Below are 69,958 nucleotides of genomic sequence, written 5' to 3' on the forward strand. Positions count from 1 at the left end.
GGAAAGCCAAGAATATCGTATTACTAACTCCATCCACATACTTCGAGTTATACAAATGTACAGTAACACTCAGTTTGCTGTGTTTGGTCTTCTCATGAAGCACCTTGTCTGCCTTTTTAAGTAAGTATTCATACTTTCGTACGTCACATTCATCGGCTTCATCATGCACAATGTGTTCTTCCTCATTCTGCACCTCGACTTGATGCTCACAATTGTCTTCCCTGACTTCATGTATGCTAAATAAATCATGCAACAGGCTGCGTATATTTTCATCCTTTCTGCGCTTTCACCCGCATCTGCGGTCGGATGGTTCAAATGAGCGCTTTCAACTGGAGCTCGTACAAGTCTCTTGCCGTGATAAATCCATTGTTGGTATTGTGGCCACATACCTTTCCTTCCTGTCAAGTGCTCGTATACCAACCCTGACGGGTGTTTCCTATTGGTTCGACACGTCTTACATGGGCATACAATAAGTCCATCTGGAGTTCTACAATTCATAACTGCGAAGTCTACAAATAATCTATACCTATTTCTGTATTCCTTCGTACTCCTAAACTTCATCATCCAACTCTTGTTCATAGCATTACTACGTACATTAATTAAATCGAGGTTAGTTTTGGAATAACCATAGCAAAATTATTGGCCACTAATTAATTTAACTACATTTGTTATGGGGACCCTAAACAAAAGTAATAAATTGAAAATAAAAAAATAAATAGATGTGGAAGGAAAATACACTAGGCTCAACCATTCAAGTAACTTTTATACCATTCAAGGAAAGTCCCATGGTGGAAGAGAGTAAAAAAAATTAATGGATCACATACATGTTATTAAAATTAAATTTGATCCATTATTCATTCTCTTAAATTATATTTGACCCATTAGTGTGTTTTATTTTGTTTTTAATAAAAATTACACAAATTAATATAATGTTAATAACCTAAGCAAAATTATTGGTAACCAATCAATTTAACTACATTTGTTATAGGGAGCCTAAACAAAATTAATCTAGGCTAGTTTTTTTTTTTAATTAAAAATTACACAAATTAATATATTATTAATAACCTAAACAAAATTATTGGCCACTAATTAATTTACATACATTTGTTACGGGGACTCTAAACAAAATTAATCTAAGTAATTATTTCTTTTCTTTTTAACATTTACACAATATTAGACTTCTGGTTTGTCTTTTCTTTTTAAATTCCATATACCCTCTACAAAATTTACTTAAGCCAAGTCTCTTTTAATCATTCACCATAAAAATTTATCTCACAATTAATATAAAAACACAAAATATGACAATAAATTGTAAACATAACACACAATTTGCTTGTACTAACGTTTGATCTTAGGTAGTGAATTCATTCATTCACTATAGAGATAATTAAAAGATAGTTGACAATGAGAATGAATTTTATCATTTATCGTATAAAATGAGTCGAGTTATCATTGACTTATATAGTCGTATATTCATGTTTCAACACGACGCAGATTTGACATGCGACATAATGACAGACAATTGTTGACCTGTTTAATTTAAATTAGTCGGGTTCTGATTGACCTATGTATATATAATTGCCATCCATATCCCTATCTTAAAGAAAATATATTTTGAAGATGTTAACAAATAAATTAATCATTATTATTATTTTTTTTTTTTTTCGTTTACCATGAAAGGAAGTTAGATGTCCATTTCATACCGTGGAGATATTGAGATCGATATATAGTACGAATAGAGTCAAATAAACCAAGGTGAGGATTTAATAAATGGTTATTTTATTAAATACTAAAGATACACTTTTCCTTGCCCCCACTCTTGACTAAATTACACTTTCTGCAACATGTTAGAACCTTTGTGAAATAATTAGAACGTTTTTGTTAAAATCAAGACCCATAGTTTGTCTTTAGCAGAAAAATAAGGGCCAATATATATTTTTTTAATTATTATTATTATTTTTTTAGGTGCCAAAAGTTTATTTTTGCGTTTCTCTTTCCTTATCTTTCCTCGCCAAAACAAATGTCTATCTATTGAAAAAGATTTTCCCCAAACAATTTGAATCATATCACAGAAATTAAGCTTTAGTTCCAAATTAAGCTAATGTTCACATCTTCTCATGTTACCTAATTATCGCAAACTAACAACAATTTTTTCTCCTATATAAGTTTCGGGAAATTACTAAATAGATTAATGGGCAGTAAATTTTTTTTACATTTCCTCATGCTCCGTATGCTAAATCAAACACAGACAGCAAGTGAAATTTAATGTTAGTAACATAAACTTTTTAACCAAACCAACTCAATCCTATCCAAACATACAAGCAAACGTTAATACAATTTTTACAACTACAAACAGAAAATTGTCAAAAACATAACTACAAACAGAAAATTTCTTAATCAAAATCATCCATAATGAAATACCCACATCCGTAATCAAAATCAATTTCTTAATCTAAATTTTCCCCAAACAATATAACAATAAATTGTAAACATATAAAAAAATTGAAAAAAACGTAATTACAATTTTTACAATGTATATAAATAATTATATATAATTATTTCTAAATAATTATATATATACTTGCAGTACACTGCTGTTGGAGAGGGAGAGTGCATGTCGGACTAATAGAGACTGCCGGGAGGGAGACAACGCCGGCCGGAGTGCTCGTTTGAGAGAAAAACGAGAGAGGGAGAGAGGATTAGGCATACGTGCGCGCATGAGGAGCTAGAAGAAAGATTCTATGCCGGAGAGTGAGGAACACTGGAGTAGTGAGGTGTTGCCGGCCGGAGCAGAAGAGAGAAAAAAGAGAGAGTGGCGCGTGGGAGGAGAAGAAAAAAAAGGAAGGGGAAAAAGAAGAAGGGAACGCGCGTGATCCCGTTGAAAATTGGTAACATGCCACATGCCAATTTTTATAAACATCAAATTTTGAATTTCTACTAAAAGAAAAATATATATAGTTTTCTCTTTTTGGACAAGGTATTTTTTTTTAAAAAAAAATTGTGTCGGAAAAACATCTTTCAACTTGATATATAAAATTATCATATACTTATGAGAAATATGCCCTCTTTTAATGAATCACATTTTGTTCAAATAAAATTTTCTCCATATATATGTATGGCTCTTACAAACTAATTGGTTTTTTTTTATTTTTTATTTTTTATTTTATTTTTTTTAAATATATATACTTTTTTTGAGAGAATATATACACTTAAGATTAGGAAAACAACAGGCAACTCCGTGTGTATATATATATATATATATATATATATAGTCTAAATATTATTACTAAAAATCACAATGTTATTTTTTAGTGACATTATAACATTGGGAGTAAGTGGATCGATCTAGTTCATAATTGTTATATTAATTTGAATAGTTTAACGATCATTACAATATGATAAATATATCAAATGGAAAGCTTTATATACTTCGATAATATGAATAATTTATACTCGAGCAACAATTGGAATATATTATTATGAAATATAGCAAAATTATTATGAAAACTAAATAAATCATTTTAGTATATATTATAGAATTACTAATATAATGTTAATACTATAAATAATATTAAGGACAAAAATTAGTAATGTGTCATTTTAACACGTTACCAATTGGTAATGTGTCACACTGGTACATTACCAATTACGTTACCAATTGGTAAGGTGTCATTTACACACGTTACCAAATTAGTAACGTGGCAGTTTGACACGTTATCAATTGGTAACGTATTACATTTAACACATTACTAAAATATTTAATAACGTGTCACAAATTGACACGTTATTAATTGGTAACGTGTCAAAAAGTAATGAACAGTGGGCACGTTACAAATTGATAAATTTTTTATAGTGACATATCTCTTAAAAATTAAAAGAAGAAAAAAAAAATGTCAATATCGTCTAAAGATAAAAATAAATTTTATAAAATAAAAAACCAAGGGATTTTTATTTTTTTATTTTTTATAGTTTTTATCAAATTTATAAAAATATTTTTATCTTATTGAAAATTATTTACGGTCATTTTTATCTTTTTAATAACTTTTGGAGGGGGGTTATTATTATTATTTTTAGTTTGAAAAGGCATTAACAATAAAATGATATTCTAAAAGGATTAGATGTACTTTTTCTTTCTGATTAACTTTGTTTAATTTTCGTTTCAAAGAGAAATAATCTTAAAGATTTTAAAGGTTGTTGTGTCGCCCAACTTTCTGAGCAAAAGATTTTACGTACCGCAGAAACGTGGTAAAGATTTTAATATTCATTCTTAAACTGAGATTCTAGTACTTGTTGAAGGGTTTTCACACAAAGCAGAAGTTTTAATGGGATCATACGAACGAAGCTAGCATCGTGTACTTGCAGTCTTTTACAAAGGTTTATGTATGTTACTTGACAACGACATTGAAAAATGACACTACATATATATTCCGTATTCGTATTATATATTATGCCTCATATTTTGTTTTAAGTTAATTAGGCACAAATAAGTTAAGTTGTAGTAATTATATTTAAGGGATAAATGTATTTTTGGTCTCTATAATTTAGAATTTTGACAAATAATTTTATCAGCTTTTAAAAAGTAATGAATCGAGCATAGCAGAGTGGAGACAAATAGTTTTATCAGCTTTTAAAAAGTAATGAATCAAGCATAGCAGAGTGGGAGGCTCCCCGCCCCTTTCTATTTCCCATTTCACCCTCTCTTTTTCTGCCTCCACCATAGATCGATCAGGGTGCATGTGTCAATGATATTCGAGGTGATTTTTAGCAGCGCATGGCTGGCCGTTGGTGGCGTGTAAAATGCGTGAGGGTGTGTTGGGTTTTTGTTATTGTATTTTCGTTGTTTTTAAATAAGAATGTATTTTCTTTATATCTGCTTTTAGTAGCAATTTATGGGATGGAGTTTTATTCATTTTCTTAGGTTTTGTTTTCACGAATCCTTAAGAATAACGAAATTGGTTTTCGGTCGGTCTTTTGTTTTCTTATGGTTCATTTTTTAAGAACATAAAAAATAATTGTCACTATAGTAAACACAGCGAAGGGATTGTGATTGATAAAGTACTAGTAGTGGAAATAATTAAAAAAAAAAAGAATCAAGGAACTGGCAATAGATAGAAACGTAATTCGCCAAAATTTGCTGTAGATCTAAAGTTAATTGAGACGGTGACTTTTCATAGATATTGTCTTATAATAGCCCGATAGGCTATTGTGTATGTCATAGATAATGTTTGAATTGTGAAGATTCTAAATTATATCTTTGGCATTGTATGAAGTATTATGCCTTATTTAATTATTATATCAATGAAGAGATAATTTGTTTAAAAAAAAAAAAGAAAAAGTAATGAATCACTCTATGTGATAAACAACAAATAACAAAATAGTAATTGTCATTAGAAAAGTTAATAAAATTACGTAGCATGAATCAAGCCAGATAGAGGGGAAGTGGCCAAACCACCCCCACTGGCTATTGCCATGTGCTTCCTTTTAATTACTTTGCACCTCTAAAGTTAATCAGTTAACAAACCTAGCCTTAACAAGCCGAAATTGGGCCAAAATGTCAACGAAAAAGGGTCATAAGATCTCAACCAATGATCTTGCAATCTATCGGATTGATGGTCCATATCATAGAAGGTCGTTTGCCCAACCTATATTATCATATTGATGGTCTATATCATCTTATTAATATGCATGCATTCTCAAAGTCATCCACTTAGATTAGGACTAAAAAAGGTCGTTCTTCAACCAAATTGTAAGGGTCATCAATTTTATGAGTTTAAAGTTTATCATTAGGACTTTTAAGTCTCTATAGGATAACGTGTAGTTTCGAATTTTGAAATTTGCTTGAGATATTCACAATAACTTTATTTAAAATAATGAAGTTTATTTTTTATTTGTTACTCTGTGTACTTTTTTTCTTTTTTTTTGAATTGTTAAATCCGCTCAATTTTCTTTTCAGGTATAGTTCACCTAATGTGCTATGAGAATGGTTGAAATAAATAACATATAGTATTCAAATGTTAATTAATTATTGTAGCCTCCGTCGTGTTAAGATATTGAAAATCAGTTGCGACGAGATCATCCATCTATCCCTATTTAATATATTATATTATATGATATGATATCGGTCTATCATACTTCATACATGCCTTGTTCGGGACTCTTGTTATTTCTTTTGTCTCGAAAGATGTGAAGTACAACTGTGAGAACAGAAGCTGTTGTATATGATCCATTTTTGGGTACGTATCCAACAGAAACCCGTGTCCATTTTAGGGATGACACTAGGAAAGATTCCTCACTCTCCTTCTAAGCGAGTGTTTAAATTCGGTGTTTTTTTTTTTTGTTTTTAATGAAAAGCGGGTTACAATGTATGTAACGATTAAGATTAAATCTTAAAGTTAACTATTTTGATAAAATTTTTAATAGGAGAGAAAAATAAAAAAGATTTTAAGATATTTAATCTTGACCGTTGCTTAAACTACAATATACATGCTGCTATTTTACTAACAACATGTAAGCTGAATCCTTTGAACAAAAAAAAAAAAAAAAAAAAAAGACACCCTAACAATAAAGTCAAAATAAAAAAATATAGTGCCTTAACAAAAACAATGAATAAGCAATAGTTTCATTCATTATCTCAAAGGAATCATAAACAAGCTAAATCTTTTTAAAGGTCGTAGAAGACAATAACAAGTGACAAAAGAACTTGATAAATAATTAGCTTTTAAAAGACAAACACTTGCAACAAAAGTTTTATCTTCAGTTCAAATGAACTGGATAATATCCAGTTGGTTATAGTAGAAGAGTTTTTTTTTTTATTTTTTTTCCACTTTTTAAGGAGACAAAACTACCTCTCAAATATAACAAACTGAATATTCTCTGATTCAAATAAAATTAAAAGGTTCTTAATTCCAAGATCAGAGACCGAGGAGACAATAACTCATAAAAGAACAAAAGATACAGCGAAGCACGAAAACAACCACAGAAAAACAACGGCTCCTCAAAACACCAGCACCGGCAGAAGACCAGAGGCGGTTGGAGGTTACCGAGGGACGAATTCGGCGTTGTTTGAAGTCAATTTGTTTTTGTTTATAGTACAAATACATATGTAAAATTTAAGATTCAGTTATGCGATACAAATTTCAAGCACTCAATATATATATAAAATTAAGATTCAAATTTGATTTTGAGTTCACTTCCAAGTTTCCATATGTTATGATACAACGTATTTAATGTCCGTTTGTGAGTACGGTTTTAAAAGAAATAATCTGCGTTTTTTAAATCAAATCGTAATTTTAGAGTGTTTGGAATTGCGATTTTAAAAATGCAAAAATTTAAAATCGTGGAAAAATCTGCGATTTCTATAAGCTGACTAGGGGTGCTTATTTGAAAAAGTGCAAATTTAAACCAAAATCACGATTTCGCTTAAAACAATATTTGGTGCAATATTTAACTATTTGGTTATAAAACTGCCATTATATACTAATATTATCCAAACACTCAATTAATAAAAATTTTAAAAAAAAAGTACTTCTTAACTTGTTTTACTAAACCCCTGTGCAATTTTAAAAAGTAGCGATTTCAAAAACACAATTTTTAAAAACATAATTTTTAAAATCGAACTTATTAAAATTGCACTCCCAAACGACACTTAATTTGGCTGTTTTGGCCGCCGTTGAAAACCAAAAGGCCTATTGGATTATTGCCAGATATATTTGGTGTTATTCTCTCCATATATTTTGTCAATTTTCTTTTTAAAAAATTATTATTAAATATGTGAAACTTACGTATGGGTCTCGCATATTTAATGATAGATTTATTTCATGAGAATAACTTCAATGAGGTCATGGTATAAATTGAGTATTTTGCATCCTCCAATCAGAAGCAGACATTTCAGCTTAAAACACCAAAAATAATATAACATTTTACACCAAATAATTTTCTTTGTATTGACAAAATACCCATTGATAAAATCACCGGATTCCACCTTTTTGGTTGGTTTTGCTATAGTTGAGGGCTCGGATGTGAGTGATGGACGTTAGATTAGAAGAATTAATGAAAAATTTCATGAAATTTATTTGAATTAAAGTGTTTTTATCTTCATTGTATTTGGTATTTTTATTTGATTTATCAAATTTCTATTGAAGACTTTAAAAATAAGTTTTACTCCACATGTTGATAGAATAGATCGACTTTCTTTATCCATATTTTGTATAGAAATTGATAAGAGATAGGCAAAAGATAAAAACAAACATCATTAATATGGTGTTGTCCATATCTACATAATATTACAATAATGAATCAAAATCTCATATTGTTAAAATATCTCCATAATATTACAATAATTAATCAAAATCTCATGTTAAAATATCTCCAGAATATTAGAATAATTAATCAATTGTTGTATCTTATTCATCCGAGTATCCTCAAGATTTTTCACCATATTCATGTGACTACAGGGCTGGCTCAAAAGGGTAAGTTCACTTTGGCCATTGCCTAAGGCTCTCAAATAGAAAAAGAAAAAAAAGAGTATATATCTTAAAAAAATAAGATAGATGCTCTAAATATTAGTCAATAAATTAGGTTGACAGAAATTCATCTAACCTAGTTTGGAGGAAAATTTTGTCGTTAAAAGAAATGTAATGGAAAATATCCGTTTAGTGTATTTTAGATAGGTAAAATTGTCCAAACAATCAAAATGACAATTTTATCCATCTAAAGTATACTAACTTGATACTCTGCATTTCATTTGAAATTGAAAAGATCCTATTCCGCTCAACAGGTAAGTAATTTAAGCCATTGCCAAAAGACTCAAATAGAAAGAACAAAAAAAAAAGAGTTCGAGAACAAGGAGGCCCTAAATATTAATCAATTAAAATTGTGAGTGCATTTTGTCCCTTCTCCTCTAAGAATCTTGAAATTTTTTTTTTTTAAAGCAAAAAAAAAAAAAAAAAAATTAAACTTTTTGTCAAAATGGTATTTTGACAATTTTTATAGTAAAAAAAGTTAAATAAATATTTTTAAAATTTTTTATCAAACATACCAACATTTTGTTTAGCACAGTTTTTTAGTTACTAAAAATATTTTTTAAGTTCTATAATGCAATGCTCTCTATGTATTTTCTCTACGTGGTAATTTTATATTTTAGTACTTCTTTTTTGAAATGAGAATCTTTGCAATTTCATTAATAATAAGATTCAGAGAGCATAACAATACAGATATCAACTACGTACTATTTATGACCTCAACTTTTCCGCTAGCTTATGTACAACTGCGGTTAAAGCACATATTTGCTCTTGGACAGACTAGATTTAACACATAAGTAGCTATATTTCCCAACCTTTATTTTCTGGCCGTGAGAGCTTTCTCTCACACCGATCTAATCCTCCTTACCCAATAGATCGCTCATGAGGGCAAATCTAGAGAGAAGAAAACTCATATTCAAAAACAAAAACACAAACAGCCAGCAAGCAATAGCAGGGACCGGGGTGAAAGAGACTATGCGTACTGGCCGACATTGGCGTGTGGCAGAGCAAAAACTGGTCGAGGAGAGTAGATCTAAGTTTGAAGACCTAGATCTAAAATTCCACCGATCTCAAGTAGGAGATGAGCAGCACAGCACAGTAGAAGATGCTGAAATTGCTGATCTCGTTGAGGAATACTTAACAGAAAAAAAAAAAAATAGAAGAGGAGGGAGATGATAGGAGTGGGAGTAGAGGGGGACTGCTCCCTCCCTCTACTATTATATTTTGGTAGTTCGTTTCTACTTGCGTGAAAGATCTAGAGCCTATAAACAGTATAACCATACAAAGATTTAATTAGTAATTTTGCATCCTATAAAATGAGAAGAATATATCTAAAAAATAAATAAAAATTATTTAATTCACTTTGAACAATTAAATAAAAGACAAAAATGTGGGCATTGAATCTGCCCATTCCCGGGCGGGTCCTTTATTACTCTGCTGAATCTGGGCTGGATTATTTCCTTTTGTGCCTTTCATATTTATGGAAGTCAAGTCAATCCTGTTTTGAGTATTTAATATAATTGTGTAGAAAATTTTATTTTCATTATTATTATTAATGGAGTCAAAGGATTTTCTTTACATGAATGAGGACAAAGGATTTGTTTGAGATTGCGTTTAAGAGATTTAAAAGTGATTTTATCATTCAAAAAGTTTATTTAAAAAAAAAAGTATTTATTTGATAAATAATTTAAAAGCGTTTTTAATAGTTAAAAAACCTAAAAATGACCCAAAAAAAAAACGCTTTTGGAAAAAAAGCTTAAAAATGATATTTTTAACTTAAAGCAATTCCATACAAGTTGAGAGTGTCTGCGAGAATTTGCGTGAGAAGGCTCTTCGAGAGAGCGCTGGCTATATAAAGGAGACGAGCATTTTAAGAAGAAAACGCGCTCATAACGTATTTGCAATACGTGTTTACGTATACAAGCAAAGAGAGAGGAACACCCCTTTTTGCTGTGCGCAAGCAAGACAGCAGAGTGGTGTTCCTTTGACGGTGACTAACAATGGAGGCTATGATGAACAGAGGTGGCTTTAAAGTTTCAATGTGTGGTCAAGGGGAGATTGAACAGTTGTCAAGGGATGGTAGCCAGTACAGTCTCTCCACCGGGATTTTGCCGTCTCTCGGAGCAAGAAGCAGCCGCAGAGTCAAACTCAGGCGTTTCATTCTCTCCCCCTATGATCGCCGTTACAGGTTCAGAACGGTTTTCTTCTTGGTTTTTGTTTCTGGGCTTGTTTTTGTTTTCGTTTTGTTTAGATTTTTGCATATTTTATTATCTTTCCTGCATTGTTTTATGAGCTTCATTGTTTTTGCTTTTTTATTCTATTCTTGACTTTCTGTTTCTGGGTTTATTATATATTCTTTATTAATTAAAGGGTACCTGGAAAAGAAAACATTGAATTTGTGATACTCTGTTTGTAACTAGAACTATTACTTTGTTCTGTTTTCTCTATTTCTTTCTAATTTTTGTTTCCATTTGTACCTTTTGAGAATGATTCTTGTATTTTTCTTTCTGGGTTATTTATTTATTTATGTTTCTAGACTCGAACTCTGTTTTGATATTATTTTCTTTTTATTTTGAGTATTCGGAAAAGAAAAGATACTGAATCTTTTGCTCCTTTTTGAGAAGCTAAAAGTATTTATTTGTCTTCTTTGTATGTTTTCTTAAGCTTATTGTTTTATGAATTATGAATATTCATAGCTCTACTTTTCGGGAACGGTTTTTAGTTGGAAGCTTTTTCTCTTCTGCCGGACATTTTTATCCTTAAATTCAGTGAATCACCTATTATTTCTTGAACTATTTAGTTGATTCTTTGCCAAACTTAGCTTTTATAAAATACAATTTTATTTGCTTTTTTCTCTTTTAGGAAAAGTTGGTCAGTCTTCTCATCGATTTGGAATCTTGGATTTTTTTTTGTTGAACTGTTTAGTTGATTCTATGCCGAGAAAGATTTAGCTTTTGCAAAAATACAATTTTCTTTTAGAAAACGTTCTTCAGTCTTCACATGGATGGATTAGGAATCACGGATTTTTCAATTTTTCTCTTTGAATTGTCACAAGGCAGACCAGGCTGTTCCTAGTTGGTGGCTTTGAAAAATCTGGCTGGACGCTTTGGAAAACAGTCTGCATCTTCTGTAGTCTGTGTCTTCGTCTTCCTTTGCCATGTAGTAGACTCTTTTGCTAAGGAGTAGATACATTTTTGCATGAAGATATCTGGTGTGATCTATGAATATCCAGCAACTATGAGGAATTTTACGAGTTTCTGGGTATTGTAATTAAAAAATGACATATCTTTTTGCTAAGACTAGCTCAGATTAAATTGGTTGTCACAGGATATGGGAGACATTTCTCGTTGTGCTGGTGATCTATACTGCTTGGGCGTCACCGTTTGAATTTGGATTCCTTAGAAAACCACAGGGACCTCTATCCATTACTGATAATGTAGCCAATGGATTCTTTGCTGTGGATATTATTATTACCTTCTTCGTAGCTTACCTTGATAAGACAACCTATCTACTTGTTGATCATCCGAAGAAGATAGCATGGAAATATTCAAGGTCCTGGCTGGCCTTTGATGTAATATCGACAATCCCTTCGGAGCTTGCTCGGAAGATCTCCCCTGCACCTATCAGGTCATATGGCTTATTCAACATGCTTCGCCTTTGGCGTCTCCGAAGAGTCAGTGCCCTATTTTCCAGGTGAAGGGCTTTGTTACATCTTAGAAAACATTATCGAAATGGGCTTTTGCTTTGATTGAAAATTCTTCTGTGTCTTAACTGAATTCAGGCTTATTTTTTCTTTTGGGTTCAGAATGGAAAAAGACAAGAACTACAATTACTTTTGGGTTCGATGTGCAAAGCTTATTTGTGTAAGTCTGTTAAAACTCTGGGATAATTTAGGTGAAAGAAAAGCTTTGCTCCCCCACTGGACTATCTCATTAATTAGGATTGGGATATTCTTTACAGGTTACCCTTTTTGCAGTTCACTGTGCTGGATGTTTCTATTATTATCTGGCAGCACGTTATCGTGACCCCAAAAAGACATGGATTGGAGCAACAATGAATAACTTCATTGATCAGAGCTTGTGGATCCGCTACGTGACTTCGATTTACTGGTCCATCACTACTCTAACAACTGTTGGATATGGCGACTTGCATCCAGTGAATACAAGGGAGATGATCTTTGACATCTTCTTCATGCTATTTAATCTTGGATTGACAGCATATTTGATTGGAAATATGACGAACTTGGTTGTCCATGGGACCAGTCGTACCAGAATATTTGTGAGTAAATTGTTCTGATTGATGATGCTCTGCCATACTTAAAAAAGTCCAGATATGGTTTTTTTGTTTTGTTTTAATGCTTGCTAGTTTCTGGACTCATTCTTACTGCCCTTTCCTTTTTCTTTTCTATTTAATTTTCAGAGGGATACCATTCAAGCTGCCTCAAGTTTTGCTCAGAGGAACCAACTGCCTGTTCGCTTGCAAGATCAGATGCTTGCACATTTATGTTTGAAGTTCAGAACAGACTCAGAGGGGCTCCAGCAGCAAGAGACTCTTGATTCCCTTCCTAAAGCCATCCGGTCAAGCATTTCCCATTATCTGTTTTACTCTCTGGTGGATAAGGTGTACTTGTTCCAAGGGGTTTCAAATGACTTGCTCTTTCAGCTGGTAATAATAAATTTAAAGCGGCTCAACTTCCATGCTTCAAATCCTTCTCTCTAAAGTGAATTTTTCCAAGATTTTTTTTTTTGGTAAATGCTTGCATGGTGATTTTATTTTTCTCTAAATTTTGAAGGTCTCAGAGATGAAAGCCGAGTACTTTCCTCCCAAGGAAGATGTGATCTTACAGAATGAGGCTCCCACAGACTTCTATGTACTTGTCACTGGCGCTGTGGTAATAATTCAACATATTTATTTCTCAAAACCTTAAAAGCCTCGTTTTTTTTAGAGCTTTATTTGTTCTTTTGAAAAAGATAGAATTGCAGTTTCCTTTTCTTTTATTAAATTAAATGTAGCAACCAATGGCTCTGGTTTGTTTGATTTACTTCACAGGATCTAATTGTCCTCAAAAATGGAGTTGAACAGGCAAGTCTAATCTCTCAACTAATGACCTCTGGTTTGTTTATAATTTTAAATGGACGTGTGTGAGATTGAAACATATGTCCATGCTATACAAGATGCTGACTGAAATCATGGTCAATAACTGCAGGTTGTTGCAGAGTTGAAAAGTGGTGAACTGTGTGGAGAGATTGGGGTACTCTGTTATAGGCCACAGCTATTTACAGTGCGGACCAAAAGGCTGAGCCAGCTACTAAGGTTGAACCGTACCACATTCTTGAATATTGTTCAGTCCAATGTTGGAGATGGGACCATTATCATGAATAATCTCCTTCAGGTTTGTAAACTTTAATCTCATGACTTCTAATGAAGAAATAGAATTTTAAACTCAATAGATGTTGGTTTTGTAGTATATAAAGAATTTAGCTAATGTGACATAGTTTTGATGGTACTTACCACAAACTTTAACATATTATGTACTACATGCCTTTTCCTTCTTGGTGGGCAGAATTTGAAAGATCTTAACAGCAACCCAATGATGTCAGAAGTTTTAGCGGATACAGAGAACATGCTACTAGCTCGTGGTAGAATGGACCTACCTCTTAGTCTATGCTTTGCAGTTCTTAGGGGAGATGATTCGTTGTTGCATCAGTTGTTGAAACGGGGCCTTGATCCAAATGAATTGGACAACAATGGCAGGACAGCTCTGGTGCTTGACTGCTTCTCTCTGCTTCTGATTTTATTTCACCAACTTCTTAAAACTCGAATGCTAATATTTTATTTTTTTCAAATTTCTTTTCTTGTTTTGGGTAAAATCAGCATATAGCAGCTTCTAAAGGAAGTGAGAACTGTGTGCTTCTACTACTTGATTACGGGGCTGATCCTAACAGTACAGGTACCTTCTAGCCCAACATCATTGTCACCATTTTTCCTTTTGCTTGTTCTCTTTTTTATTCCTTGCACTGTTCTGTTCTTTGTTTCTCAAAACTGGTTTTGAGTGCTTCAGACTCAGTTCCATTATCTTTTCTCCATGCTTACATTAGAAACGTTTTAAGTTGGTTTTTGAAATCCCCTTCTGGTTTCATTTGCAAATTTTGGTAGTTTCTCTTAAGAATGTATAACATAATTTCCAACAAAGGATTATTAATTCTTTCTCCTACCGTATATATTTCTCAATTATTTGGATGTCTACAGATATCTTTCTTAAGTCATTTCAAAATGTTAAAGAGTCTGCTTGGGATTGCGTTTGAGAAATAGAGCTTTTAAGTCAAAAATAGCTTTTGGGCAGAAACTTCAGTTTTAAGCTTTTACCAAAAGTACGTTTTGGCCATTTTTAAGCTCTTTGAACCCTTAAAAGTGCTTTTAATTTTTTTTACCAAATGAGTATTTTTTCTTCAAACAAACTTTTTGAGTGTTAAAAGCACTTTTAGGTTTTTCAAACACAATCTTAAACAGGCCCGAAGCTTCATTATATTTTTTTAATTTGTGCTTTACAACAAATTTTCCCACGGACCCATGAGCAATATTTTAATTTTTCAGACAAAGCAATTTGCCTTATAGTTTAGATGAATAATGCAGCTACATGTTGACTTTTGGAAGGCCTGTGTGCACTTATTGTTGGCTGAACGGCTGAACCTTTGTATTATAATACCAATACAGAAAACCTAATATATGGACAGACTTACATATGGCATCTATTAAACCAAACACCTAACAACACTCCTCTCCCCCCACCCCAAAACAAATATTTATTAATAATAAAGAGCTTTATGATTAATATAAGTATCCAATGGATAATTTGTTTGTTGGAACATTTGGGGGGGGGGGGGGGGGGGGGATATTTTCTGGATGCTCTCAATTTTCCTTGTTTCTTTTTGCATTGAATTTGGATTGTTGTTGTCAGCTTGTATTTTTATGTCATTTGCATTTCTTGTTTGGTTCTAGCAGTACTTTATATAATCCTGATATTAGTAAGTTCTTTTACTATATCTATTTTGGCCGGCAACTTAATGATATTATTATTAGATTTATTTCTGTTGTTTAAATTATCTTATGAAGTTAGTGTGGACTTAATTTCTTATACTCTTATCCGTTCAGCTGGTTCATACCCTTTAATACGTGATTGGAGGCACACACACACAAGAAAAGAAAAAAAAGAAAAGAAAAAAAAATCTAATATTACTTCTAGAGGCATTCATGTGCGGTTCCCACTCCTAGATAGCGGCAGTCTGCCGCTATCTAGCTTCTTTCTTTCTAATATTAATCATTGGATTTTTGGAAATAGGGTCAATATCAATCATGGATTATATATTCTGCAGAGTGATTCATTAATTAAGTATAATATGAAGTGATGAACCTAATTTTGCATGTATGCAGACTCGGAGGGGAGCGTGCCACTATGGGAGGCGATGCTGGGCGGTCATGAACACTTGATCAAGCTACTACTAGACAATGGTGCAAAATTACAACCCGGAGACATTGGTCAATTTGCATGCACTGCTGCTGAGCAAGGCTTGACCTTGCTCAAGGAAATAATTCGTTGTGGGGGAGATGTCACACAACCTAGGGCGGCCAATGGAACCACAGCTCTTCATGTTGCAGTTTGTGAGGGAAACATGGAAATAGTCAAATTCCTTTTGGATCATGGTGCTGATATTGACAAACCAGACCATGAGGGTTGGACCCCAAGGGCTCTAGCTGACCAACAAGGACATGAAGACATTAAAATCCTTTTCCAATCTAATAGAGAACCCAAAACTCAACCACCCTCCATATCCATTTCTGAGAGACAGAATGGGGCTCGTTTCCTTGGAAGATTTACTAGTGAGCCTACAATCCCGCCTTTATCCCAGGAAGTCTCATCCCCTGGTGCAGCAGCAGACGGATCATGGGGCCAATCCCGGCCGAGGCGTAGGAGTAATAACTTCCACAACTCACTATTTGGCATAATGTCAGCTGCCCACACTGGGGAGAAAGACATTCTCTTCCCTGTTAGTAAGACAAAATCACCAACTGCTTGGAAATCTGGAGGTGATCACCCTGCTAGAGTGACAGTTAGTTGTCCAGAAAAGGGACAAGTTGCTGGAAAGCTTGTGCTACTTCCAAAAACTTTTCAGGAGCTGCTTGAGATTGGTGCTAAGAAATTTGGGGTGTTGCCAACTAAAGTCCTAAGCAAGGATGGAGCTGAAATAGATGGTATAGAGGTTATTAGAGATGGAGATCATCTTACTTTTGTTGTTAGAACTACTGAGGAATCTGATAGCAAAAACTATCAAATCAATGGGTGTTTGTAGGACTTTTAGTAAGTATACGTGGAATCTCAAATATACCCCATGCTGCCATGCATACCCAGTTTGGATCTTGTGTACATGTGGAGATGTGGGTCAAAATAGGGTAGCAATATTCTTTTCTTTTTGTTGCTCGTTGTTCAGTTTAGAATCCTTCTAGGCTGGAGCTGATGGTTAAAGAAAAGAAAATTGGGAGTGGGGTGGGGATAGAAGAGTTGCCACTTTGCAAGTCAATGTGACGGCAATGTAAAGAAAAAGTTTACGTAACAGTCAATTCAATTGAATATATATGCTCAAATATATTCTCAAAGTACACAATCCAATTAACAAATAATTTCACGAGATTGAAAGGACATTAGTGTATTTTTTCTGAAAGATATTTGTATAAAAAACAGAGGTAAGATGGTTCCAAGGAAAAAAAAAAATTTCTCACTGCTCCAAACTTTGAGCTCCCTCTATTTCAAGAACGGCATTTTCCTTACCTTTCTATCCGATTATCTATTCTTTTTCTCTTTATTTCTTTTTTAAGGATCCTATTTAGCTGCATATAGTTAATCAAGTTCTACTATTGCAACGAAGCACTCTTCTGCCCAGTTTATTGACCAATTCATGTGCAAACACAAGAAAATCGAAAAGCATAACAACATAATGAAAATAAAACCTGCACTTTCAGCCTACAAACAAAACATCCTCTAGCAAAGACAAAAACATGGGTAGTCAATAAATTTGAAATTAAAAGCGATTTCTCGTAATTTATGCTCAAATACACCAGTAAAATGAGTCTAATTGTGTCAAATTTGCCTTGCACAGATGGAAAGAAAGACAAGTCCGTGTTACCTAAAATCCCAGACCCAATGGAGAACCAAAGATTTGTGCTCTGCTGCTTAATTTTTACAGAGAAAAAGAGAGACAGATTTGTGCAAGGAAACACTTTTCTTAAGTAAGGCATCAATGAAAATACATGCCGTACTAGTGATAGAATCTTCTAAGGTGTTCCAACTGCTTTCCTTCCAATGTCTCTTAAGCGATAAGCTCCTAGCTGTCGGTATTCCACCACTTGATAAGGTTTCTTTGGATGTTGGGTCCTTCAACATAGTCACATAGCACTCCCGAGCAGTTGTCTGATCTCCTGAACCTTCCATACAACATTTTCCATCAGAAACTTCATTTCAATATGAGAATGGTTCGGCCAGGGATGGCATTGTATGACTGACAAAAAATTTACTACTAGGAAATCAACTATCACCATGACTGTGTTGGGCAAGTCTCCAACTGTAATTGACCCAACTAGGTATACCATCTCTTCAGCAAAGCTCACCAATGGCGACACCTTTTCCCTCTAGAGCTTCATCTGCTAACACTTCGGCAAGAATGTATGCAGAGCTTCCACTGTCTATTAGAATCCTCCTAGTTTTATAGTTGACCACAATCATAGTTAACACTAAGGCGTCATCAATGTAACGCCTTCAAAATTAATTAACTAGTAATCAACCTGGTACATTTCACTGAACCTATTTACCAAGTAAATAAGACACCTAACAGAGGGCTAATTAGTGAAAGAAAACATCTCTTACATTCACAAGATAACCATACCAAATGAATCATATTACAACAAAAAATACTATCAATGTAGAATTCAAATGCATCAGTTACAAGAATACTACCCTAATTTAGACAACGAACTACTATGAGGACCTGAAGAGGTGTATACTCCAAAAACAGCTCGTTTAGACTTGTTTTTCAGTTTTTAGTTAAACAAACTAGAACGGTCCTTCCAGACTGTAAATGGAGATATTGTGTGGCATATTGCTCAATTCAAAGGTTTAACAATGGCTGACCAACAATGTACATTAAAAGGCATGAAAATTTAGAATAACTGCACAGATGATTATATTAGGGCATTTTCAAATCATTTTTCAGTCAGCTTTGCAAGATCAAGTACGCACCTTGGTGAGCACTTACAACATAAGACCCATTCTCTTTACACTCCACTGTATTAAACAAAGTTGCGGAGCAAATACACATTGTAGCTCTCATATGCTGATTAATTTAAAAACACTTGAAAAAGACATAAATTCACTTCAGCGTCCATTACTATAAAAGCTTAAGCATTTTCAGTCGTGCTTCGTGTTCTGGATCCAGTTTTGGCGGAGTATAACAACCACGAAGATCCTCCACTATGTACTCCTGCAAAATGTTTAAGCTTAATTCTTTTTTTACACTAGAAATGATTTAATAGCTAAAGTTGACAGTAGAAATGATCCAATATCTAAAACATTAAGCCCATTTGTAAGTTCTTAGTCAACTAGTCATGGGTGGGGCAGATGCCAAGAAAGCCAAGTTCTCGGCCAACTAATGAATCTATAGTACAAAGACCTTACTGTGCAAGGCACTTGTGCAGAAAAACTGCGTTCAGAGCTTACCTTAGTGAGCTCCCTCTTGGTAAGGATGTGGTAGTGTCTTTGCCAGATCCTCTGAATGGCCATGGTGGCAGCAAGGAAGCCATAAGCTATTCCAAGAATGGCAAAGATGACGACAAAAACTACAACCAAGGCAAAACATGCCTCCATAGATGCAGGAAAACAATCCAAGATGCCCCATCCATAACAGCAATTGTGGCAGCCAGCCATCCGCGGGTCATTACCATTGAGGGAGGAGCAATGAAGTATAAGCCCGAAAAATCCAAGCAGCACAAAGAAGGCCAGTACCCCTGGTAGTATGTATATATAGAGTCAGAACTTTGAAAACGACGTATCACTGACCAATACCAAGCATTCGGTAGTTCCATAGAAGACAAAATGGGTGATGGAATGAAATCAAGTGAACTTTCTCCATTGATCCTTTATCCTTTTTAAATAAGCACAATAAAAGAAGTATGCGTGTGTTGTGTGTTAGAATTAGAGAGTATCAAAAACATATGAGACCTAAAGCAGATCTATTTCATATTGACAACTTTAAGATATTAGTTATAAGAAAGTAGAACAAATTTCAATTCCAGCTAAGTACGGACTATAGCGAGACCTGCAGAGAAGATACTGCCCACTAACATAGCTAACATATATGGTCTTTACAGAACGGAGAATGTTCTAACATGTTATTAAGAAGGGACAATTATTCACATGTAACGAGTGAAATTTCTTGTATAGTCAACGCAAAGAACCAAACGATAGTTGTATAAATGTCTTTGAGCACATATTATTTGGAGAACTAAGGCTCTTTCAAGAGTGGTGTTTTTTTGGGCGGACGGTAGCACTAGAAAATATTTTAACTTGGATAACCTGAGGAAAAGGCATGTCATTATGGTGGATTGGTGTTGTATGTATAAGAGAACTGGGGAGACCATAGATCATCTTCGTGTCCACTATGAAGTGGCTAGCGAGTTGTAGGGTTTGATCTTCCAATTCTTTGGCGTAGAGTGGGTCACGCCTAGAAGGGTGGTGGAGTTGTTGTCTAACTGGAAAGGTCAGTAGGTAAGACATTGCATTTTAGAAGTTTGAAGGATAGCTCCTCTGCGTTTAATGTGGTACATTTGGAGAGAGCGGAAGACGAAGAACATTGAAGATTGTGAGAGACTGGTGTTAAAGTTAAAAGCTGACATGTTCAAATTTCTTTATGCTTGGATGGCAACATACAACAGTCCTCGTTTTTTTTAGTTTTACTGAATTTCTGAGCTTCTGTTCTTTTTCTCCCTAATTGGGGTCTCTTCTGCACTTTCTACTGAGATTGATTTACTTATCAAATAAATAAATAAATGTCTTTGAGCACACATCAGTAAACAATACTTTCTTGCAATGATATCAAGCCATAATATATATATATATATATATATATATATATATAACACCGATTTGGTGGTTGCAACTCCATAGGAGAAAATAAGACAAACTGCAATAAGCACAAACATAGCGTTTGTGTTTGGCTTTAGATATAACTACTAACCATGTTTATGAGAATAAAAATTACAAGCAGGATTTTCAATCTCAGCAGGTAAATTAAATAAATATATAACTGCTGAAGCCATCATTTACCTATACAGTAATAAAAAGGTATTGGATGTTTTGATAGAATCCGATCCCAACTGTCACTGAAGGAGTTCCTGAAGGCCCCATCTTTATCCATTACGTATGCAAAGCCACCTATTACAGCAATTACCTGCAAACATGAAAATTTTAAGAGGGAAACTTTTGAGGGTCTTTCTTTGAATGCTTTGAGCCAAACAAATCATCAGCTTTACATAAAAGAAAAAAGAAACTCAATTCCAGATCTCAAAAGCATGTTATATTAAAATCAATACCCTACAGAAGTACTTAGTGAAAGCCAAGAAAATCTATTTAGGACTTCAATTTGTTTTTGACTAATTTCCATGCGTGGTCAATGCTAATTAAAACAGGCCACAATTTATTTGACAATGTACCAGCAATAACTGAACAAGTTGGATACTAAATAAGAGAAGAAATGGAAAAGAAGAGAAGAAAATTTTAAGAAAATAATTTGAGCCGTTTATAAAATATAAGATAGTTGCCAGTAAGCAAATAGCACCAATATGCACTATGTTGCATGCAACAAATAGAAAATCAATTGGCTATTTTGATTTCCACTGAGATCATGCAAAATAAACATCCTCACAGCTTTTAATATTATTCCTTTTCTTTTACACAATTAAAAAACATAATAGTGAAACCAATTAATTAATAAATGAGGACGAGTCCTTTTATAATACAGATGAAATGCTTGATTGGTAAAGAATGGCATCTTTCTGAACCCATTCACTAAAACGTGTGCAAAAAGAATACTCACAGTTTGTACAGCTAAGAATACAAGGAAGACATCCCTTGCCACAAAAAGTCTGAATTTTATCTTACGCCAAGAGTTGTCCTCAAAAACTGTAAGTCGAAGGTGAAACTGAGCTTTGCAAGTGGTGCAATGTGAGAAAGCAAATCCTTCCTGTAAAAAAAAAAAAAGGGGGAAAAGTCACTGTAAGACCAATTATTAAAAGACTCCCCGCTTGAAGTAATTGGATTGTAAGTTTTCATATTCATAAGAGCCAAAACAACAGTTTTTACCCTAACTGAACGCCAATGATCAAGACATGAACGATGAACAAACTGCTGAGTGCCTTTGCACATGCATGGAGATATTAATTCATCCTCTACAAAATTGAAAAGCCATTAGACCAAGGGAATGAGATGTATGCCAAAGCAACAAGTACATATTCTGGAGTCTATCTATATATATATTATGTACTATATAAAATGTTTGCCAAGAATATTAATCCAGGACAGACCAACAAAAAGAAGGGAAAAACAAAATTTGTGCTACTTCAATATTCTGAAACTTCAACCAGAATTAGGAATGAGGGATGCCAAAACTCTCTTTTTTTATTGGTAAGTTACACACACACCCAGTTGGACTTGAACCATGACTTCACCCTCCCCTTTGTAGGAGGAAGTACCATTTGAGCTAAAGCAGGGATGCCAAAACTGATTAAAAGCCAAGTGTAAAGGGAGGGCCCTTTTTTTTTTTAATTCTTCTGTCAGTAAAACTGAACTCTAACTGAGCTAATTGTACTTTTTCAATTTCTTCTGATCAATAAATTCATTAGAAATCGTGCCACGAACACTTGCTGTAAAGCTGAGTGTGATTCTTCCTATATTTTCTCAGCTAATTTCTTCAACTTGTACTGAGCTATAGTACCTTTTGATTCATACTTTGAAATTGCAACATCAACTCATGCTCAAAGATCACAACAACAACTCATCCCTCAATGTCAAAACAAAGAATCCCTCAAAATATGCATATCTGTTGTTTTGTGCGCAGTGTGCGTGACAATTTTCGGGATAAAATGGCACTACAAGATAACCATCAATGCGATATCTGCATTTTAGATGTTGCGCACAAGCAATTATAATCAAACTTTGAATAAACCAAGGAGCATAATCAAAGTTTATCCCTGATTCGAATAGAGCTCTAATTTAAATCAAAATTCATTAGAAACAAAATCAAAGTGCTTCACAAAGAATGTTCACCTGGCTCGCCCTCGCTCTCGCTCTCGAGGCAAATGCGACAACACGGAATCGTACCGGCCTCGATATCTTCATCCTTGATCTCACTAGAGCTCCCTGGTGGCGAATCGGCCTGGTTCTCTAGCAGAGGATCGGAGTCACTAGGGTTCCCTCCAGCTGTTCCTGTTGGCTCTAGCTGCACTTCCCCTTTCATCGATGGTAACGTTACGCGACGAATAGAGCCTCCAAAACCCCTAAAATTGAGCTCAATTACCAACACGGGAAGATCATAACACCCTAAATTTGACCAATTGGCAAGCTATAAAAAGCAACTGAGATTCAACCAAAAACCCTATCCCTCCGTTTGATTGATAAGAAAAGGAAGAAACAATCAAAGCACCAAAAGACTTCCTCAAACTTCAAATTTCTCACACAAATTAGAATTGCAATTCCTTTCTCTTTCTCAGGTCTCTCAGCAACCAAATAAAGTCCGGTGAATCTCTCAATAGATTGATTATTTGGTAATTTCCATTAAATTATTTGATGATTAGAATTAAGTGAGGGAAATTTGGGGATTAAATACCTGAATTTGCAAAGAAACTCAAACAAAAAGTCAAAGAACTTTTCGAAGGCACCACACCGATTGGAATGATTGTTAGCGAGGAAGTCCAGACAGCGGAAAATGAATGGGTCTTATTATTCTGCGCGCGGGTGCGTACAGCGCACCTGCATCATCCAGATTACACGCGCAGTGGGACCCGGATCTAAATTTTTGGATAACCCTTTGTTGATTGGGCTGATCTTTGGGCCTACGATTTTGGACCTTTTTGAGTCTTTTGGGCTGGTCTCTTATTTTATACTGGATAAGTAGTGCAGACCCATCTTCTCGCTAGCGTGGATTGGGCCACTATGAATGGCGTAGAGTGCTCTTTCTGTCTCTCGGTATTACGCTGGGCTGGCATTTTGCTTATTAATCGGTTATGGGTCAAGGCTGAAATAAAGAAAGAAGATTAGATGAGGATATCGAGATTGGAGTGTTCAAACTCCAAGCAATGATTGAATTACTAGACAGCTTCGATGTTCATAGATCATTTGTGCATTGTGCTTGTTTTTTGTTTTGATACACTTTCAAATATTCGCATGATGACAAAGTTGGCCGTATGAAATTATTTGGGCATGGAAAAAATATGTGTTTATATTTAATAGGAGAAAGTCTACATAACCCCCTCAAACTACTACTCAATTGACAATGTTCCCCTCAAATTTTCAATTGTGACAATATTCCTCCTAAATTACCAAAAATTGTCAATGTTCCCTCAATGACGAAATTACCCTCAGTAAAATAAAAAATAAAAACTAAAACTTCTAGAAAGAACCTAAAACTAACCAAAAAAATCCCTCAATGGACTTTTTTTTTTTTTTAATCAATTTTATAAGAAAAAAATTAAAAAATTTCAATTTTTTTTTTTTTAATTGAAAATTTTAGTTTTTATTTTTTATTTTTTATTTTTTTTATTTTATTTTTTATTTTTGTTTTATAATTTTATTTAAATAAAAAATTTACGTTTTAAAATAAATTTTTTCGTTTAATAAAATGAAATTTTTTGTTTTTTAAAACTAAATAAAAAAATAGTTTTTTTTTTTAAATAAAAATTTCCGTTTAAAAAAAAATTAAAAATTTTTATTTAAAAAAATTGTTTTTTTTTTTAAATATTATTTTTAAATTAAAATTTTTCGTTTTTTTTTTAAAATCAATTTTTTTTTTTGAATTTATAGGGTTTATTCCTTTCCATGAGGCCTTTTAAGAATAAACCAATAATAAAACCGTAAGGGCTTGGGCCAAAGTGAACTATATTATACCACTTGGAGCAGGGGTGTTATATATAGTATTAGAGCCATAGCCCAACATGAGATGGGGGGAGCGTGCACAAGCCCATGAGAGTCGCTAGCGAGGACGCTAGGTATTAAGAGGGGGTGATTGTGACGTACTGACGTCCCACATTGCCTGGGCATGGAAAAGATGATGTGTTTATATAGAATATACTCTCTCTAAATGGTATGAAGCCTTTTGCAGGTAAATCCAATAATAAAACCGTGCGGATTTTTTTCAAAGTGGACAATATCATACCACTTAGAGCAGGGGTATTACACCTTTTGTGAGTGAAGCAACGGCTAAACATGACGGTAGGACATACATACAACAAAAGAAAATATTAAGGCTATGCTAAAAGGCTTTGTTGAAAGAGAGGGAGGCGTATGATCTCAAGGTCATTTATGTTTTTTTTTTCTTTTTTGGCACTCATTTTGTTTCATGCTAACATGGAATTTAAAAAAATAAGAAAAAAATAATAATATTTAGTTCTTAGGTTTTTTTTTTTAAAAAAAAAAAAATTTGGATTTAATCTTTGAGCTTCTAATTTCAAGAATAAAGTCCGTTAAGTTTTGCCCATATTTTAAATGTCATTCGATCACTTTATTATCAAAGTTAACAGTTTATCATCTATCATGTATGTTTCATTTAACATGTTAGTGTCAAAGTCAGCAACGCAATGTTAAATGTGGTTTTAAAAGCTATTTATGAGTATGAAAAAATTGTGTAAAAAAATAGGAGTAAGTGTAGCCACCTCCATTTTTTTGGTTTTTCTTTTTTTTTTCTTCCTCCTGATCTTACTTTCCATTAAGCACGCTTAATTGCGGAATTCTAAAAGCTACCTATAAGTATGAAAAAATTGTGTAAAAAAGTAGGAGTTGTTAGTGATGACAGTGCTGCTCCCATGACAAATCACAATCAAAACATTTATGATCCAACAGCTTAGCCAAATACCATCAATCACGCAATTAGTGATTGCACAGCTACCAGAGAAACAGAAAAAGGAAAGGAGACATATAGCAGCAACTCCCATAGCTGCCAGAGAAATAGAGAAAGGAAAGGAGACACCTAGCAGCAATCAATCACAACAGAAACAAAGAATCTACTTTACAAGGAAGTTTACATCTTTGACAGGAATTATTTTGTGTAATCTGTGTAATGAGTAATCTCACAATATCAACACTCATGTTAATGTACATACCATATACTCGCACATTCCTTAGACAAATTCACTGTATATAATGCCCATGTCATTACAGCTTTATGCATTGAATAAAATACCAAAAACATTATACACATTTTCATGGTATCAGAGCCTTTCTAGGCCTTCGCCCTCTCTTATCCTGGTTTCCCAAAGAAAAATAAAATCTCTCATTTGATTCAAATGGCTTCCTCTAGCACTCCAACTTCACTGTTTCAACTGCCTAATTTGGCTCAATCAAATTTTGTCAAACCTGACAATGCCACAACATATCTTTCTTCGCTTTCCACGGTGGTTCCTATCTTGAAAAGCCATGAGCTGCTGGGTATTGTAGATGGTTCAGAGCCATGCCCACCAACCTCGCTCACTGATGAGCAGGGAAAAGAAAATCCCAATCCAGCCTATGTCATTTAGAACAGAAAGGATCAATTTCTACTTGGTTGGATCAACATGTCTCTCTCTAAAGCGGAGCTTTCTACTGTTTATGGATTGCACACTTCCAGGCAAGTCTGGATGGCATTAACCAACAGGTTTGCCTCCCAATCTAGATCCCACATTTCCTAGTTCAAGTGCCAAATTCAAGGACTCCAACAAGGATCCAAATCCTGCACCAAATAACTTAGAAGTGCAATCCTATGATGATCAACTTGCTGCAGTCGGTAAGCCCATTGATGATGAGGATCTTGTTTCCTTCATCATGAGTGGTCTCAATCCCTCACTCAACTCCTTTGTCACTGCCTATACAGTAGCAACACGAGATCATTCACTGATTTTCAAGATGACCTCTTTGAGTCATGAAATGTTGTTGAACCAACAACACATTGCTATTGTTGTGGATACTAGTAGTGCCTTTGCGTTCCACATGCAGCAACACAAATCTGGACCCTCCAGATATCCAAACCATTTCAACAGAAGATTCAAGCTTACTCAATTTCAGAAATATCGGCCTGGCTTCTCATTTCAGAGGAACACTGCAGGTGGTCCTAATGGTCCCAAGGATTCTGCCCTTCACCTCTGGTAAGCCATCAAATGCCAGGGCCCCTTGTCAAAATCGGTGGCAAGACCAATCATAATGCCCTCGATTGTTTCCATAAGATGGATTACTCCTATCACGGAAGATATCCTCTTACCCAACTTCCTGCCATGGTGGCTCACACCAACACAACTACTAATGAACAAGAATGATTGGCTGACAGTGGAGCTAATGCCCATGTGACCAATGACCTAAACAACTTGACTCTTCAGCAACCTTTCCAAGGCCGAGATTTAATTGCTGTCGGTAATGGAGTAGGACTTGCAATTGAGAATACTGGCTCTTCCATCTTCCAACCCTCTTAACCTTGTTTTAAGTCTAACTTTCACTTTAATGATATATTGCATTGTCCTAAGGTTTCTACAAATCTCCTATCTATACAGAAATTCTGCCATGATAATCACTGCTACTTTAAACTAACCACCACTCATTTCTTGTGAAGGACATCAAGACCCGGGCCATCCTTCTGGCAGGCAGGAGTGAGAATGGATTATATCCAATGTGGTTTCAAAGAGCTTCCCGTGCCATAAATAAATGCAGTTTCACTGCTGGTTTAGGATTAAGAACCACTACTTCCACTTGGCATTTTAGATTAGGGCACTCCTCTCATGTAACCGTATCACTTGTACTAAAAAATTATCATTTACTTGTTGCAAATGATCATTCAAATAAAAAGTTTTTTTGTGATTCTTGTCAATTGGGTAAAAGTAAAAGACTACCCTTCAATGCCTCTAACAGAATCAGTTCTCAACCATTAGAACTAATCCACACTGACCTTTGAACATCTCCTATCCCCCACTGTCAGTGGGTGTAAGTATTATGTCATCTTTGTCGATGACTTTTCATGCTACACCTGGTTTTATCCTCTCCATGCTAAGTCAGAAGCATATGCCACCTTTGTCAAGTTTAAGGTATTTGTTGAAAATCAACTCCCCTTTCACATAAAGAAATTACAATCTGATGGGGGAGGGGAATTCACTTCATTCTAATTCCAATCTTTCATTTCTCAGCACGGTATCCTTCACAGAAAATCTTGCCCACACACACTCAACAGAATGGTGTGGCGGAGAGAAAACTTAGACATATTCTTGAAACAGGACTCACCATGCTTGCCCACTCGAATATAGGTCCAAACCATGTGTTTTCATAGGTTATAACCATGCAGGTTACCAATGCATAGAGCCTTATTCTGGCAGAGTGTTCCTATCCCGACATGTGGTCTTTGATGAAAGCTCTTTCCCAACAAAAGATGATGCCATCTCAAGTCTGCCTTCCAGAATCAATGCCTTGGCTGATGTCCCATTTCTCATTCCAGTAAGTCTACCTATTCCCCTTCTTGTTGATAATACTACTGCTGCACATGAATCACTTTCTACTGCTGCACTTGAAATCACTTTCTACTGCTGCACATGAATCATTGCTTATTGCTACCTCATTTGAAACTGAACCTAACTCACCCATACCAACAAGGTTTCCTCTTTCATCTATTGTTGCTACTCCTCCTACACCTGCCTCACCCCATTTCTCTGAATCTTCACCTACAACCTCTTCACCTGGTACTTCCACCATCCATTCCACGGTTTTGCCCCCAACTATTGCAATTTCAGCACCCATATCTCCCACCTTTACTGCCCCACTTCAGAAACCTTACAAAGCATACAACCTCCTATTGCATCTCATCCCATGTCCACACGATCCCGCACTGGATCTCTACACCCCAAACAATTCCCTGAGTTTCACTTCTATTACACTTTCAAACACCCTCCCTCCTCACTACCCACTTCCCTCATTGTGCAAGAACCATCCAGCTACACTAAGGCAACAACTGATCCTCGGTAACAAGATGCTATGGCTCAAGAAGTTTCAACTCTCATCACCAATAGAACTTGGACTTTATGTCCCAGACCAGCATGCCATAATATTATTCATAATAAGTGGATTTACAAAATCAAAAGGAAAGCAGATGGCTCTATTGATAGATTCAAGGCAAGGTTAATAGCTAAGGGCTTTGAGCAATAATGCAGTATTGATTATACTGATACATTCTGCCCTGTCATAAAACACTTTACCATTAGAATTGTCATTGCATTGGCAATACATTACCACTGGCGACTTAAGCAATTGGATGTATCCAATGCTTTTCTTCATGAGTCATTAATAGAACTGGTCTATATGGAGCAACCTCAGGGTTTTTGTGATACAGCATATCCAAACTATGTATGCAAGCTACATAAAGCCATTTATGGCCTTAAAGAAGCTCCTCAAGCTTGGTTTCAATGCCTCTCAACTTCCTTGCTGGAATTAGGCTTTATTGCCTCCTTGGTGGACACCTCCCTCTTTATTTACCAACATGAGGGTGTTAACATATTCCTTCTTATTTATGTCGACGACATTATCATGACAGGTTCGCATCTTTCAGTCATCAATTCACTCATCCACAAACTGCAGCAGCAATTTCCACTCAAAGACCTCAGGTACCTTAGTTACTTTTTGGGCATACAAGCATATCGATCCTCTGCTAGCCTTCATCTCAGCCAAACAAAGTACATCACTAATCTCCTTCATCAAGTGCGCATGTTAGGAGCCAAGCCAGCCACATCTCCATGTCCTTCAAGTACTAAACTATCCAGCCTTGATGGGGATCCTCTCCCTGATCCAAGAGAATATAAAAGTGTGGTGGGTGCTCTGTTGTATTATATCTTGACAAGGCCTAAGATTTCATTCTCAGTGAATCAATTGTGTCAACACATGCATGCTCCTACTACTACCCACTGGACAACAGCCAAACAAGTTCTTCGATATCTTAAAGGCACACTTGATCACGTTTTAACCTACCATGTTGGTCATGTGGCATTCTTACATCTCCAAGCCTTTTGTGACTCAAATTGGGCTGGCCGCCCTGATGATCGTCGATCCACATTAGTTTTTGGCATCTACTTTGGAAACTACTTGGTTTTGTGGAGTGCCAAGAAGTAAGTCGTGGTCTCAAGATCATCCACTGAATCCGAATATCGAGCCATGGCCATTACCACAACAAAACTTTTATGGTCGAGAATGTTGATCAAAGAATTGGGTGTTGTCCTCAAATGTGCTCCAGTACTCTGGTGTGACAACATCCGTGCTCTAGCACTCGCATCCAACCCTGCTTTTCATGCAAGAACTAATCACATTGAAGTTGACTACCATCTTGTGAAAGAAAAAGTGCTTAATGGTGACATCGTGATTAAGTTCATCTCCACCAACGACCAGATTGCAGACATATTTACCAAAGGATTATCCACAACTCAGTTTCACCTACTCAAGTCCAAGCTAATGGTCAAGCCCTCTCCCATTAGCTTGCGGGAGGGTGTTAGTGATGACAGTGCTACTCCCATGACAAATCACAATCAAAACATTTATGATCCAACAGCTCAGCCAAATACCATCAATCACGCAATTAGTGATTGCACAACTGCCAAAGAAATAGAAAAAGGAAAGAAGACATATAGCAGCAATTCCTATAGCTGCCAGAGAAACAGAGAAAGGAAAGGAGACACCTAGCAGCAATCAATCACAGCAGAAACAGAGAATCTGCTCTACAAGGAAGTTTACATCTTTGACATGAATTATTTTGTGTAATCTGTGTAATGAGTAATCCCACAATATCAACACTCATATTAATGTACATACCATATACTCGCACATTCCTTAGACAAATTCACTGTATGCATTACAGCTTTATGCATTGAATAACATACCAAAAGCATTATATACATTTTCAGGAGTAAGTGTAGCCACCTTCATTTTTTTGGTTTTTTTTTTTTTTTCCTGATATTACTCTCCATTAAGCATGCTTAACTGCGGAATTCTAAAAGCCACCTATGAGTATGAAAAAATTGTGTAAAAAAATAGGAGTAAGTGTAGCCATCTCCATTTTTTTTTTGTTTTTCTTTTCCCTCTTAATTTTACTCTCCAGTAAGCACACTTAAATGCGAAATTTTAATAGGTTCATAACCATCAGGGTTTTAAACCACATTATTGTCAAGAATGATGTGAGTATACATATAAGCACATCTACATCCTTATACCCAGTAATGTGGGACGCCACAGACCATGAACTCCTCCCAGTCCTGTTAAGAGGCAAATTCTAGAAATGTATTTTTATCCCTAAAAAAACTTGTGAATGCAATGAAATTTGTTAAGATGCCAAACCCTACCTAATACCTAATACCTAATGACTAACCAGCTATAAGTTTTTTCAAATGGTTGACTACAAGTGTATGTCTTGCTACTTTTCTTTCTTCCATTTGTTTGCCATTGGAAAAGTAATGTAAATGCTAGAAGATGACTACCTTTCTTTAAGTCTTTGAAACATTTCTCCTTGGTTCTGTTGGATATAATCAAGACTAACTGTTCATTCTTTGATTCTGTTAGCACTTTTAGATAATAAAAAAATAATAATAAAAGGTAGACGGATACTATCAGATCAACAATTATGGCATGTTTGGATGTGCGTTTGATGACCTCAAAAGTACGTTTAACACCTCAAAAACTCGTTTGAAAAAAAAAAAAAATCCCGTTTAGTAAAAAAAATTTAGAGTGCTTTTGAATATCAAAAAACCTAAAAATGGCCAAAAACAGACTTTTGGCAAAAGTTTTTAAATGAAACTTTTACCAAAAAAAAAAATTTTTTGACTTAAAAATTATATTTCTCAAATACAATTCCAAACATACTCTTAATAGAATGAAGGTCAAATAAAAAGTATAGAGTGTAACATTACTCTGTATTAGTATATTTGTCGTTAAAATAAAAAATAAAAAACAAAAACAAAATTTTAACATACCCATTATTCTAAACTTTAACAAACATGACCATTATTATTTTTTTAAAAAAAAAAAAGAAAAAAAATTAAGAAAACCACCTCATTCCTATAAAATTTAATAATAATTTTAAAAGTTAAAGGGAACATGAGCATGAGTAATTGCGCCGTCTGCGTAAAGGTTTGGCAAGATCCAAGGAGCAGCTAGCTAGTTGATACACAGAAGTTTCCAACACCAAAGAGCACGCAAGAAACTTCCGCGACAACGAAAGATTCTCCTTTGATTTATTTTTTAAAAACTGACGTACAAGGATGGAAAATTGACAAAGGAGATATTTATATACGCGTTATTGAAATAAATAAATAAAAATTCCTTATAAATAATAAGCCACCAATCAATCAGTCACTGACCAATCAAAATTACACAAGTCACATGCATGTACATGTAGATATATTTCTTCTTCCTCATTCTTTGTCTGCCTTGTTCTTCTAGTTGAGGCAGGATTCAAGCCAATGCCACTTCCCAACTCATACCCTACAACGGAATACATAATATCTTTCAAAATGAATTCAAAAAAATAAATAAATAAAGCCCTCCTCTCTGATAATACTAGTAAAAATAAAGCTCAAACATTATATTAAAAAAAAAAATAGAAAACTTCACTTTAAACCAAATAACTATTACGCATTTTGAAAACATCTCTCAAATTTTAAAAACTCTCAATTTAATCACTAAAATTTCAATTTGATTTAATTGACCCTCCTCTATCAGATTCTACCTTTAACCTTTAACAGAAATTACTTAAAAGACCAAATTGCCCTTTGATTTTCGAATTGAGGGTAAATTTGAAATTTATAAAAAAGTTAGGGGTATAAACTTTTACCATTTAAAATTTGATAAAGAGGTACATTACATCAAATCAAATTAAGAGTTTTTAAAATTTAAGAGAGTTATTTCAAAATGTGTGATAGTTCAAGAATTTTACGAAAAATTTAAAAAAATAAAAAATAAAAAAAATCACAAACGAGATTCTTTATATATTAATATTGCCTTAGAACTAAAGGCAAGAATACAAAAATCTATCTAGTCAACTTGGAGGTTATATATATAAAGAACATAAAAAATTCACAAATTCCTATAATAATTAGAGAATAGATAGAAACTGTCTTTCAATTATTTTTGAATCTTATTTCAATGATACTCTAAAAAATGGTAACTCGTTAATTAGCAGGATCCTGTTTGAACTTCCAATTAATTATAGTGGAGAAATATTTTTGTCCCCTCAAAAAGTAAAAAGATAAAAATATCATCTACTATGTTCATTTGAACCGGAGGATCAGGTGGCATTAGAATAAACTTGATAAAATTCAATGCATGTGAGGCGTAGATTAGCGAGCAAGGTGAAGATGAAGATTGAAGAAGAAACTTACAGTAGGAATTCTATATTGATGAATTGATCAGCAATGGCTGGATTTGCTATGGTCTCGTAAGCAGTCTTGGACAAAACCATGGTGGTGTCATTAGCCGTCGGCAAAGAAGGCGCTGAGCCGACATAATCAATAATCTTAATCTGGATTGTCTGGTCTCTTATACAAGCGCCCTGTTTTGAAGCGCTGATGCACCTCACCAAGTACTGTCTCCCACACGACGCGCCATTGTCCCATATCCCGTCGCCGGCCACCCCGAACAAATTGCTCGACGGGAACGGAGATGGGTCGCTTCCGTAACATGCCGTGGCTATACACATATATATAAAAAAAAAAAAATTGATGATCAGAAAGAATTGTTATAGCCTTATAGGTGAAATAATTGAGCTAGCTAGCTGCGCAACATTTCGTAGCTGTTGAGGGTACTTACGTAAATACGGGGGAGAATACTGGGCCGCCGTGCCGACATCACCGAGGGAAGTATGAAACAAGTGTGAAACCAAGGTGAGGGATAATAATTGAAGTAGCAGCAGCCAAGTCCCGGACATTTTTGCGAAGTGCGAGAACTTGAAGGAAAAAAATAGGCTCTCCCTCCCCCCTTGTATTCCCATTCTTTCCGTTTCCCTCTAATTAAATAATGGTGTATTCAAAGAAATGCTACGGAGCAGCGACGTTTCAGGGTGGATTCCGGAAGCCAAGCATTCCAGGTTGACCAAGTAAACGAGACAACAACGTACAACAATATAGGAAGGTTCAAATGTCAATTTTCTTTTTTTTTTTTTTTTTTTGGTAAGTCAATTTTCTAAATTATTGGTGAGAGTGGTAATTAACTTAAAAGAGACGTGATGAAGTTGAGTGTGTCGTACGTCGATGGCAAAATCCAAACATTTTTTGGAGTTTGTCAGCCTGTCAAGATCGATTGAGAGATCGAGTAGTGTAAATTTCTGCAGATTGACAGAGTAAACATAACATATGGGCAGCTGTCAGTTAGTTTTTCTGACAGCTTTTCCACGTCCATGGTTCTTCCTGCTGAATTTTTAACTGTTCAGTGGAAAAAATATGCATCCTCCTAAACTGCTGTGTTGAGGCTCGGTTTTGTAGTTTGCTCCTGTGGTTGTGTTTGGTTTCGTTGTTGTTGTACAATCTCATCCCGGGTAGACTCCGTGGAGGATGTTTGTTAAGGGATTTTGGTTTGATATTGTAGTAAAAATTGATTTATGTGAAAAAAAAAAAAAAAAAAAAAAAAAAAAAAGAAAGAAGTAAGAATGTTTGATATGGGAAAATGAAAAAAAAAATTGCTTTGTATTGATTTTTATTTTATTTTATTCTAATAGTAATAAAAAGTAATTAATGTGATGTAAAAAATAAAAAAATGTTAGAAAAATAAAAAAGTGAAATGAATAATATCGACTCAAAATGGTTTAGCAAATGGACCCATTATTTGACAGAAAAAAAGGGTATGTTCTAGAAGTTCGACTTAAACATGAGACCAACTAAAAGACAACACTTGGCTTACAATATAATCCACAAATCTAAAACAAAATGTGTTCTGTCTTTTATTTTGGGAGATATGCTATACATCCTTTCAAGTGTCCATTCTTAAGTAAAATTATCATTAGATGTTGCATCTACTTTATATGTTATTTGTCTAAGTAATTTTTATTAACACATTAGAAAGCAAGCACTTAAGAGTGAATATTTGTAAGTATGTGTAATACTCCTCTTTATTTTGGGTAACTAAATTGTGGGTCGACTCAAGAAGAAACTATGTAGATTTGAACCAATAACCTTCTGATTGACTCTGCCACATTTTTATCTCATAATGTTGATACGTCCGGGACTCTCAACCAACTTTTAGATTTTTTTTTCCTTAACAATAACCTATATGAATGTTAATTGAGATTATCACGTCAACATTATATAATAATTGTGAGATAAAACATATAAAATATGTTTGATAATCTTTTTCATGAGGTGTTTTTTTTTTTTTTTTTTTGGGGGTCGGAAAAGTATTTTAATGTGACGTAGAGATAAAAGATGTTTCGAGTTTTTTAATGGGTTTTTCTATTGAAAATTGTTCGTTAATGTTTTAAGGGAAAAAATGTAGTTTACCCCCCTGAAGTTTCAGGAGTTTTTCGATTTTAACCTCAAAGTTCAAAAATTGGCAATCTACCCCCTTGAAATTTCAAAAATTAGCAATTTAAACCTTCCGTTTAATTTTTCCGTTAAATTTGACAGAAATTTTTTTTAAAAAAAAAAAAAAAACTGAGGATAGTGATGTAATTTCATAGATTTCTGTCCATTTTGACGGAAAAATTAAACGGAAGATTTAAATTGCTAATTTTTTAAATTTCAATGGGGTAAATTGCCAATTTTTGAACTTTAAAGTTAAAATTTAAAAACTCCTGAAACTTCAGGGGGTAAACTGCATTTTCTCCATGTTTTAATTTTTTGATTATTTTTTTATTATATATATATATATATATATATATATGATACAATCCTAATAATTGATGTAAACCAACTAGTTCAAAACATAGGAAATTGATAGATAGGCTCGTTCGAGGGAGCCGTGATTTTCAATGGCTAATTTGAGTGAGCCGAGAACTCTCAAAATGCAAAAACTGTATTATAATACCAATACTCAACTTACTTTATTAATAAACCCTACGACTTTAAATACTAATACAGAGGTCCTGTGTAAGTAGACTTCCACTCCCGTTAACCTACTCACGCATCTGTGTCACTCATCTTATCTTGTAAACAAGATAGACTCGACTCTTAAATATTGAATGCTACTCTTATCTACTATTATTTAGCTATCTCTAATTATTAGGATCGTGTATATATATATATATATAAAGAAAGAGAGAGAGTAGATTAGTAAGTACACCCGTAATTTCTAACAATAGCGTACTCTTATGTTTTTATTTTTTTTTAGAAGTTACTGTTATGTCTTATTCTATCCAAAAATAAATTTTGTTTTTGGAAGACCTCATCAAATGGAGAGGATAAGTACTGCTTCCTACTCCGAACAACTTTTTTTGATAATAATTGAGATTCTCTGCCGAGCTATAATAACTAGAATCTAACTCTCGTTGACTTAGCCCCTCTATGATTATGATTTTTAAACAAGTCCCTCCTAACATTTAATGCATTGGGGGTGGTTGTTTATCAATCATGTTGAATATTGACCCACCTACATCCATTAAGATGCACCATCTCCCACCTAAAAACTAGAAAGTAAGAGTGAAAATGCTGGATTATAATAACTGTTTGCATTCGCTACACAGTCTCTACTTGTTATCCGTACATGCAGATAATAATAGTAATTTTATAAATTGCATTAGCATTTTTAAAAAATATAATATACTTTTAAGCTTCAAATTCAATGATTGAATCATTTGTTTTTTTTGCTTAGTGGTTTGTCAGTAACAAAAGTTATTATTTTATCATATTTTACTTATAATTCAATTGTCATTATATTTTACACTTAATTTATTCATGTTATGTACTTGTAGTGGTGCTGTTTTGGATTATGGTGTATTATAGATTCCTTACCATTAACATCCACTAATGAATGGGTTACATTTAGACTTAATTTATGTTTTTCATGCTTTGAATTTCATATATATATATATATATATATGTTTGTTGGATTTGTAATTTATGACAAAATGATTAGCAAATACGATATAAATAATAGTGTTCAACTAAAGATAATGCATATTTGTATTTACTAGAAGCCGGATTACGACTTAAAGACCTAAAACGCGTATTACCTCATATGCGGATAGGAGATAATAATTGCAATAATTGGTTATATGCTAATAGTAATTACATGATGCAGATGCAGATACCTAAAAGTGATAATCGCATTATACAGATATTGTCAATAACTACATTTGCATCCGTATTTTAAAATGCTCATTTCAATACTTGTTAAGGTAATTTTTTATATTTTAGCAAAAAAAAAAAAAAAGTTAAAAAATAATTCAAAACACAAATTACTTTCAAACCTACCTCACATTATAATTAATAAATCAAAAAACATCCTCTAAAGAATGTTAGCAAACCAATAAGAAGAATTTTTTTACTAGTTTTCAAAGTTGGCGAGGAAGAGTGCAAATTACCATGCATGCATGTCATTGAGAGTTGTGTTGCGTGTTGGCTTAAACGCCGACCCTTTACGTCTTTGATTCTAACTAGTTTTCAAATCTCCAATTAACAATTTGATTATAATAATCTTTTCCATTGCAATAATCAGAATTAAAGTAACCGCGATTATATTCAGTCAAAGAATCGTAATATTTAGAAAAACAAATCGTAATATACTAATATTAATGAACATGCTTGCCTTTTAAGTTATTCAGAAAACATGTTGGAAGTTGTAACTGTGAAGAAATTGACAGCCGGATTTTTAGTTTTTTTAATCTATTAATATAGATTGGTGTAAGGATTTATCTCTCACCGTCGGACTTTTAGTTTTTTTTGTTGTTTTGATTTTTTTTTTTTTTTAATTTGGGTTATCAATATCCTAGATCTAGTCTAGAGCAGATATGTTTTTTAACTGTAATTATACATGGGTTAGCGGAAGCTTGAAGTCATAGATATGTACTTGATTGTAAGATTTTTATGATTGTATCTATAATTTTATAACCACGTATTAATATTTAGCTATGATTTTTCAGAACTTTATACTCTGTGTTGTAAGAGTTGTATGCTCTTGATATTTCATCAATGAAATTTACAGATTTTCGTTCAAAAAAAAAATGAGGAAATTGACCACCAAATTTATTTAAAAAATTTTACATGCACTCTCACGCTCACACTTTTAAGTGTACATTTTTTGATATATTAGTAAAAATTATCATTAAAATTTAGATAAATTATTAATAATTATTTAAATTGTATACTAATTTTTATTATTATTTCATAAAATATATACTTTAAATATAAAAATAAGAATATGTGTAACAATTCTTAATTTAAAAAGTCAAAGCGTAAAACCTCCCTTGGTCAACAATGGCTGTTCACTCCCTCGAAAAAAGAAAAAGAAAAAAGCAATGGGCTGCTCACGCGTATGTGGGCCGCAGATATAGGGGGGGACCAAGGCCCACTCAAGAGTATTCTTTCATTACCCACAAGTTACTATCGTTGACCACTTGGGCGGTGGGCCTACGCCGTACTTAGATTTTTATTTTCTTGGATAAGTTGTAGTTTACATATTTGAATACATTGAAACACAAGGCCGATTTTAGACAAAGATGTCTCACCAGAAAATATATAATAATAATAAAATAAAGAGGGAAACCCACTTAACCTTTCAAATTTATACTTACTTTTTTATGAAATGGTTTTAGCGTTGACTAATCAGTGTCCAAACTATTTTGATTAGTCAAGTATATTTAGAATTTTTCATTTAATTCAAATTTGTGTTCTCAATTTGAACTAAGAATTTCTTACTAGTTTAAGCTAGCTTGTGAAAGAAGCAAATTTGAATTAGGCTGCCATTCCATGCTTCATCTTAAGTCGGTTCAAACTGACAATGTTTTTAGAGGTACTAATGCTTGTTGTCTTAAGTTCTGTCCTAAGTTAGTTCAATTTGAAGAATTAAAAGTGTGGCAGAACTTAGAGTTTTGAATATCATTCAATTTTAATTCAAACTGAGCACTTACAGAATGTTTGTTCCAAGTTGTGTTCCATTTAAGTTCAAATTGAGGACTTCTATAATGTGGTGTTCCAAGTACAATTCGAATGTGCAACTTTAGAAATCCTTGGTTTTTCACAAAAAACTCACATAAACCCTAATGCGGTTGGAACTGAGCCGTAACCAGTTTGAACTACAGCTGAAATCTGCAATATTTTAGAAACTGACTTTCATATTTGAGAGCTACTTTTCGAAGTCTATTTAAGGGCTTTTGGTGCACAATATTTTAAGAGACTTGAGGCATCATTCACAATTTTTAAAGAGATTTTTACTGTAATAATTATTCCTAGACTGCATGTTTCATTCCATGACTTACCTTATGAAAATGATGATTATATAAATAATAAAACAAGATGTTATTTTGATAATATGACATGACCACCATATTCTGTACACATTAAACTATTATATTGGGTATGATGTGGTTTTACTTGATTGACATTGTAATGTCCATCTGTTCTTAATATTTTTCTTTTAAATATTGGTTGATTTAAGGTCTGATAAACACTATCACATTAACTCAATAAGATGAGGGTGGAGTGAAGATGTGGTTTTAGTTAACGGAAGAACGTATTTGTAATGTTTGTCAAACTAAATGACCTAATTGTTAAAATTAGGTCAGCTCATGCTTTGTCCATTTCCCAATCCAAAACCTCAGCATTATTTTTCGTCAAATTGATAACAAAATTTATTTGAAATTACAATTGTGCGAATAAAAGATTTCATATTTTAAAGATGTTTCAAAAAAACAAAAGGGGCTTCTTCTTCTTTTTGCCAGGAAAGATGCCGTGGGAGTGGGTTAAGCTTCCAATAGGCAATAAGTGTATTTTTACGCTAGAATTCAAATACACAAAAACAAATTTTAAAGCAGGGCTTAAAACAGAACAAACACTGAGATTAATAGTATAAAGTTTTAAAACGCCATGTATAGTGCAAATAAACAGCAAACGTGAGATGATTTTCTCTTTTTCATTGGGTTCAATCAAAGCAGAAAACCCCATGTTCTCTGCAAAATGGTTTGTGTTTTCTTTAAGGCGTAAAATGCATTTCATCCGCAGCTCATCTTTTCAAACCTCCCACAACACTATGGCACACCGCAGACACCACTTCTCTTCCACCAACAACCCTTAGAAATGTTTTCAAACCTAAAACATTTAACGCCTAAACAAACAAAACCTTAATTATCCACCTAATCTCGTTATATGGAATTTTTTTTGCCCCAATAGGCTATATAAGAGCAAATGGCCACGTCTAGGACTCGTCCAAGAGGGGCATATATCCTTCCTGGAATTTCACAATGCCATGCTTTAGGGAACTTATAAATTTATCAGTTTCTATTGTGTTCCATAGTACCTGATAATCCTCCTGAAGGGGCCTTGTAATTAGACAATTATCTTGAAATACAAGGCCGAGATTACACAAAGACGTCTCACCTAAAAATATATAATTAAATTAAAAAAAAAAAAAAACCAAGATGCCGGTGGGATTAACCTTCAACAACAAATTGTAGGCAACATCATCCTGTTTTCATATTGATGTAGGCTCAAAGAACAATACACAACATACAAGAACATAAACTGTTTGCTTTGTGTGAATGAAAAGGCCACGGGTCATTGGTTCAAAGGGGAAAGTAATACATGGAACACCTACTTCCACAGCTTCCGCAACGACATGTTTTTCTCGGTCTCCTTCTTCATTACCTTCGCCACTGCCATCTCAAAATCTTCCTGTGTTACATGGACCCTCCTCTCCCTCAGAGCAAACATGCCAGCTTCTGTGCACACAGCCTGCAGACAGAAAAGAATGTAAAGAATATGATATGCACTAGCATAATTGCTCTTTACTGTTGGGAGAACAGCAGTAGAAGAATATCTATTACTTCACATTCTGTCCAAATCCATTGAGCACTATTTGTGCTAATAGAATAAAAGAAAGGCAATCCTTTACCGACATAACATTGCATCAAATAACCTATGGTTGGTAGGCTGATACCCTTCCCTATGTACCTTGGTTGGTAGGCTGATACCCTTCCCTATGTACCAAGAATACAGCCTATTTTTTTATTATATGCCTATTTCTTACAATAAAAGATGAATTTGTCTAAAAAATTCTTCTAGGTTTTTAACCAGGTTTTGTTTTTCCCAAACCACAATGAACTGGGCTCAAGTTCAGATCATTTGCCACATATATAAACAAAGACTCCCTCAAGTTAATTATGGATATGGATACAAGATTTGGTAAGTTCAATTCAAATATTTTTAAGCTCTCAGTAATTAAGATTCTCAGTAGATGGCTTAAGAACTGGCCGAAAGGAAAAGAAAAAAGAAAAAAAGTTCTGGCACTGTGTCTATGCCACCATAAACTACTGATCAAATGAGTTTGAACAAATCCAAGTGAGTTTAAAGTTCAACCAATGAATAAAAAATCACCAAAATAACATCCGTTTGCCCTAAGAACCAGCTATGGATAAATGAGAGAGAAGTAGATAACATCTAAAGCCCAGAAAACATAAAAATGCAATCATCCAGCATGAAACATACCTTGAGCTCTGCACCAGATGCACCATTCATCTTCTCTGCTATTTTCTTCAAATCAATCCCGCGCATTAAATTCATTCTTCTTGAATGTATTTTTAAAATATCAAAACGAGACTGCATTCATCAACAACACAAATGAGTATATGCAACTTATGCTAATAACAAACTATTACATGCAACAAGGACTATTAGTTGAGACAAAGTATGTTATAGGACCAAACTTATATTCATAAATTGACTCCTTAATATCATATTGGCCATTAAAATATTCATATATTTGCTCATATATCTATTAGAAGAATATATAACTAAGGGGCTAGGAAATGCAGATGCACAAGAAAACATAATGCTAAAAAGAAATCAAAATTTTAGTAAAACTAATATCGTAAACTAAATATGATATTGCTTTAGCATTAACAGAACAAGACTACATAGTACGTACACGAAATTAAAAGAAAGGAAGAAAGAAAGAACAAGAAAAGACAAGTCACATATTCCATCTGATTGCAAGTCAATTACAGGATTAGGAAAACAACATTTCAGTATATTCAAAATTAACCATCAGCCCTGACTAATTTCCAAGCACAATAGAAACTAAAATTTTAAATGCAAATTACAGAGTAGAATTATAAAGGCATCCTAAGAATTAAAAAAAAAAAAAAAAAAAAAATCACAAAATTGTCAAATTAATATTAAACTTCAGAAACTGAAATAGAAACACTAGAACAAACTAAAAATAAATTACAAAACAAAAATAGCAAAAGCACTTATTGTGTAGTGTAAGTGAAAATGTTGGCATATGAAAATATCTATACAAACACACATACTAGAATACATTCATTTTGTTAGAGTCGCTGTGACATATACCTCCTCATTAGGATTAGGAAATTCAATCTTCCTGTCAATTCGCCCTGGCCTAAGAAGAGCTTGATCCAGAATATCAATTCGATTGGTGGCCATCAAAACCTGTCAATGATGCAAGTTATGGTAGGTGGACGTCCCAATAAAGAATAGACCCGAAAACTTAATTATCTGAAAACAAAGTCAATACCTTGATCTTGTTTGATGCTTCAAATCCATCCAGCTGGTTAAGAAGCTCCAGCATAGTCCGCTGAACTTCACTGTCACCATTGCCACTACCAGATTCCATCCGAGCAGATCCAATACTGTCTATTTCATCCATAAATATGATGGATGGAGCATGCTCCCTGCCAAAGAAATGGGATAAATTCACATACAAAAAAGACCAGAAAAGTAGACATGAATTATTACAGGTAGTTTCACAATTGAAATATATCACCAAAAGAGATATCATGTTATCACAATTTCAATGATACTACAAAGTGGTTCCTTTACATGTTCAGGGATGCCACTTGCTGAGACATATAGACTGGATATATATGTATATATGAACCACATTTATTTCAAGGATGAAAAGGCTTCAGTACTACATGGCCCAGCGTTAGACAGATATACCTTTTTCCTAATCTAGTTTTCCATAAACAATACAAAGCCTCACCCGCTACAAAGAGAGCATAAAAGCAAATGCAAAGGCATGGGGGAATATTTCCAAAAACAAAAAACAAACAACTAATACATCAACACTTGAAAAAATCAAGTATGTGATGTATAAAGAAGATCATACAAACCTGGCCATGACAAAAAGTTCTCTAACCATTCTGGAACCTTCTCCAATGTACTTCTGAACTAATTCAGAACCAGAAACCCTGATGAAAGTACAATCGGTATGATGAGCCACTGCCCTAGCCAACAGTGTTTTCCCTGTACCAGGTGGCCCATATAGCAGAACACCCTATTATATGAGAGAGAGAGAGAGAGAGAGAGAGAGTTAAGAGTTGGGGGAAATTGTAAGCATCAATCTCAATTAAGTAAAAACAACAAACAACACAACAACTTGGCAACATTATATTACCTTAGGTTGAGCTATTCCAAGACTCTCAAATAATTCAGGATGTTTGATTGGAAGCTCAATCACCTGGTAAGATAATTACATATCATGAATAACCATTAATCACTCAACCACCTAAGATGACTTCCTAACCGGAACCATAGTAAACATTGAAGCCTAAATGCAGAAAGTAAGAAAGGGCAAGAGAGAAACCTCCTTTATCTCTTTAATTTGCTGGTCAAGACCACCAATCATATCATATGTAGAATCAGGAACTTTTTCAACTTTCATCAGGTTGACCAAAGGATCAACTTTGCTCGGCAAGATTAAATGAAGAACATAGCTGTCATTACGGAGAGCAACTCTTGTTGATGGAGTGATCTTTGTGATATCAATATTTTTATCAATGTCCACAACATATTTCCCTTCAGGATGAACCTAGAAATAAAAAATGAAACATTAGGTTAAAATGTATCAAAAACGTTTATGTACACTGATACCAAACCACTTTTTATCAATTCCTTGTTGCATAGGACCAACAAAATTTGCCTCACCTATCCAATTGAACTTACCTCCATCATGAAAAATACAGAAGACCTCTCTATCTAAATCAATATTTTATACCCCTAGGGTCAAAATAGGTCACATATACATGTACCAGAGTGATCTTTAAAGTCTAAAAGCATAGTTTCACAACCGTTCATTATGACTGCTAACATTATGATAAATCATTAACAAAAACACCACATTTATTGAAATACATATTATAACAAAGTGAAATAGAATAAATTGGTCCCAAGCACATGGCAGCAAAATAAAAGCAGACTATAATCTTCATGCAGATGTTGAATGCAAAAAAATTATTGACGTGCAGCTGCAACATTACAGTTGAGTGCATTTGAGAAGGGAGGGGTGGGCAACTTTGGTTGAAAATCTGAACTCCAAAAAGTATATAGTCATTTTACTTATTTTATGGAAATAATAATGAGGACCAACTTACTTTGACTAAAACCTTATTCTTCCCCATTACTTTGACAACTTCACCAACATATGATCCAGGTTCCTGGAGCAGCTGTAGTTCTTCCCTAAGCATCCTCACTGTAATTATTCATAGTTAAGTAATGCCATTGACCAATAGAGCAATTCCAACAAAACTTTAAAGAAAAAGAAAACTAAAAGAAACAGAGAACAACAAAAATAAAAGTGATACAAGTGATTAGAATCGAGACTTGTGTTATCATGCCATCATGTTCAAATGAATCCTTCAATCTTAACGACCAACCACCCTTCAGAAATTAAGAGATTTTTTTTTTAAAAAAAGAATTAGTGTTGGAGCAACCCATGACAATGAAAATCCACTCGTTACAACGTCGACTATATGACAGCATGATAATAAAAAAAAAAGGAGCATCAAACTTTCTATTAAGTACTTAACTTCCTGATAGAGGGATTTTGCATCAACCCAAAGTAAAACCACGATGGGACAAATTTAATGATTAAGCCTGAGATGATGAAAATTTTGAATTCAAACCGACTCATGATGTGCATGGCTCTCAACGAATGGGAGTGTAAGCATTTTTTTTTTATATATAGACTTTAAGAAACACCCACATTCATGTTATCTCCATCAACATTTGCAAATTATAGCTTGCATCTTCTTTGCTTATTCGACACTTTTACTTGATAAATGGAAAAAAGATTTTCTCGACAATAAACAATGGTTATCATCTTCTTTGCTCATGAATTTGAGAAGAATTCTTATTGCTTTTGATCCTTTTCTCGGTTATTTTCCCTTAAATTTGATTCATGAACCGTTCTTAACAATCACTGGTATCGTCCTATTATCGGAACCGCCAAAAATTCCACTCTTAAACAGTTAAACTCACCTTTTCTACATGAATCCATCCATTCCGGTTCAAATCCAACCATCACTTTTTCACAGAGTCGAGAAGCTTTATCACAATTCCAACAATTGACAATCCGAAACCCTAACCCTATAATATAATTGAAAAACTACCAAAACCACATCTAAACCTAACCAGTTTCAAAATAAAAGTAGAACCCCAATCAATCCCAAAAGAAGCAGTTATTAGGGTTAGGGTCAAGAATACCTCTAGAATTGAGCTCGTTACGCTGGGCCTCGAGGCGGTTGAGATTGTGGGTCTTCTGGCGGACCTGGAGCTGGAGCTCATGGATGTGTTGTAGGTAGTACTGCCTCAGCCCCTCTCCTTGCTTGGACGCCTTGGCCGAGCACGTCTCCTCCGCCACCGCCGCCGCCTCTGCCTGCTTTCTTTCCACTTCTACCGTCGCCATATCGTCAACACCAAGTATCGAAGGGTTTTGGATTCCGGATCTGAACGTAAATCGCTATTCGTAGTTCAGGTTCGGCAGCTGTGCGCAAACCTTTTGTGATTGGGAAAATATTATTGTACTGGGACTTCATTGATCCTTTTCGTAAGTAAAAAGAAAGCTGCTCGCGTGTGGGCTTGGGCCTTAGAGTCCGCACCACAATAGGAAGAGAACTTGGGGTCCGTTTGGTAATGAGCTTGGTGATTTTTTTTTTATTTTTATTTTTTATGTGAAAAAGTAGAAAAGTATATATAATATATATATATATATATATATATATATTTTGTAATAATTTTTATTTGAATAGTAATAAAAGTGATTGATGTGATATAGTGAAATGCTAAGCTTACAAAATATTTTACAAAAAAAACTTTACAAAATGATACAAAATGATTGAGAATAAGATGAATTTAAATTTTAAGAAATTTAATCATATTATGCCACATTACTTTGTAAGAGTTTTTTTTTTTTTTTGTAAAATATTTTATAAACCTATCATTTCTCAAGGAAAAAAAAAATGCAAAATCGGTCATTGTGGTTATACTGACTTGCAGTAATTTTTTTGTGCTATAAAAATGTTCTAAGTACTCATTGTAGTATGCAAAAATAACAAATATGTCTATGTATCCAACTTCCGTATAATCTTTTTGGCAAAAACTGTCAAATAACAGATACATCTCATGGGTGACACGTGTCATAATCCGATTAGTGCTAATGTAGCATTTGATAGTTTTGGTCAAAAAATTAGACAAAAATTAGATGCATAAACTTATTAGTTATTTGTGCATATCACATGGAGCTCTTAGAATATTTTTATATCACATGAAGCTTATTGCAAATCAAGATCCAACTTCAAACTTGTGCCCTCGAACGCTTGAGATCCAAATTCGAACATTCACCCAAGTAGAAAATCCACAAAGTCCAAAATTCTACCCCCCCTAACACTTAGAATCAATCTCAACACTCACTTGTACAAATTAAAGCATACTTAATCTGAATTAAAGGTTGGGATATTATAGACACAAGCCCCTCTTTTAAAAATGGTTTCTCTCTTATCCTTTTTGAAAGTTGGTTCTCAAAGTCAAAACGTATATACTCTAAAGTTCATTTGGTCATCATCTATTGTTCATCATCTATTGTTCATATCGTAAAATGTTTAAGCTTCACAAACCTAATATGCAGTTTATCCTTGTTTGTAATAAATTATGATTTTTGTCTAAATTTGTTTTTCTAGATTGATAGTCTTATAGATTATTATTTTACCTTTTAATTAGTCAAATTATAAGTTTTTAGAGCATCTCCAAGAGACCATGTAAACTAACTTTTTAGTTAAAATAGCATTTTTTCTTCTTCCAGTAGTGCTATAAAATAGCATTTTTGTTTAGAGATGCTACAGTGAACTTTCATATTTGAAAGTTCACTGTAGCATATGTAACTATTATTTAATTATCTTTTATCTTTCTTTCAATTTGTTTAATCTTTTCTCTCTCTTCTCTCTTTCTCTCCTTCTCCCTCACGCTCCCTTCTCCTCCCTCAGTGCCTCCTCATCTATTTTCTCTCCTTGTCCCTTCTCCCTCAGTGTCTCATCTCTCTCCCTATCCCTGTAGGGCTGCCGCCCAACGGCCAAACGACCACGGAGCAGCGGCCGAGAGCCTTTCTGGGTTTCGATCTATCCAATCAGAACAACTAGCGAAAAAGACCGGTGCACAACCGGCGGCCAAAACTCGGCCACCCACAGAGTTTCGTCCTCTGTACACCACCTTGATGGGTTTCAGGTGGTTTGATTTCTCCAAAATTGTGGTTTTAGGTGGTTTAATACAGTTTGTGGTGAGGGAGAGAGAGAGAGGAGTGGAAAAAATAATAATAAAATAGATTAAAAACAATATTTAAATAAAGTAGACATTATAAAATAGAGAGTCTTTTGGAGTTCATTACAAAAAAGTAGTAGGTAACCTAAAAAAGTAGTATTTTGAGTAGTTAAACTACAAATCTTTTTTTGAAAGAAAAACATTTCAATTTCATTGATAATAATCACGAGCATAAAGCTCTTACATTGCAATAGCACAAAGCCCTGGAAATGCAAATTATAGCCGAAGCTACAAAGATACAATCATCACCTAAAACCTCCGCTAACCTATGACTAGTTTTCATTTGAGATAACAGATCTGCATAAGACAAACGCAATCCAATGTATAGGTAGCTCAAATTCCTCTTCGACCCAAAAGCCAGGATAAAGTTCACGTCCACAACTCAAAGGCTTGGACCAAAAATCACATCCACGACCCAAAGGTCTGGACCAAAGTTCAGTTCACATCCAAGCAGACAGATCGAGGGGCCAAAGCTTTATTACAAATAGAAGCAAGAAAATCGAAATAAAACGTGGACGAACCAAAGAGGCAGAGCCTTATTACAAGCAAATAACATGAATGAAATGCATACAGGGAAAAACAGGAACAAAGACAATACAAGGAAAGTAAAACAAAACAGGAACAGGCACACGCAGCATGGATGCCGATAGTGCACTCGCCGGAGACCGACAACAGAAGGGAACGTTGGATGTTCGACGTGGCAGGGACGCGGAAAAAGGCCTAAAACAGTGGACGGAGGGAGGCGAAGCCGATCGCCAGTTGGCCGAAAAACCATCGCAGCAGGGGGCGTTGAGGCTCTTCGCTGGAGGGGCACGAGGAAAAACCCAACAACAGACGGTGGGCGGTAGAGCGGGCAGAGGAGATCGGCGGCGAACACAAAACAAAACAGGGGGGAGTTTGAAAGAAACCCCAAAATCAGCACCCACACTGAGTGGCACACAGGCAAAGCTACAAGAACAACATACCAAAAACACAGCAAAGAAACAAAAGGGAAAGGAACAGAAAACAACCATAGAGCCCCGCCAGAGACAAAAGCGGAACAAAGAGGAAGGGGCGATGGAGAAGGGGTAGGGAGGAGGCAACCCGGGCCAGGGACATCAAGTAAACTACTGGCACCCGGAGCAAGGGCAGGTGAGGGGGAGGAGGGAGGCAGCAAACGGCCATTCCTCCTCCCCTCACCATGGGGGAGGGGTTTACCTTAGGCTGCGGCACTAGAGAGAAAGCGAGAAAACCCTAGCCTACAAATTTTTTTTTTTAACTACAATTCATTGTTGGAGATGCTCTAAGACGCTTTAATTTGATTTTATTGCATTTAAAACGAATCAAATAGATCATATGATCCTAATGAAGTGGACATCATCATTCACGCGTTTGTCATTTTAAACTTTATCATACTAATACAATATCAGATAGTTCCTATTCAATGTTAGTTTAATTTTATTTAAGAGCCAAGACTAGGAGTGACGCCATTAAATCAATTTAGTCGTTGGCTTAATCACTTTAATATTGTTGACATATTTTAATCTCTTTATGTGCTATTCAAAATTGCCTTTGATGTTTTAAAATAATATTTTTAATTTTAAATGTTTTAGATGCATGGGCAATTTTTTTAGGTGGATTTAATTTTGCGCCAACTCTTAGACTTCCGTAAAAATTAAAGAAACTCAAAGGCATTCATGTGCATCCGCTTGTTTGCTATTTTCGAGTATTTTGTCTATATTTATATAAAAAAATTAATTTTTTTTTTTTTTTAAAATAAAATAAAAATGTTTTCAGTGTTTAGCTCATACGAAAAAATGAGCGATAGGAAAAATGACCGACAAGTTACGGCAACATCCAGCGAACACCGTGGCGAATTCCAGCAATCTTTGGTGGTGGCGACCGGTGGTCCAGTGGAGGCACTGCAGGGTCTGCGTGAACTCCAATAATTTAAGAAGGAAAAGTTCAAACTCGAAAAATTGTTTACTGTATTAAAAAGGAGAAAAACATTTTACAAAAAATTAAAAAAGGTTATTTTGGTCAATCAAAAATATTTTTAGTTTGACTATGATTTTTAATCATACCAAAAAATAATTGTTTCAAAAGAAATGAAGTTTAATCAATATCTTTTATTATGTCATATGAAATAACTTGACCTATCACATTTTTTTATTGTACAAATTTAACCATCAAAATCCTGTAAAATTATTACACAAATAAAATAATCAATTTAGGGTACACGAGAAGAGATTTTTCTCATTTTCTATAAAAATGCAAAAGAATATGAGAAGTGGATTTCCACCTCTCTAGCAATTGACAGTCGAGAGAAAATTCACACTCTTGAATATTTAAATGCAACAAAACCAGAAAATTATTTAAGATTTTTCCGTCCAAATGCCCCCCCTATCTGTTTGGTTGAACGGGCCTGTAAGGGCTAAATTAGTAATTTCAGAAAAGCAAACCTGAGATGTGCCAAAAATCAAGAAGTCCCCGCCCTATATAAAGAGCCAGATACAGTGCCATTTCTTCTTGCGCCTAGCCCTTGCCACACTGCTCTGCTCTCTAACATATATAGATTTTCATTTTTGTTTTTTGTTTTTTATTTTCTGTAATTTTGCTATAGCTTCGATTCACTCAGAGCCATTGTAGAGGGTTAGGAGGTGCGGATTCACGCATAGCTCGCCATTTTCATTTCCGAGGATTCCAAGAACCAGCGTTTCCCACCTGTGTCAAATACCGCCATTTCTCCCATTAATCCCGCAAAATTTTACTTCTTAAGCTCTTGATCTTCATTTCGCAGACCTTGCTTCAGTAATCACTAATCAATTTCCGGTTTCGATTTCGTGTAAATTTGTTAGGGTTAGGGTTTTTTTTATTTGGGTTCAATTCCTTAATTACAGATCACATCAGAAAAGAAAAGAAAAGAAAAGAAAATAATTTGTTAATTAGGTTATTGGATTTTGTTGGTGTTTGTAAGTGATGGATAAGAAAAGGGTAGCTGTCCCGCTGGTGTGCCACGGCCATTCCCGGCCAGTAGTGGATCTGTTTTACAGCCCGGTTACTCCCGATGGGTTCTTCCTCATCAGCGCGAGCAAAGGTTCGCATTTGTGTCGATTGGTTTTCGTGCATTCTTCTCGAATTTCTTTATCAAAATTTTGAATTTACTGAGTAGAAACTTGTTCTGTTTGTTCATTTTCATAGGATATGGGTTGTTTTTTTTGTGTTCACATTGGATTGCTATTGCTGCTATTTGTGTCTAGATTTGATAAGAAAACTGTTATTTGTTAGTGATCGGATTGTTCTGAATAACCAATTTATCCGGTTAGGCAAGAATTGGTTTTATTGACTTAATTCTTAATCAAATTTTGAACAGGTAGCTCATCAAGAATTCAATTGTATAACTAGATATACAACTCGGGTTCAGTGAACAATTGAAATTAATTGTATGCATTAATACCTAGATAGTTATAATGGTGGTGAGTTCTAATATTTTTATATCAACAAGATAGTCCATGGAACTGTGGCACTAGGATACATGTAAATATAGGTGAATGTTCCCTGCAATGTAATGGATTTATTAAATGTAATGGAGGTGATATCTGAGTTTTTCTACCTTTGTGGTTCAGATTCTAATCCAATGCTCAGAAATGGAGAGACTGGGGATTGGATTGGGACATTTGAGGGACATAAGGGTGCGGTGTGGAGTTGCTGCTTGGATACTAATGCTTTACGCGCTGCTACTGGTTCTGCGGACTTCACTGCGTATGAATTAATTATTTCCCTTGTTTACTCGATGCATTTATCAATGCTGTATGCTTTGCATGGTGTGAAATCATTTGGAAAATTATTTTTGTTAAAGAAATGTCTTTGGCACTACTGTGAAGCATGAGAACACCCTTCATGTTTAACTTAGCCAGGAAACTTTTCTGAATTGTTTATTGTAATCTGATGTTAACATTTTCTGAATTATTTTTGTTAAAGAAATGTCTTTGGCACTACTGTGAAGCATGGGAACACTCTCTATGTTTAACTTAGCCAGGAAACTTTTCTGAATTGTTTATTGTAATCTGATGTTAGCATTTTCTATGTCTGTCTTTGTTTCGATTTAGGCTTCTTGTCAGTTTTGGCATTATTAGGTATCCCACTTATTTTCCCTTATACTCCGTGTTATGTTGGCCATGCATTCCTAGTCTGTATATACTCATCTAAAAGTTGGAACCATGATAAGTTTGTTGTTCTTCTTGATGGAGTATTTTATATGGTGTAAAATACAGAGTTACAAGTAGTTGAGTGGGGTTTTAGTTAAGCATTTATATTCAGCAGTATAGTGCCATTACAACGTCTTTGTTAATCTAAGAAAAACTGGAATGAATGTTGCAAGTCTCATTTAGTGTTGTGTACTGAATAAAAGTTGACATGTTATGTGGCTTGATCTCATTTGCAGGAAAATTTGGGATGCATTAACAGGTGATGAGTTGCACTCATTTGAACACAAGCACATTGTTCGAGCCTCTGCTTTTTCAGAGGTAGTTTTAGCTTTTTTGTTTATGTGTTTTTGAATACACACATACAAGCATATGCATGCATGTCAATTTACACACAGACACAATAGCAAAACATGGTGGGTGGGGGGCGGATTGAGGAAACTTAATAGTAATACAGTTAGCTGTTGAGAGCAACTTATGAAAATACTTATTACCATTTGTTGGAGTCTTACCTAGGGGTGTAAATGAGCCGAGTTTGGGCGAGCTTTGGCTGTCCAGGCTCGGCTCGTTTATTTTTGGGTCAGGCTCGAGCTCGAGTCGAGCCCGACTTTGCTGCTCGAGCTCGGCTCGACAGGATTAGAACCCTGTTCGAGCTCGAGCTCGAGCTCGTCTATTTTGCTCGGGCTCGACTTTTTTTCTTTTTTTTTTTTGACTTTGTAATTTAAGTGTATTAGATTATTACAAAAATCATCCAATTGGTACAGATCTGAAGAAAAAGCTAATTGACTGCAGATTTTTGATAAGTAATTGATTGTAGAAACGTCACAATAAACCATTTTCAATTGGTACAGATCTAAAACTAAGACCATAGTTATTAGAATTGGATGACAATAAAGAAGGGAAACTGCAAATAAAACTCAAAACTGCTGAATTAACACAGCTTCTGCAGCTGTAATACAACAAAACTTCATGAACTGTGCCAATTTTGAATATGGACATCTTTGTTCAAGTCCAAGCCCTTATCTTTGTTCAACAATCACAACCTAAACCATCAGTAAACAACAAGGTCTTCATATTTCACGACAAGAGCTGATATTACCAAGATTACAACTAAGAATACCAGAAAGTTGGCAAGCAGAAAAGCCATTCATCTAGTCATCCAAAAAAGAAAAATCATTGTTCATCTAAAACTAGCCAGGATGTCGTCCATTTTTGACAAATAATTATTCCTTTGGGAGGTACTTTCATTCTCCTTGGATTATCAAAAACATTCTTAAAATCATACCATTATCATGCTCCTTTTAATGATAAAAAATTAAACCTGAACTTCCATTGTGGTTTTTATTTTTTATTTTAAAAAAACCACTCGTGTAGCAAAACCCCAAACCACCCACCACCCAAGAAGAAACGGAGAAAAAATAACCCAAAAAGAAAAGAAAAACCCACAAATCTTATCACCTCCTCCGCCTCCGATCCGCGGCGTACTGCGAGTCTGCGAGAGTGAAACGACCTCCGAGAGCGGCGTGGACAGCGGGGTTGGCAGCGGCAAGTTCCTGGAAACCGAGCACGAGCCGTTTAGCTTCAGCCAGGCGTCAAGGTGTGTGGTTGCTGCGGTGGTGGTGGTGGTTGCTGTTGGGGGCACTGGGGGAGTGGTAGGAGCGGGCCGAGCGGCAACAGAGATAGGAGGCGAGGAGGATGGTGGAGACAGTGAGAGGAGAGTCGAGAGAATGGAGAGAATAGAGATCAGAGATGATAGATTTAGGTTAAATTTGGGTTCTCTAATTTGCAACCGTTGGATTTGGAAAAATAATTAAATTTTAAATATTAACGGTTGGATTCGTTTTACCAAAAGCTTATCCCATGTGGCTGTCCCTACTTAGATCTGATGTGCTTGTTTAATATGATCCATTGATTATATATACGTTTTCAACATTTAATATTACTCGTCAGATTAGATCAAACAAGGCAAGCTTACGGTGTCTCTGTTACACCATATACATTCTTCTTAGTAAATGCTTGATAGCTGTCATCCATTAATATCATCCAATGGCTATTAGATCATCATAACATTTTGGACGGCTACGATTACACTTATATACCATAGATCAAATTTAAATTCAATTAAATTATTAAATTCAATAAAAAATTCAAAATTCAAAATTTAGGAATTATGAATAAATATTGTGTTATGTAGTATTATTTAGGATCAGTTTGATATTTCAATTTTAATAATTAATATTTTAAAAATTGTGCTTTTTTCAATCTCATATTTTTTTTTTCTTCTTATTTTAGATTAAGTATTTTTTAAATCACAACGTAAAATGCTTTATGTCACACACTCACACACACTAATCACTATTATCATATTACATATAGTATTATTTAGTTAATATGTTAAAATGTTAATGCTTAATATGGGTCAAGTATATAATGTCAATATTAATATATATTGTATCTTATATATAAACATTTATATACTTATATGGTTTTATGATTGTATCATTATCTGATTTATATGGGTAATGGGTCAATGTTAATTGTTATAACTTATATACTTATATTATATGTTCTCATTATCACAATTCATGATATATGATTTAAATTCAAATTGTTAAGTTTTTATTTACCATAAATTGTGATTATAAATTTATAATGTGTAAATTATAAGAAACACATTAGTTACTTAATTATTAATCATTTAATCTAATAGTAATACTCAAACTCTAAGTAATAAATTCATATGATGTAATGGTCATACACTCATACTTAAATTTTATGATCATATTATCTCACAATTAATATTAATATTATCTTAGATCTAAGATCATGTGATACATCATATATGTTTTATAAGAATAAAGTATATAATTATAATGTATTGATTAAATAACACGATAACTTATGCAGATATACCATATGATTATATAATGATTAATGATTATGTGATATATACGATTTCAATTTCCAAAGTATAAACTATCTAATTATAATATTTGTATTAAATGACACAATAACTTGTGCGGTTGTACACTTGTACTATATAATTATATCATATGATAAAATGATTAATGATAATATATATATATATATATATATATATATATATATGTTTTTATATTAATATATACATATATTATATATATTATATATATACACACATATACATAAATAACTAAAAAAAAACAAAGGTATATAATATATTTGTTATTATTGAGTGAATGAGTAATATTGATTATATATTGTTATTTGTTACTTAATAAAAAATATACGAGCCGAGCTTAATAAACGAGGCGAGCCTTATATGAGCCGAGCTCACGAGCTGCTCACGAGTTAGCCGAGTCGAGCCGAGCCTGCTTCGTTTAATATTCGAGCTAGGATTTGTGTTCACGAAGTGCTTCACTTAATATTCGAGTCGAGCACGAGCCGAGCTTATGCGAGCCGAGCCCGAGCTTGCTCGCGAGACGCTTCGCTCACTTAACAGCCCTACCCATGGATAATAAGGGACAACATCAAATTTGGACTCTTCAAACACATCCACAGAGGGAGATTGTACACCGTTAACATTACTGCCCATATGCTATATGTTGTACTCATATTACCATATGGGTTGAAACCATCACTTGCTAAGCCAAGCCGCACGTTGCGAGAATCACTTGCAAACCACTCATGTCTTTTATCAAACTCTTTCCATACAATAGAATCGGCGGGGTGTCTGAGAGTATTGCCATCATCTTCTCGACCTTCTTTGTGCCACCGCATTTCCTTGGCCATTTCTTTTGTCATAAACAACCGTTGTAACCTTGATTTTATTGAGAAATACCGTAAGACCTTTTGAGGAATATTACTTTTTTTGCCTTTGCCATCAATCCATCTTGAATTGTTGCACTTTGGGCATACCACTTTGTCTGCATGTTCTTTCCAAAAACGCACACAGCCATTTTTGCATGCGTGTATCTTATCGTAATCGAATCTCACGTGTCGCCTAAACTGTATTACTTCTATATACGAGAGTAGCAATGTCTCTCCATCTGGGAGGGCCGCCTTTATCAAGTCAATCATCATATCAAACGCCTTGTTACTCATTTTGCAGAACGCCTTTATATGAAGCATCTTCAGTATAAAAGCAATTTGTGTAAATTTCTTGCAGCTTAGATAAAGTTCTCGTAAACCATCTTCCCAAAATCGGTAAAAGGAGCTTGTTTGTTCGTGATCATTAGTTGTGGGGCCCAGTGAAGTAGAGGATTCTCTGATGTTAGCATCAACAAATATCCTCATGCATACATTGTCTAACAAATCTTCAACTGCATCAACCTCCTCCATCATTTCAGTTGTATATGTGTGCATGTTTGTAAAAGTGTTTACCCTAAAATAATCTTCTTCCCCGTGAAATATCCATCGAGTGTATGTCGGAGTAAATCCATTCATATACAAGTGACCCTTCACCTCGCTAATATGAGAATAATATCGATTTGCACAATCACGGCATGGACACTTTGTCATATCACGTGAATCAACTGATTTAACTGCCATTCCCATGAATTGTTCCACACCTATTTGAAATCGCTCTGAACATCGAGTACTTTCCCGCATCCAACTCCTATCCATATTGATGTTCCTATTAGAGGTTATTCGTTATGTACATGTACGCACACAAAGAAATTAGAAGATCAGATTCTTAAGAATTAATAGAATTAAATGAGAGCTCTATTCTCAAATATTGATGCTAGCTCAATGCCATGTTACCTAACAAAATATTCTAGAAGTGGGTTAGTAGTTTAGAACAAATTTTTATTTGTAATTTATTTACTTGTTTAACTCAATGACAGTTTTACATTTTTTACCATTGTTGTTAGCTTTGATATTTATTATAGAATGTTGTCTTGCTTTAAGTTTATTGTGATGCTTTCTTATTGCACTTAAATGGAAAAGACAATACAATCATGTACTAATCCTAATATAAGAATAAGACTTCATACTAATAAACAAGTAATAATAAGAGAAGAAGCAAGGTTTAATAGGTTACAAGAGAAGAAGAGAGGTTTTAATGCAACCACAAGAGAAGAAGGGAGAGATGCAGTGGGAATACAAGTTTTCAGACGATCACGTGTGCGATCGATCGCACCACCAGAAAGGTTTTTACTTGTAGTGAGTGCGATCGATCGCACAATCAGGGGATTCAGCACGTAGTGCGATCGATCGCACCACCATAAAGGTTTTTACTTTCTAGTGGTGCGATCGATCGCACCACCATAAAGGTTTTTACTTTCTGGTGGTGTGATCGATCGCACAGTCAGGGGATTCAGCCCGTAGTGCGATCGATCGCACAATCAGGGGATTCAGCACGTAGTGCGATCGATCACACTACTAGAAAGGTTTATACTTGTAGTGAGTGTGATCGATCACACTACGGCCTGAGAGAACCACAACTATTTTTCTAGGACTCTTAAAACATACTTAACTATAGCCCTGGAATAAGTTTTTTCACAGATCATTGACCAAAGCCAACTAGAAGTAGCCAAAACAGATCAAAGTTGAAAGCCAACTAGAAGTAGCAAAGGCACTAAAAAAGAATTCAGAATAGAACCAACTTAAACTTCAAAGTTCAAAAGAGTAGAGTTATGAAATCTACAAAATCTTAAGATACACACAAGCTTAAAAGCTATCCCAACCAATAACCTATTTTTATTCTCTTTTTCAGTTTTGATGATTTGGTAGAGAATAAAACCATAGCCACAAAGACTAAGGCCTCAACATGACTATAGCAAATCTTACTAGCTTCCCCTTTTGTTTTTCTATTACTATAACCAGCTCATTCATTTTGTAGAGCTATAACTATATGTTCTCTTACATTTGGGGCAACAACAAAACTGTTCAAGATGTTCTTGGTATGTAAATATTTTAAAGCAAAAAATCAAATTAAGTTATTAGGGTTTTTGTGCGATTTCAATTTTGACAATTAAATCTTTAATTTTTTTATCTACGTCTCTCTGTCAATATGTCATCCAATTAATTAACCATATGTTACATCAAACTAATCAAATAATACAACATGGCTCTAGTTTGACACTTTATACAACATGGCTCTAGAATGTTAATTTACAGGTAATGTCATAAATTTTATTTTTCATATATTCTCTCCAATTTGCAGTACTATTAATTACTCTTGCCATGAATAGTTAGGGGTGGTAAGTTCTTGTGTTTCGAGTTCGGGTTGTGTCAAGGTATGCGTATAAGACTATATGGATCAACCCTAATTTTACACATTTAATTAAACGAGTCAGACTCTTTAATTCTAACTCGCTAAATCCATGTTGAGTTTGTGTTGGGTTTGCAGGTCGTGTCATAAGTTATTATCCCTACCTAGATTGCACCAAAAGCTAATTTCATTGCTATAAGAAGTAAGATACTTCACTCGATCATATGCTTTTTATTTTACAACAGTTGTGATCATGACATGGTTATTGCAACCTGCTTGTATAGACCTGCCAAATTTGATGCGTTGATGGGGCATATAATAGTATTTAATTATCTTTAATTAGTGGTTTGAAAGAGAGGCAGGATTGGTGTCAAGCTAGTTTAATATTGCAATCCCAAGAAATCTGTTTGAGATACAATGCCTTTGATTTAAAGGTACTATTTTCTTAAGAGCCTTGATAATAGAGAAAGCTAAAACTTATCCCCAGCTAGTAGTATAAACCTCCCCTTAATACACTCTGTCTTTAATGATATCTCTCCCCGCTTCAATTGCTAACATTCTCCTCAAGGCCCACGTCATGCAATGCCTTAGCGTGTTACTAAAAAATAAGTCATATTTGCGTTGTTATTGTAAAAACACTACTCAAGTTATATTTAGAGCTTATTTATAAACTTAGTTTCATCTGGTAAGATTTGAGCTGCCTAACCAAGGTTTAAAAGGAAACTATTTCGATCCTATTTTTCTTCTTCTTCTTTTCTTGGTGTAGTGACAAAATTCTGAAACTAAGCAAACTATAGACATTACAGGGAAGAAAGTACAGCAGAGATATTTACCATATCAATGACTAGAGACTTGTACGGACACAATCCGAGTTGAGATCACTATATTGAATAAATAAGGAAATTTACCCAACTCCTCAATGGAAAAATTAAAAGAAAAGGAATTCACCTGAAATCAGATTAAAGGGCTATACTCTACAGGTTAGTAAATATGCCATCAAGAAATCAATTGGATTTTCTCCAGAGACAGTATTGACAACAAAATGAAGAGCAAAATTGAATAAATTTACACATAACACAAGCTTGAAATGATCAAATATTAGTCTCCTACTACGTTTGAAAATATCCCAATACTCAAAATCACAAGAAACAGTATAGAAACCACAAAAATCAACCATTTTAGATGCAAAAATGCAACCCATGAACAGTAGATGCAAAATAGAAAGAGAAGAAGAGAAGAGAAACTCATTTAAGGTTTTCAAGGGTTAGGAGAAACTCATACCGGAGAGAAAGCTACAGGAGAGCGTTAAGTGCGCCGGAGTGAGAGCTGGCAGAGAAAGATGCGCTAGAAAGAGAGCTGCCGGAGAGAGAACCTTGCACCAGAGTACTGAGTGAGAGAGAGAGCGATATTAGCAGCTGCAGCTTCTTCTTTTCTTGGTCGTGGGATTTGGGAAACAAATTTCGTCCGAAATTTTGAGCACCCGCCAGTTTTTAGTAGATGGCGGCAATTTATTTTGTGCAGCTCAATTAGTGGCTATTTGGGGTATTTTTCTTTCAAAAAAAATAAAAAATAAAAAATAACAACAACAGCAAAAAAAAAGGCTCCAAAATAAATGAGAAAAATATAAAAAAACATGAAGCAATTTGTAATTTATTTTTTGAATAAATTTTCGTTTTTTTTTTTCAATTATTTTATTATTTATTTGTTAAAATAATAGGGGTATTATATGAATATTAAAAATAAGTGGCATTTTTATACAATTTGGTTGTTCGAGAGGCTACTTTAGTATCTTTTTTATATTTTTCCCAAAAAAAAATTATACTACCAATTTTTTAATTTTTATTTATTTAGTTATTTGTAATTTTTTTCTTATAATATGTTTTTATTATTATAATATTAACTAAAAATTTTTGTTTATAAAATTTTTATGATAAAGGTCATTAAGTTGATATTTCTCTTATAATTAGTTATAAAATAATACAAATTCCAAAGATAATATAAGATCAATATAACTAAGGCACTAAGATAATATAAAAAGCTGACAGTTCAATTGAATGTTGGATTGAACCTTCAATTGTATTTAGTTTGATCTATCAATTGATCATACCACAATCAATGGAACTAATTCATTAGAATCGCTCGGATGCTTGATCGAACATTTAATCTTATCACGATCAATCGAACTAATTCAGTAGGATCGATCGGACATTTGATTCTATCATGATCAATCGAACTAATTCATTATGATCGATCAGATGTTTGATCGAATGATTGATCCTATCGCGATCAATCGAACTAATCTATTAGGATCGATCGGATGTTTGCTCGATCATTTAATCATATCACGATCAATCGAACTAATTCATTATGATCGATCGGATGTTTGATCGAACATTTAATCCTATCACGATCAATCAAACTAATTCAGTAGGATCGATCGGACATTTGATTCTATCATGATCAATCGAACTAATTCATTATGATAGATCAGATGTTTGATCGAACGATTGATACTATCGCGACCAATCGAACTAATCTATTAGGATCGATCATTTAATCATATCACGATCAATCGAACTAATTCATTATGATCAATTGGATGTTTGATCGAACATTTGATCCCATTATGATCGATCAGACTAATATGTAATAGTATCGATCAGAATTGATTTTATCAGATGTTTGATTGAACCTTCAATCATGTCAAGTTTTATTGATTGTATCCCGATCAATTTAAGTAATGCACTAATATAATATAAAATGCTTAGACTTCAATTCAATGCTCGATCGAACATTTAATTTGTTTGAATTTTGTTTGATCATTTGATCTGATCATGATCGATCGAACGAATGCACTAGGTAGGACCAATCGAATATTTGATCAAACCTTCAATTTCAATTGTTTCAATTATTTGATCTTATCACGATCAATCGAACTAATTCATTATGATTGATTGGATATTCGATCAAACCTTCAATTTTAATTGTTTCAAGTTTGATCGATCATTTGATCCTATCATGATCGATTGAACAAATGTACTATGATCAAACGGATTTTTGAACGAACCTTTAATTTCAATTGTTTCAATTTTGATTGTCACTTGATCCTATCATTTCATTGTATCACTATCAAAGTTGTTGTACATTATGCAATTAAAATTTGTCATAAAATTAAAATAAAATAATATATATATATATGTAATCTCTTTTAACATTCTGTTACTGCAATCGATCGCACCCAAAGTGTGATCGATCGCAGTAACAGAAACAACACGCACATGCTGCCCGTATGCGATCGATCGCACCATTTGTGCAATCGATCGATCGCACTCGGACAGCACACCACGTGACCTACTTTAGGTCACTTTCCCCCCACACCCCACATATTTTTCATCTCCAAGCAGCACCCACCCGCGACGCTCCTCCACCGTTTTTCACCACCTCTACCACACAGCCACCACACTGTTCTCTTCTCCGGCAACCATACCAGGTATTTTTCACCACCTCTACTTTACACCCCGTTCCCCATTCCCATCAACACCCCAGCCCTGATCACTTCCCGAACTTTTTTTTTTTCTCATATTTCTGCAATTGTGGGTGTTCATCCACCCACATTGCTTTGTTGTGGTTGGATTTTGATGTTTTTGCAGGGGGTTTTAAGCGGAGTTGCTTTGTTTTGCAATTTTGGTTATCTCTAGTGCACACCAAGTGTTTGTCAAAAGTCCCCAATCAAGCTCATCATGCCAAGAGCTCGAGCTTCGTCCTCCCGAGGGTCCAATACCCGAGCCATTTCTCTCCCGCCCACTTTTGAAGAGCGGGAGCTGCTATTTGAGACCACCTTCGCCATTCGCAAAGACTTTCAAAATCTTGAGGCGACTCAATGGGCAGTCGCCGAGTTCAAGCACCGGGGGCTCAACAAGCTTTTCAAGCCGGTCACCACCATTTCCTACAGAAAATTGGTGATCGAGTTCTATGCCAACCTGTCGCATGACTGCAACAACGTGGCGGCCCTCTCTTCCAAAGTGAAAGGCAAAGCTATTGACGTAACACGAGCCGACATTGCTGCTGCCCTTCAATGCAATCATGAGCACCCTCCAGAAGCCGCACAACTTGCTGAGCAACCAGCCAAATTCTACGTGGCGGAAATCATTGAGGACATGTGCGATGGGCAATATGCCGATTCCCATCATAATGTCGGCAGCCGATCCAAGCTACCTCACGGCTTTGGTTTGTGGACTCCATATTACACCGTAATGCTTTTCCCTTGGGGCACAAATCTCAGAGGCGGGATCAATTTCTTCAAACACTCTACGCCTTCCATAAAGATGCTTGGTACTCCATTCCCGACATAATTTGGAACCAAATTCAGAAATTTTGGAATGGGGTGCACGTTGGAGGAGCGGAGTCCACACATTCATGGGGGTTGCCTTTCCCATACTTAATCTCGTACATCCTCCGGAAGAAAGGCATCAAGGGTACCGCAGCTGATGAGCCAGTCACTACTACTCCCATATTTGGCATTCGCCAATGGAACAAGAGCTTGTCCCACATGCCTCGGGGACTAGTAGCTGGTGCGGAAGAGAGTGAGGCTGAGCCGATGGCTGAAGATGAACCTGTAGTTGAGCCAGAGGCATCTGAGGAGGAGGCACAAAACCGCTCACTTATTGAGTCAGGTGAAGCCAGGCACTGGTGGACTGCCAAAAAGGTATTACTGATTCAAGAACTAGGCAGGGAGGAAGCAATCTCTTGGCCGGGATTTCAAAAAGAATTTCTCCAGCAATATTTTCCCAAGATTCTTAGGGACGCGAAGGCTCGAGAATTCATGGACCTCACCCAGGGAAATATGACAGTCGCCCAGTATGCTGGCCGCTTCAATGAATTGGCTCGCTTTGCTCCCTACTTGGTGGCGGATGAACAAAATCGAGTAAAGAAGTTTGAACAGGGTCTCAACCCACAAATCCATGAGCGTGTTGTATGCTTTGAAATTCAAGATTTTGTGAAATTAGTCAACAAGGCGTCTCTAGTTGAAGAGAGCGTGAAGAGAAGTGCTTTGGCAATAGCGGAAACACGAAAGAGGGCTGCACCCCCACCAAATCAAAACCAAGCTGGATGGAAACGAAGACCGAACGGAAATAACTAGGGAGTCAAACCCATGGGGAACAGACCGAGTTTAGCCATCGGCGTGCCCTGTCCAAAATGTCAACGCCCCTACTACGGATTGTGTCGTACGGAGACTAACATGTGCTACCGATGCGGTCAGGCCGGTCACTCTGCCCGGGATTGCCCAAGGGCAAAAGGAGGTGTTGCATCACTACAGGCAAGGAATAATCGCATACCACCCACTCCAGCAAAGGTTTATGCCCTCACACTAGGTGAAACAGAAACGGAGAATGGAGTAGTCACAGGTATTCTATCTCTCTTATTTGGCAAGGCTGTGGTTTTATTCGATTCTAGAGCTACTCATTCTTTTATATCAGCTAAGTATGCTAGGAGATTTTGTATTAATATAGAACCAATGGAAGTAGGAGTACTAGTATCTACCCTGGTAGGCAAATTAGTGTTATGCAGGAAAATAGTCTTGGGTTGCCCAATTCTTATTGAGGGAAGAATCCTCACGGCTAATTTGATAGTGTTCGATATGGAAGGGTTCGATATTATCCTCGAAATGGATTGGTTATCAAACAATCATGCCATCATTGATTGCCACAACAAAGAGATAATTTTCAGATTTCCAACTAACTCCGAATTCAAATTTGTGGGAACCAAGGTGGGCGCCACTCCACAACTAATCTCAGCAATACAAGCCAAGCAATTATTATTAGAAGGATGGCAAGTCTACCTGGCATGCTTAAAGGAGTCGCCTCAAGAGGAGAGAAAAATGGAGGAGATAACAGTGGTACAAGAATTTCTTGATGTCTTTCCAGGACTTCCTCCTGACAGGGAGATAGAATTTTGCATTGATTTAATTCCGAGAGCAGCTCCAATATCCTAGGCACCCTACAGGATGGCACTAGCAGAATTAAAAGAATTGAAGACCCAGCTACAAGAATTGTTAGACAAAGGATTTATTCGCCCCAGCATATCGCTATGGGGAGCGCCTGTGCTCTTTGTGAAAAAGAAGGATGGTACTTTTCGGATGTGTATTGACTACCAAGAACTTAAAAAAATCACCATAAAAAATCGATATCCACTACCTCGCATAGACGATTTGTTCAACCAGCTGAAGGGTGCTCTGATTTTCTCAAAGATCGACCTTCGTTTGGGGTATCACCAGTTGAGGTGTAGAAAAAGACAACAGAAAGATAATTGTGGAGAAGAAATTTGTATTTCTGATGTGTTTTGAATTGTACAATGGAATGGCCTATTTATAGTTGAATGAGGCCGTAAAAGAAAGGAAATACAATAATTACAAAATAATACAATAATTATAGAATAAATTAACTTGCAAGAAAACAATCTCTATAAGGAAATTAACTTGGCAACCAAGCCAAGTGTAGGGACCAAGTAACTTGGCAACCAAGCCAAGAGTAAGGACCAAGCAAAGAGAGGATTCATAATATTCTAACAACGGTTCTGGCCATTAAGGAGGGAAGATATTTCCAAGATGGCTTTCCGCACCCGATATGGCCATTATGAGTATTTGGTAATGCCATTTGGAATAGCTAACGCCCCAGTAGCATTCATGGACCTGATGAATCGAGTATTCCATGATTTCTTAGATCAATTCGTGGTGGTGTTCATTGACGATATCTTAATCTACTCCAAAAGCTTGAAAGAACATGAAGACCATTTGAGGTGTGTTTTGCAAAGGCTTAGAGAAAAACAGTTGTACGCAAAGTTTTCAAAGTACGAGTTTTGGTTGGATAGAGTCACTTTTCTCGGACATGTAGTATGAAAAGACGGCATCTCAGTAGGCCCCAAGAAAGTTGAAGCTGTAGTAAATTGGGAGAGACCCACCAATGTACATGAAATCAGAAGTTTCTTGGGTCTGGCTGGCTATTATCGGCGTTTTGTAGAAGGTTTTTCAAAATTGTCTAGATCGCTGACTGCTTTGACAAGAAAGAATGCTCGTTTCTTGTGGACTGATGAATGTGAGCAAAGTTTTCAAGAACTAAAACGGCGGTTGGTAACTGCTCCAATTTTAACGCTTCCATCAGAATCTTGTGAATTTGTTATTTATAGCGACGCTTCTAGAAAGGGGCTTGGCTGCGTCCTCATGCAAAATGACAGAGTAGTAGCATATGTCTCTCGACAACTTAAAAGTTATGAGCTGAATTATCCCACCCATGATTTAGAACTTGCTACAATAGTTTTTGCATTAAAAATCTGGAGACATTATCTTTACGGGGTGAAGTGCGAAATTTATACAGATCACAAAAGCCTTAAATACTTATTCACGCAGAAGGAACTAAATTTAAGGCAGAGGCGATGGCTGGAGCTAATAAAGGACTACAACTGTGTAATTAATTACCACACCGGGAAAGCCAACGTGGTTACAGATGCCTTAAGCGGAAAATCAAGAAGTGAGATAGCATGTTTAAAATCCTTGCCCCATAATCTAAAGACGGACATTGAGAGGCTCGATATGGAGATCGTGATAGGAGAGGTGCAAGCATTAATGGCGAAACTCGAGATTAAATCCACACTACTGGAGGATATCCGCGTGGCTCAAGAAAAAGGTGAAGAGATCATTCAAATTAAAGAGAAAGCCAACAAAGGTTGGATCTTGGGTTTTGGTACCACATCAGATGGTTTGTTCAGATACCAGAATAGAGTTTGTGTGCCTAATAATGAGGATATAAAGAAGTTGATATTGGAAGAAGAACACGTCTCACCATATACAGTACACCCAGGAGGCACTAAGATGTATCGGGATCTTAAGGAACGCTTTTGGTGGAACGGAATGAAGCGGGACATTGCTGAATTTGTAGGGCGATGCTCAACATGTCAACAAATCAAAGCAGAACATCAAAGACCTGCAGGACCACTGCAACCTTTAGAAATACCGGTGTGGAAATGGGAAGCAATAGCCATGGACTTTTTAGTGGGGTTACCACGAACTCAGGCGGGGTACGATGCAATATGGGTGATTGTGGATAGGTTGACTAAAGCCGCTCACTTTATTCCAATAAAGGTGAGATACTCACTGGAGAAGCTGACAGAACTGTATTTACATGAGATTGTTCGATTACATGGGGTACCTGTATCAATAGTGTCGGATAGAGATTCTCGTTTCACGTCAAGATTTTGGAAGAGTCTACAAGAAGCAATGGGGACTAAGTTGAGATTTAGCACTGCATATGTAACATCCCCAGCCCGTTAGGGTTAGGTTTGTTAATGATTTTCTTACTTGCAAAGATCCATAAGGTTTATCAACTAAACAATACTAGTATAACAATGAATGCATGAAAGTCTAGAATATCATGTCTAAAAATAATAACTAAACTGAAATATTCTTGTTTAACAGAAATATGTCTCACAACGAGATAGATATCCTTATTAAAATAAATCTATCAATTTATGAAAGAAAACTGTGCCAACGCACTTATTAACTTGACTAATATGAAATCATAAGAAATCCTAAATACGCCCGCCCCCATTCCGGCCTCCTAGTGCAGCCTGGTCACCACCTGAAACAAGAAATAAAAACTAATGAGCCCAAAGGGGGCCCAGTAAGTGAAATCCACAGCCATGAGCAGTTTTACTCCTTGTCCCGTTTTGAAAAATGGAACTCATAACTACATATGTTCCCAGTATATTTTTAAAGAAAACAGAAAGTAAATAAAATATATTTTCATCAATAAAATTGATGATAGTCTTTATCTCATACTAGGGCCCATGTATACTGTTACCCCCATATACTAGGGTTGCGCGGTCCTTGCGACCTGGGATGAGATACTGTGGCCGCAGCCCCGTCCCCTGGCCAGCCGATTAACTCTGGGTGCACTCAGCATGGCAAAAATAAAACTATGATGGAACCACCTTCTGGCAGAGCCTCCTTCAGCGGTTGCGCCTCCATCCTTAGCATCGGTACCGAGCTTTTCTCTTGTTTCTCTTGGGCCAAAAATACACTCCTCCCTACATGTGCCCTCATTTTATAACATTCTTTTCTCATTGCTTGTACTTCTCTAGGGCAACATGTAGGAGGGTTTATGTTTATTGTCTCAAAATTCTCTTTATAAACATCACTATTTTCACAATATCTCTTTTTCTCAAACTTGTCGTGCATGTAGCAAAATTCCATAATATCAACAAAATAATCATTTGCAATTGAAAACAAAATTGCATAAATAGCATGACATGATAGTTTTTTATGGAAGGGATAATAAATTCACTTACCTCTTGACTGCAGTAAAATTTTCCTCTGACTGCTAACTAATCTCCTCAAGGAAATACAGACACATTACTACCCTCATACACGTCACCACAAAACATTCTACTACTATTATGAGTTGGCTTGCTAATAAATTGAGAATGAACTTACTTAGGTATTTAGGTATATTTTCTCTTAAAATTTTCAGAATTTATTTTATTTAGTAGTACTCCTTTATGTATATATACTTTAAGTTCTTCCATACTATATATATATATATATATATATATATGTATATATATTTACACTGCCCACTACCCCATCTATATATATATAGGTGAACAACTTGAATACCATATATATATATATACACGTCCGTTAGCATGCTATATATATATATATATATATATATAGTTACCGTGGGGAGTAAAAACAAAGAGACAAATCTCTTTCCACTACAGGAAAACCTGACAACCAGGGTAAAATGCTGAAATTTGACTCACAATTGTGCTATTAATGAGTATATATATATATATATCAGATGAAGAAAAGCAAATATGTGAGGCCATACCTAACACACACAGGGAGAGCAACGTGACGAGGGAAAAGTGAGCGGCAAGAAAAATCCCTTTTCTCTTTTCTTTTTTTTTTTTCTTTCTTTCTTTCTCTCTTGGTGTGCGGCAAGCTTGTTTCACTCCCTTAAATAGGCTGAGTAGAAGATCAGAGGAAATAGGTTTTCAAGGAGCTTAGGGTTTTTTTTTTTCTTTTGGTAGTCGGCGCCTAGGGCCGGGCTTCAATATATATATATATATATTATGTATTATTATTATATATTTTTAATTCGTCCATTCTAATTGTTAACCTAAGCCAACCCATTTTTTTTAAAAAAAAAATCTACGAGTCAACTAAAAATACTCTAAAGGGACTTAGGATTGTCACAGCATACCATCCTCAGACGGACGGACAGTCAGAAAGGACCATCCAAACATTGGAGGACATGTTACGAGCCTGTGTACTAGATTTCAGTGGTAGCTAGGCATGCTATCTTCCTTTGGTGGAATTCGCTTACAATAACAGCCATCAAGCAAGCATTGGAATGGCTCCATATGAAGCATTGTACGGATGAAAATGTCGATCCCCACTTTATTGGGACGAGCTTGGTGAACGAAGGATTTTAGGACCAGATATTGTGCAGGATACCATAGATAAAGTTGCTTTAATTCGGCAAAGACTGTCAGCAGCTCAAGACCGACAGAAAAGTTATGTAGATATACGTCGAAGAAGCTTGGAATTTACAGAAGGCGACAAAGTGTTTCTTAGAGTGGCACCAATGAAGGGAGTCACTAGATTTGGTAAGAAAGGGAAGTTGAACCCCCGCTTCATCGGACCGTTTGAAATTCTAGAGAGAGTGGGTCTTGTGGCCTATCGTATAGCCTTACCTCCGGGACTTGCAAATATACATAATGTCTTTCATGTCTCTATGCTGAGAAAATACATCCCTGACCCTTCTCACGTAATTCGATATGAACCTTTGCAGTTACAAGGAGATTTGGCATATGAAGAGGTTCCGGTAAAATTATTAGATCGCAAGGTCTAAGAGCTACGTACGAAAAGCATTCCACTAGTGAAAGTTTTGTGGAAGAATCATGAAATCGAAGAAGCGTCGTGGGAATTAGAAGATGAGATACGCAAGAAATACCCTTTTCTATTTGCTGAGAACTAGTAGAATATAAGGTATGCGCTAGCGGATAGATTTATTTATGTATTTGATTACTATTGCAATATGGTGCATTTATATAGACTAAACAAATTCCGAGGACGGAATTTTTATAAGGGGGGAGAATGTGACATCCTATAAATTTTATAGATTAAAATAAAATTATAAAGCATTTTTGTTTTTATATATATAAGAAGACTCTTTTAGTTAGGAGAGTATTAGTGGAATTATTAGCATATTAAATACTTGGGAGTCTTGTGGATTTTTTGGAGGATTTATTGCTTAATAATAATAATAATAATTATTATTATTATTATTTAAAAAAAAATGAAGAGATAAAATCAACGTGTCTTACCTTCATCAACGTGTCTTACTTTTATTTTGGACTTGCCATGTGTTTTCATGCATTAAATAAAGCCTCCACGTAATGGGGCAATTGTACTCTTGCATGACTTTTCCCCTTAGCCTTTAAACACATGTCCTTCAACTTAAATATTTTTGTATTATTATATATCTCTCTCAATACTATAAATATCCAAGAGCCTTCTTTTCCCCTCACGACCACAAGTAGCGAAACAGGAGGTTATTTCAATTTCTTTTCTTGCAACCCCCATTCTAGCACAGTAGCGGTAAGGACCCTTTTCTCTATTATCATTTTATTTTATTTTTTATTTTCTTGAAAGAGATTTAGGGTAGGTTAGTATTTGCTTCTTATGGGTATTTTAGGATTCTTGTATGGGTGGTTATCTAAGGAGTTTGACTCTTATTATTGGAATGTTAGTTTGTAGGTTTTATAGAGATTATATATATATATATTTTGTTTAGACAGATTTTTTTCTCGCATAAGCCAGTATAATGTTTTTGTGATTAACTATTATACATCCATAATAATGATAATAACAATAATAAATTATTTTTATGTGTAAGACTTATTGAATAAATGTTTAGCACCTCACACACACACACACACACACACACACA

General features: G+C 35.0%; 5 protein-coding genes across 6 annotated transcripts in view; 2 read left to right on the forward strand and 3 right to left on the reverse strand.

Moving 5' to 3' along the window:
* Positions 1-10,334: 10,334 nt before the first annotated feature.
* LOC132166110 (potassium channel AKT1-like) lies at positions 10,335-17,131 on the forward strand. 2 transcript variants are annotated; one of them, XM_059576873.1, is made up of 11 exons: positions 10,335-10,707; positions 11,847-12,212; positions 12,325-12,382; positions 12,480-12,797; positions 12,939-13,184; positions 13,312-13,410; positions 13,569-13,601; positions 13,726-13,911; positions 14,083-14,283; positions 14,394-14,469; positions 15,951-17,131. In XM_059576873.1, exons 1-11 carry the CDS (start codon positions 10,520-10,522, stop codon positions 16,865-16,867), a joined length of 2,688 nt encoding a protein of 895 aa, XP_059432856.1. In that variant the 5' UTR covers positions 10,335-10,519; the 3' UTR covers positions 16,868-17,131. The 2 variants fall into 2 exon arrangements, with proteins under 2 accessions (XP_059432856.1, XP_059432857.1); XM_059576874.1 differs by lacking the exon at positions 10,335-10,707 and having other exon boundaries at positions 12,131-12,212; positions 12,496-12,797.
* A 1,596-nt stretch (positions 17,132-18,727) lies between these two features.
* LOC132166173 (uncharacterized) lies at positions 18,728-23,529 on the reverse strand. Its single transcript, XM_059576950.1, has 7 exons — positions 23,447-23,529; positions 22,888-23,117; positions 21,925-22,010; positions 21,659-21,805; positions 20,890-21,013; positions 19,285-19,571; positions 18,728-19,048 (listed from the first exon to the last, which is right to left on the reverse strand). The coding sequence occupies exons 2-7, from the start codon at positions 23,075-23,077 to the stop codon at positions 18,956-18,958; spliced, it is 927 nt and encodes a 308-aa protein (XP_059432933.1). The 5' UTR covers positions 23,078-23,117; positions 23,447-23,529; the 3' UTR covers positions 18,728-18,955.
* An 8,570-nt stretch (positions 23,530-32,099) lies between these two features.
* LOC132166140 (EG45-like domain containing protein) lies at positions 32,100-33,911 on the reverse strand. The gene is made up of 3 exons (XM_059576912.1): positions 33,625-33,911; positions 33,198-33,504; positions 32,100-32,301 (listed from the first exon to the last, which is right to left on the reverse strand). The coding sequence occupies exons 1-3, from the start codon at positions 33,803-33,805 to the stop codon at positions 32,295-32,297; spliced, it is 495 nt and encodes a 164-aa protein (XP_059432895.1). The 5' UTR covers positions 33,806-33,911; the 3' UTR covers positions 32,100-32,294.
* A 6,497-nt stretch (positions 33,912-40,408) lies between these two features.
* Positions 40,409-45,792, reverse strand: LOC132165754 (26S proteasome regulatory subunit 8 homolog A). The gene is made up of 9 exons (XM_059576431.1): positions 45,462-45,792; positions 44,351-44,448; positions 43,564-43,788; positions 43,375-43,437; positions 43,091-43,254; positions 42,493-42,649; positions 42,309-42,407; positions 41,445-41,555; positions 40,409-40,691 (listed from the first exon to the last, which is right to left on the reverse strand). Exons 1-9 carry the CDS (start codon positions 45,661-45,663, stop codon positions 40,551-40,553), a joined length of 1,260 nt encoding a protein of 419 aa, XP_059432414.1. The 5' UTR covers positions 45,664-45,792; the 3' UTR covers positions 40,409-40,550.
* A 4,277-nt stretch (positions 45,793-50,069) lies between these two features.
* LOC132165376 (uncharacterized) overlaps positions 50,070-69,958 on the forward strand; it is a 32,207-nt gene continuing 12,318 nt past the window's right edge. Inside the window, exons 1-3 of the mRNA XM_059575909.1 lie at positions 50,070-50,643; positions 51,173-51,308; positions 51,991-52,072. Coding sequence (XP_059431892.1) covers positions 50,526-50,643; positions 51,173-51,308; positions 51,991-52,072 — 336 coding nt within the window. The 5' untranslated portion in view covers positions 50,070-50,525. The remainder of the gene's footprint in view (positions 50,644-51,172; positions 51,309-51,990; positions 52,073-69,958) is intronic.

This window comes from Corylus avellana, chromosome ca11, assembly GCF_901000735.1.
Source record: "Corylus avellana chromosome ca11, CavTom2PMs-1.0".
Taxonomy (NCBI): domain Eukaryota; kingdom Viridiplantae; phylum Streptophyta; class Magnoliopsida; order Fagales; family Betulaceae; genus Corylus; species Corylus avellana.

Bases quoted from the DNA above. Each gene is read 5' to 3' on its own strand.
- LOC132166110 (XM_059576873.1), top strand. From the start codon at position 10,520: ATGGAGGCTATGATGAACAGAGGTGGCTTTAAAGTTTCAATGTGTGGT. The intron at 10,708-11,846 runs GTTCAGAACGGT...TGGTTGTCACAG, and splicing joins CCCTATGATCGCCGTTACAG to GATATGGGAGACATTTCTCG. The intron at 12,213-12,324 runs GTGAAGGGCTTT...TTTTGGGTTCAG, and splicing joins GTCAGTGCCCTATTTTCCAG to AATGGAAAAAGACAAGAACT.
- LOC132166173 (XM_059576950.1), bottom strand. From the start codon at position 23,077: ATGAAAGGGGAAGTGCAGCTAGAGCCAACAGGAACAGCTGGAGGGAAC. The intron at 21,806-21,924 runs GTAAAAACTGTT...TTTTTTTTACAG, and splicing joins ATCATTGGCGTTCAGTTAGG to GAAGGATTTGCTTTCTCACA. The intron at 21,014-21,658 runs GTGAGTATTCTT...TCATGTTTGCAG, and splicing joins TATTCTTAGCTGTACAAACT to GTAATTGCTGTAATAGGTGG.
- LOC132166140 (XM_059576912.1), bottom strand. From the start codon at position 33,805: ATGGGAATACAAGGGGGGAGGGAGAGCCTATTTTTTTCCTTCAAGTTC. The intron at 33,505-33,624 runs GTAAGTACCCTC...ATATGTGTATAG, and splicing joins GTATTCTCCCCCGTATTTAC to CCACGGCATGTTACGGAAGC.
- LOC132165754 (XM_059576431.1), bottom strand. From the start codon at position 45,663: ATGGCGACGGTAGAAGTGGAAAGAAAGCAGGCAGAGGCGGCGGCGGTG. The intron at 44,449-45,461 runs GTATTCTTGACC...GAATAATTACAG, and splicing joins TAACGAGCTCAATTCTAGAG to TGAGGATGCTTAGGGAAGAA. The intron at 42,650-43,090 runs GTTTGTATGATC...TTTCTTTGGCAG, and splicing joins GAACTTTTTGTCATGGCCAG to GGAGCATGCTCCATCCATCA.